The sequence below is a fragment of the Dryas octopetala genome, chromosome 2 (assembly GCF_963921425.1).
Source record: "Dryas octopetala chromosome 2, drDryOcto1.1, whole genome shotgun sequence".
In the NCBI taxonomy this organism is placed as follows: Eukaryota; Viridiplantae; Streptophyta; class Magnoliopsida; order Rosales; family Rosaceae; genus Dryas; species Dryas octopetala.
The window spans coordinates 10,862,539-10,916,561 of record NC_141367.1 but is presented as its reverse complement, the minus strand read 5'-3'; the positions used below and the strand labels follow the sequence as shown (position 1 = coordinate 10,916,561).

At 39.2% G+C, this 54,023-nt stretch overlaps 3 protein-coding genes and 1 pseudogene across 3 annotated transcripts in view; 2 read left to right on the top strand and 2 right to left on the bottom strand.

Moving 5' to 3' along the window:
• Nucleotides 1–3,664: 3,664 nt before the first annotated feature.
• On the top strand, nucleotides 3,665–13,284 carry LOC147293041 (uncharacterized). Its single transcript, XM_086231499.1, has 4 exons — nucleotides 3,665–5,339; nucleotides 7,207–7,465; nucleotides 11,484–11,661; nucleotides 12,575–13,284. The coding sequence occupies exons 1-4, from the start codon at nucleotides 3,884–3,886 to the stop codon at nucleotides 13,106–13,108; spliced, it is 2,427 nt and encodes an 808-aa protein (XP_086087625.1). The 5' UTR covers nucleotides 3,665–3,883; the 3' UTR covers nucleotides 13,109–13,284.
• Nucleotides 13,285–16,333: 3,049 nt separating this feature from the next.
• Nucleotides 16,334–18,634, top strand: LOC147293040 (receptor-like protein 2 pseudogene; annotated as a pseudogene).
• An 8,951-nt stretch (nucleotides 18,635–27,585) lies between these two features.
• Nucleotides 27,586–29,022, bottom strand: LOC147293039 (uncharacterized). The gene is made up of 2 exons (XM_086230994.1): nucleotides 28,351–29,022; nucleotides 27,586–28,266 (listed from the first exon to the last, which is right to left on the bottom strand). The coding sequence occupies exons 1-2, from the start codon at nucleotides 28,753–28,755 to the stop codon at nucleotides 27,586–27,588; spliced, it is 1,086 nt and encodes a 361-aa protein (XP_086087120.1). The 5' UTR covers nucleotides 28,756–29,022.
• Nucleotides 29,023–51,002: 21,980 nt separating this feature from the next.
• Nucleotides 51,003–54,023, bottom strand: part of LOC147293038 (receptor-like protein EIX2) — a 3,540-nt gene continuing 519 nt past the window's right edge. Inside the window, exons 1-2 of the mRNA XM_086230993.1 lie at nucleotides 51,661–54,023; nucleotides 51,003–51,354 (exon numbers count right to left, since the gene is read on the bottom strand). The exon at nucleotides 51,661–54,023 is cut by the window's right edge and continues 519 nt beyond it. Of these exons, the coding sequence (XP_086087119.1) occupies nucleotides 51,672–54,023 (2,352 nt within the window). The 3' untranslated portion in view covers nucleotides 51,003–51,354; nucleotides 51,661–51,671. The remainder of the gene's footprint in view (nucleotides 51,355–51,660) is intronic.

Sequence of the window (54,023 nt, the reverse complement as noted above, 5' to 3'; positions counted from 1 at the left end):
GATCACTACGGCAATCAACTTTTACTAATAAAAAAAATTAAAAAAAAGGATACCGCAGTCAAGTTTTACTAATAAAAAAAATAAAAGATACCAAGTTTTAGTTACAGTACCACAAAGAGAAAGGAAAAGATTATGGGTCGTTGGTTTTTCATTTCTGAGTTTTGAGAAATGATAGAGAAGGAGAATGACAAGTTAGTGGCCAAAAAAAATCTTAAACTTTTAATTCTATTGAATGGTTAGGCAAAAAATACAAGTCAAAGTAAGTGAGAGCACTATTATCAATCAAATTGATTAAATTAATTAAAAAAATTTTAAAGTTAAAGAGGAGTGCAAAATGACTTTTGGGGAGTGCCAATAACAGCTCCTTAAGTGAAATTAGGCTAATTGGCAGAAACTCAATAAGTGAAAACAGCAAGAAATTCAATAAGTGAACTCAGCAATTGCTTCAATAAGTGAACTCAGAAATTCAATAAGCAGAAATTCAGTAAGAGAACTCGGCAAGAACTCAACTAGAAATTCAATAAGTGAAAACACCACACTTTTAACTTTTAAGAACTCAGCAATTAGGCTAATTAGCAGCGTACAGATGTGCTTAAAAGTGTATAATACTGAAAAGGAATTCAAAATCATACTTGATGAGAGAAATTCAATAACCCCCAAAAAACGAAATTAGGGTTTGCTGAGTTCCTTTGAACCCCCAAAATGGAAATTGGGGGAATTAAAGAAGATGAAAATTGAAACTGAAAAAAGAGGAGGAAGACTCGCAGGGGACCAGGGGTGGGTTTCGATTTGGGGGAGGGAGAATGAGTGACAGAGTGAGGGAGAAATGGAGAATAAGATAGGGATACGGAGAGAGAGAGAGAGAGTGAGGGTGACGACAGAGGCGGAGAGACGGTCGGTTGGTGCTCGGGACAGGCGCAGGTGGGTTTCAATTTGAGAGGCATGAGAGAATAAGTGAAATGCGAGAATGAGAGGGTAAGTCAGCCAGTCAGGGACTCAGGGGTGGGTTGAGGGGAGATAATATCAAAACTAGGGTTGAGTTAGTTTGACCGGAAAATCAGCAACCGACCCGAAATCGAAAAAAACCAAAATCGAGACATCGATTTGTCAACCGAACCAAGAAGGTAGGTTTGGTTCCGGTTCTCAAACTCCAGAACCGTCAATAAACCGAACCGGGTATATAACACAAATCACCACCCTACCCTAATCTAACACTCTCATTTCTTGTTTGTGCGCCTCCACACCTCTCTCTCTCTCTCTCTCTCTCTCTCTCTCTCTCTCTCTCTCTTTGTGAAGCCATAATCTCCGAGCCTCGTCATCATCTCCGAGCCCCTCCATCATCTCCGAGCTTCGCAATCATCACGACCATGACTTTGCCATCAATCATCATCTCTTACAAACGCTCAAGATAGAGATAGGCTGAGAGCCAGCTTCAATTTCTGGAGAAGAACTTGTAGTGGCCGTTTTCGATCTCTCTCTCTCTTCTCCCTTTCTCTGCTGCAATCTCTCGCATGTGTTGCATCGCCTGTGTTTCTAGTCATGGCCCATTTCGAACTGATCCGACCGTGGGTGTCGGTTAGAATTTGGCCCATTCTGACCATGATCGGTTGGTTGGTGGTTTGGGCCTGGCGGTTCGGCAACCGAATCGAATCCAGACCTAATCAAAACAGCGTTGTTTCACATGAGCCACCGGTTCGATTTTCATGGTTTTTTGAAGATCAAAACTAAACTGAGCCTACCTTAGGGTCGGTTTGATTTTTCATAAAAAAAACTGACTTTTTCAGGTTGGTTCGTTCGGTTTTTCGATTTCCGAACCCACCCATATTTAAAACTAAGTTTGGATCCTCCATTATTTTTTTTGTATGTTAATCTTGTGCTTATATTTAAGATTATGTCCTTATAGACTTTTACCTATTTATTATTTTTAACACAATTCTAGATTTTCAACTCTAATTATCTCGTTTGATTACAAAAGAATAAACTAGAGGGTGAGGGAGGATTACTTGAAAGTTCTTAAATGGTTTAGTTTATCTTGACTTAAGGATTATGAGATCCTCTTTCAATAAAAAAAAAAAAAGAAAAGAGAAAGGTCTATAAGATCTTATGGTGTGACCGTGTGAGACGTGGATTGGGTTGAAAGTGTGTGAAAAAGGTTATTGCAATCTTCGATCTCCCTATCATTTAGGGTTAGAAAGTTATATTATGATTTATGGGATAAAAAGCTTTAATTCTACAATATTTTATTCAATTTGTTTTTTTTTGTGAGAGTATTAGGCCAAAAGGCTCAAAAAAGACAACAAATTAACTAAGTAATGGTCCTTGGCCTCAAACAATATTTTGACTTCCAGAATTTTTATAAATATTTTCACTTCACAAAATTAAATTTCTGAAAAATCAAATAATAACTGAAAAATATTTATCCAATTTCGAAAATTCATAATTCGTTCTCCCAAACTTCGATTCACACCAACTAAACATTAGGGGTGGGTCGGCAAATCGAAAAAGCTGAACCGCGACTGAAGAAACCGACCAGGAAAAAACTGTTTCGACGCGTTTCCGAACTAGGCGGTTGCAGTTGTTCCATCGATCCTACCACGCGGTTCACGGCAGCGGTCTGGAGTTTTCCAACCCGTCGGTTAACCGATTCGACCGACATATATATATATCACATTTCTTCTTTCATCTATCTCAGTCTCTCTTCTGTCTTTTTTCTCTTCTCTTTCTTCGCAACCCTCAGCCCTCACTCAATCACTACTCAGGTCTCTTTTATCAGACCAATAGACCAGTAGACCACCACCACCACGTCGTCCCTCTTATCTCATCCTCCTCTTTCCTCCAGTTCTCCTTCTCTTTCTCTCATCTGACTTTCTCTGACCTATCCAGTTATCCAGTTCTCCTTCTCCACATTGTGTCTCGGTGACTCCCTTCGATCTCATCTCTTCTCTCTTCTCTCTCTTCGATTTCCCTCTGTCTCTACTGTCTCTGAGTCTCTGTCAATCTAAGGCCACCACCCACATTTTGATTTAAACCTACAGAAAAAGGCTGAAAAGAACCCAAATTTTGGCAAAAAAAAGGCCCAATCACATGTTTAGTATGACTGCATTTTGAACCATCCCAACTGTAGCTGACGGTGAGACCGACAGTCGGTGGCGGTGGGGATTGGGGCAATTCCGACCATGGTCTGTCGGTGGTCGGTCTGGCCCTTGCGGTTTGGTAACCGAACCACCCCCAGTCCTGCTAAACATCGTTGTTCTTAGAAAACCAAGCTCTATACTACTTTAGTCCCTCCTTGGTTATTTGACCTTTGGAAAAAATACATCAAATTTAAAGAGTAAATTTTGAGAATAAGTCAGAAAAATACTAATAATTACTCGAAGAAAAAGGGTAGAAATAAATAAGAAAAAATTCAGGATTACGACAACGACCGCCCTACTTAGCAATCTCTAACGAGTGATTTCCTTGACTTTCAATCTAACAATTTAGGGTTAGGATGAATTTTGTAAAATTTTTAAAGTGAGAGTGCAAAATGTATTTAACCCAAAAAAAAAAAAAAAATTCTAACCTGCCAAACCTGCCATATATATATATAATATACATATTTTTTGAGATAACCTACCATTTATATGAATTTGCAGTAGCCGGTGATTGAAAAGATTTGTAGAGCACTAACTTTTCAAGACGGTTGCTTTTCTTTGGTAAACGCTAAACCCTCGACAAAAACTCTTGGCAATATACTCTACACTATAGTATATAATACACCTACATAATAGTCAGCCAATCTATCAATCTCTCAATCTCATTCTTTCAAATTTTCAATCTCTCTGAGTCTCTCTCTCTCTCTCTCTCTCTCTCTCTCTCTCTCTCTCTCTCTCCACCCAAAGCGATGGCAGAGGATATGGATTCCGATACATGCGTCGGCGTCAAACGAAGAGTCAAAGAGATTCAAGAAACTCAAACTCTCCCACAACGCTCTTATTCTCCCTGTGCAATTCCACAACAGGAGAGACACTCGTCTGAGATGGTTTCGCCGCCGAGACAAGCCCAAGATTTCATCGACAAGAGTCCTCCTTGTGTGGTCACCGAGTCCTCCACCATTGCCCTTCACTTCAAGAAGGTCAAGTGTTCACCCCAGGGCCAAGTCTGTGAGACCCATTTGGAAGAAATGCAAGACATGCTCGATTCTGTGAAGGGAAATTCCAAAGCTTGCGGTTTTGTTTCTGGGTTTTGTGGATCAGAAGGAATCGCCCAAGAAAATTGCAAGGTGGGTTTTCTTTCTGATGTGGATTTCGTGAAAGCTGAGGCTATAAAGACTGTGGATGATGAGAAAGAAAGCGCTGTTTCTGATTTGGTTGACAAGCAAGGGAAAGACTCTGTGATAAGTGAAGTGGGTCTTGCTGGCACTCAAAAAATCATGCAAGAGATGAACTTTGTTACCGAGGGTGACTGCAAGGAAGGTTTGGCTGCTTATATGTCTGCTTCTGTTGAAAACAAGGAGCTTCTTGGAAAAGAAATGGAATCTCAGAGTTTCTTGGAAGCGAAAAAGAAGCGATTACTGGAGGAAGTTGAAGCTATTCTTGTGCCTGCAGAGAAGACCCATGAGGAAAAAGTTGTTGACTCGACTTCTCTGTCTACTTTTGTTGAAAACAAGGAGCTTCTTGGAAAAGAAGTGGAATCTCAGAGTTCCTTGGAAGTGAAAAAGAAGCAATTACTGGAGGAAGTTGAAGCTGTTCTTGTGCTTGCAGAGAAGACCCGTGAGGAAAAAGTTGTTGATTCTACTGAGATTAATGGAAAGAGAACAGGTTATACAGGAGTGCACAGTATGGTGCAAAGTGGTACTGGTGCGTCTGTCAGTTCTTTGAAGATTGAAATAGTTGATGAAACAGCATTGATCGAATCGGTTGCTGTCCCCAAGCCTGGATTTGGCTGTGGAAAGGACTTGGGTTTTGGTGGTCCGGCTAAATGTGTTACACAGAGGAATGGAAACAAGAATGCAAGACAAGAAATGAACGGGAAAAAGGCAAGAGCCCCAAGAAGAAAGGAGAAAGTGGAGAGGAATGGGAAGCCTGAGAATGCCACTCAAATGGTTGAAGCTCATAGCCAGTGTTTGAAGAATGGGAAAGGAACCAAGATCATTTACTCGAGGATGGAGATGGAGGCCATGAGGTTTGTGAACATTGTAGAACAACGGAATTTATGGAAAAATATATACAGAGGGCTTGGGCCAGTCGTGGCAAGGGAGTATGATGATCTGGCGAGCTCTAAGCATCAGAAGAACACCCACATTAACTTTGATCCTCGCAAGCGCCCTGGGAAGATGGAAGAGGCACCTGGCCTTCTCGGTAAGTACTATTTTTCTTTTCATTTTTTTTTTTTCTGTTATGGGTTAATTGTTGTTAGAATTCAGTTGGTTTATGGAATTATGATGTATGAAACTGTTTCTAGAGATCCATGTTTAAATTAATTGGTGCTAGTAATTTTAAACTCAATGAACCCTCTGCTTGTTCTTCCAAGAATTCCTCATAACAATTCTATCAGCCATGGATTGACTGGTATTGGATTATGATGTACCATTGTCAGGAGTAATCAGGACCCGAACCTTTTAGAAAAAATGTTGGAAGACTGATTATATGGCCTTCATTTGTTTAGGAGAAAGCTCTTAGACTTTATCTTTCAGGTAGTGTCTGGGACTCTCCTTGGTTCTGTCACTATGATGGATTGAGCTCCAGCAAACTCACCTATGTTAAGGGCAGATAGCTGTTTTTGTCTTGTTCAAGTTTAGTAGGTGCACAGGAAATTCACTGCCGATGGATCTTTTTGACAAAGACATTTTCTTCTTTCTGTAGTGTTTAGTATCTTTGCAGAATCAATTTTTGGGTTTTCCCCATGATATTTCATGGAATTATAGTCTTTAGTAGCTAGTCTTTATTCTTGCATGCCCTAAACAGAAATGAGTGGAGGCATGATTTCTCCTTCTTTGATTGAATGAGTAATATCCTAACCAAATCTCTCTCTCTCTCTCTCTCTCTCTCTCTCTCTCTCTCTATCTCATGCTGCTAATTTCTAATTAAAACACTCGCGTATATTGCTCACTACCTCGTCTTGCTTGTTAATAAAAAAAAAAGGATTTCTTGATTGGAGGGAGGGTATTGTAGTGCTCTACCACTTCTCCTCGCTTGAGCACTAGGAGCCAATAGAGTGCAAGATTAACAGCAAGATCATCTTTTTTGCATTGTGCTTATTCATAATGTGCCACGTCCAGCATTTTGTCCATTCCATTTATGACGCTCAAAATTCGATATTATTTGATTCTTCCTCTAGCAGTTAATTGGTTTCTTTTTCCTTTAATGTTTGTTTCAGTGACATGGCTTTGTGGTAGTTTGGATCTGGTGAAACTTTTTTCTTTTTCAATTAATTTAGGCTGTCATTTTTTTGAAATTTACAATTTCTCTCCTTATTTTCTTAAAGTACACTTCCTATTATTCTAATTTACATTAACTCCATTTCTTAAAAATCAATAGCATAAGATTTTAATTCTTTGTCCTGGTAGCACTCTGAGTCTCTGTCCTTTTTCCCGGATGTGTAGCTATTACCCGTTTCACAGAGATTTTTCCTTCTATTCTTGTAGTCCATTCATGGACATTTCTGAAATATGAATTCTCTTCATATACCTTTTCTCTCGTTCTTAGCTCTGATTGTGTCAATTTGATGGGTTCAATTTCTGTTGTGCACAGGTGTGTTTGCTTCAAGGGGAAGATGGAATCAAATGAATATCTTTGTGCATTGAAGAATGGCCTAAAGCAATCTGCAAAAGACCTAATATCAAACATACTCAACATATGTTTCTTCTTCTGTGTACTTAGGCTCTTGATAGTTGTCTTGTGTACTACTTGTATACACTCCTTGTACATGGAAAATCTTGCTTTTGGCTTTCTAGATTGTGAATCATACTTGGTCATATAGATGTTGATATGTTACATTCTTTCTGTAGATGAAAAGTAATAAAATGATTCCCAGAATAAAGTTCAATTGTTTCAATTGTGTACTTGGAATAAATGGAGTTTCTTTAAGCTCTTTATTGTTACTTCTATGGATGCCAGACTCAAAAATAAATAAATAAATAAATAATTCCCCTTTAGTTTTAACTGGAGGAGCTCCACTGTTTCTACATCTGTGTGGTATTGCTAAAAGTTTTGTGATTACTTTCAGGGGAAGCATTTTCAGAAAATGTGGACATTGAATTAGGAAACTTGGCTAATAATGAAGCCCAAGATGCAAGTCTCCTGGACCCTGTTTGCAGTTATAGTGCTATTGATGAAGATGGCTACCCATTTCCAGAAGAGTCCAGCGATGATGACAGTGATGAAGATTATGCTAGCATTCAGAGACCTGCCTTTTTGGTTGAAGGAGAACCCAATTTTGATTCTGGTTCCCCCGAAGATGGGCTTGAATATCTTAGGCGTGTCAGGTATAATTATATAGTCTTGTCTACTCCATCCCCTTCCCTTCAATTTCTGATTGATAATGCTAACTGCCTGCAATATGTAGGCTATAGAACATGGCCTTATTAATGGGAAAAAGAGCATAGAAGCAACTCTTTGACCATAAAAGTACTCTTTGATTCCCAAACATGAGGGGAGTCTTAGAACATAAAATGACTGTTGGCCCATATCTTAACAATTAAAATATTATGGAATAATGGTAAATCAATAAACTTTATCAGATAGAGAAGGATATGGTGGTGAACTTGGTGGGTTTTCCCAATTTCCAATTCTAGACTGGTTATTCTGCCACTGACTGGTTAATCTATTATGTTGCTCTTGGTTGAGGTCTTTGACCTTGATGTGCAAGAAAAGTCAAGTGAGGCCATTTGATGGCAACGGGGCCAAGTAGTAGCTAGATACTGTTGTAATGAGCAGTTAAGTTTTGGGCAGAAGGCTCAGGCTTGGTTTTCCGGAGTGAGTACTGATAGTACTTTTATTTATTTACTTTTTTTATTGGACATTCAGTTTTATTTGTGTGCATTGAAATTTGGAAATAGACTAGAGGTCTTTAGGAGTGTGTAGAAACTAATGTGTATATGTTGCATGAGAAAGAATGACAGTTTTATGTCTGAAAGTTAAAGGCCTAAAGTGCATCTTGGGGTTTTGGCTAGAAGAAGAAGCACCTTGGAGAAGGTATTGTTGGGTTTTTGGGTCATTTGGCATTTACATCATTTTGGGGAATCCGGATAGAAACCATCAAACAATGTATATATGGGGGGGTCTCTTGAGTTTCCTTGAGGGTTGGGAGCCTCAAGGGATGTATGTGCATATTGATTAATTCTTCTAGGAGTGGCCATGCAAATTCCATCTTGTGATGCTTGTGTGAACGATGCTTGCTGATTTTTAAAGCACAGTATGGAAATGGATCAATAATTCATACATGCTTACATGTTAGTATGTTACTGTGGTTATTGGTTGGCATGATGCTCTGGGCTTGTTGATATGCTAGGATTGTAGAAAAAGTGAGGACAAATGCTATCCGTGGTTGGTAGGCTTGAGTCCCTGTCAGAAATTGGGCTGTAGGCATGTATTGGCTGCTTTTTAATGGAGTTAACGACTTGCAATGTGGGAATTATTCTTGTTAGTCAATCTTCCTGGGCATTAAAAAAATATGGGATATTACATACGTTCTAATTTTATGAAATCAATCTCAACTCAGAAGGAGCTACATGGTTCTGCTGAGTCATATAGTGTGCTATAAAGATATGTACTTCAGAGAAAGATAAGAGCAAGAGAGGTTTTCCAGCATATATCTCATGTTTGGTTGATAGTATCCTTTGAAATGAGGCTGCACATGGAAATTCAACCTTGCAATCCTTATATGTGGTGGATATATATATATATATATATATATATATATATATAAAAGAATAGTCTAATATTTATGTCAAAGAAATAAAGGTAGTCTCAAGAGGTGCATAATTTCACAATTGGTTTCCATCTTAGGTATGTGTGTGCACTTGCAGCATGTGATAATATACAAGTCATCAATAATTACTATAAAGTAGACTAGTGTATCAAAACGATGAAAACAATAGCAAAATGTTTTGTAGATTGGTGTCTTTTCCTTTCTTTCTTTAATTTTTTTTTTGTGTAATCATGTATGATTGTTTTAGTTTCTTCTGCAATCATATGAATCTGGTGATAAAATTTAAATGTGGTTGTTAAAAAAAAAAAAGGAATACTTTTACAAAGGTGAGAACCATTGGAGAAAGTCGCCATGTATAAGATCTCATTGTCAATACTTTAGATTTTCTTAATATGTTCATTTATTAAATAGATAGGCAGGCATAAGTGTACTAGCTTGGAAGTAGATTTGGACAAATGCCAGAGGTGCAATCAAATGGATGATAATTAGGAAAACTTCCAGCATTGTTACTAGCTGGGGGTTAATTGACCTTAGAGATAATAATAATAGCTATATGGTTTCTCCATATGTATTTTAGTTATGGGATATCACATTTTGGCCTTGATGTGTTTCTGATTTTACAACTATGAACAGATAAGAAAATGGTCAGTTGCCTCTGCCATTTGTGTGTGGGAGAGATGTCAAGTTGGGATCAAATTGTGAACTGTTAAGCTTGGTATAAAAGCTTGTTCTATCGTTTATTATTCCTTTAATGGCATTGTTAATGAATTGTGTATAGGTTGCACCCATAAAAGGTTTCACCAAAATATCAAGAATAAAAATGGAAGTGATTTTTTATCACTGGAATCATTGTGGCATGCTGTTAATAGGCGGTATGCAAAACCATCGTGGAACGATATATCTCAAGGTTTTAAATTATTTTTATCTTGCTGTAAGTTTGTAGTGTGGAATGGAAATAGAGCAGTATTCTGGGATTTCGGGTTTAGAAGGAATTTGAATGAGTTAGAGGTGGAGGAGTTATCTGCTCTAATACTGCTTTTGGAGGATGTGCACTTGTTCCCAGCTAGATCAGATGCAAGAAGATGGAGGCTTGAAGCTTCAAGGGTTTTCTCATGTAAGTCATGTGGTAGTATCCTGTGTGATATTCCAGAAAGTCCTCTGTTCCAGCCCTGATCAGATTTGGAAAGCAAGGGTTCCTTCCAAAGTTAAAAGTTTTGGATTGGCTAGTGGCTCATGGAAGGGTAAATACATGTGATCAAGTTCAATAGAGGACTTTCGTATATTTTTCACCACAGTGGTGCATGTGCATCTTATGTAAAAATGGGGAAAGTGTTGGCCATGTTTTCCTTTCAGTGTCCATTTGTTTTACAATTGAGGTGGAGGGTATTTAGGGAGGCAAATGTAAGTTGGGTTATTCTATGAGATTGTTATGCTTTGCTTTGTGAACAGCTTAAGGTTTTGGGTAATGGCAAGAAAGAAAAACTTCGTCAGGATGTATGGTATTAGCAATGATTTGGGTGATTTGGATGGAGTGGTACATAAGAATTTTTGAAGATTACAATGGGGTGGGAGTGGAGGAACTCTGGGAGAAGATTTGATTCTGGTTGGCGCTGTGTGCTGATGTCTTTATGTCTCTGTTAGATGTTGGTTGGTTTTGGTGTAATTGTTGGGCAACTCTTTAGATTAGGATTATGCTGTATTGTTTGGAGTGGACTTCTTGTCCACTGATTGTGGTTTTACTTTAATTTTTTCTTTATTTAATGATATTTTTTTAAATTTTATTATTTTTTAATGGAAATAATTGATGACCTTAAACAAGGGCAGATTACTTGGACTGCTTAGAAGTAAGGATTGATGTTTTAGCACCTCTTGGCTAAAGCATTGCATTTTAATTATTGATTGCCACATGAGAATGTGCCTAATATGTCAACAATTTTGCCCATGAACATGTGCCTAAGACTATCAACTTAGGCATTAAAGATTCTATGAACATGTGCCTAATATGTAAACCATTTCGCCCATGAATTAGATAAAACTGTATTGATGTTATGATTTCAATATCAGTCCTGGTTTATGTAGGAAATTGACCAGCATTATATGGAGAGGTGAACAAATGAGATTTCAAAGAGAGTTGAAGCTCTTATTATTCAGTTAAAAAAGATTAAGGATCCTGTGAGTGTACCACACTGTAAAATAAGGAGAAAAGATTGGGGAATTAATCCATGAAATCCAGTCCTCTAATTTTATCGTGAATCTGACTAAATCATTATAATATTCTCTCTCTCCCCCTCTCTCTCTCCAACCCCTAATGATTCTCTATTCTTGAACAATTGTATGGACATTGAAGCTGTTTGCTAGTTGTTGTTAACTTATTTTAAATAGATGACCTTGTTTTTTTTTTTTTCCCCCTTATGACAGTCACCTGAATATTATGGCAAAGTGTATTGGTCTAATTCCCATTTTCCTATCTTTGTATCTTGGGGTGTGCATAAGTAGTCATGCAGTAATCCTGAGTAATTTTGAAAGTTATTGAGAATTTTTGTAATATTGGTATGTATCCTTCTTTTTATTAGGTGGGAAGCCGCTCAAATTCCCAAAGTGAGGGTAGCCAAGCTTGATGGAAGTAAAATTAAGAGTGAGCAGAGTGCTTATATGCCCAAGATTCCTGAGATTGCCAAGTGTCCAGAACAATTGCTGCCACTAAAACACTGGGAGGATGCATTTCTTGCTGAATTTTCAGAGCTAAGGCTGGTATGTTCTCCTGATTTTACTTTGTGCTCTTCCCATTGTAGAAATTGGTTTAAACAGTTGGTCAGCTTTGCTTGTCTTTGTGCTTCTCATGACAGCAGATGCCCGTATCTCTTATATGATCTAAATGATGCAATATCTGACAGCATGGAAATTTTTTTTCCTCCTTTTGTTTCGTATGCAATTGTCCAAATACTTTCTGAAAATTTCTCTTTTTTCCATCACATGATGTTCTTGTTTTCTCATAGACTCAGTTGAGGGAATAAAGTTCATTAGAAAATGTGGTGGGGGGTTTGGGGAATTCATTATAAGCACGTCTGTAGATTTTGTTATAGAGTCGAGACAATTTTTATTGAGTAGTACTAGTACTATAGGCACCAATTATTATCCCAATTTTATAAATTCCAACTGATGATGTGGCAATTTTTCATTTATTCAGTTTTGTGTCCACTCTGGACCTCATTTATTTACCGCAAGTAAGAAACTGACATATCATCTACCACATCAATTGGTGATTAGAAGTTTGGTTAATAGTAGATGCCTATAGTATTATTGGTTTTTAATTATCTTTCTTGTGTTTTTTCTTTGAAAAGAATGTGGGTAAGGTAAATGCATCATAAAGCTAAAGAAAGGAATTGGTGATTAAAAGTTTGGTTAATAGTAGATGCCTATAGTATTATTGGTTTGTATTTATCTTATTGTGTTTTTTCTTTGAAAAGAATGTGGGTAAGGTAAATGCATCATAAAGCTAAAGAAAGGTAGCCATTTTTCGCAATTCCTTTTTCTTTTCCAAAATTAAAATCCTTTTTTCCTAGAAGTAATTATAATTTAAAGATTTTGAGGCTTCTTTTGCAAAGGTACCACCTTTGCTTAAACAGAGTTCATTTCTGACTTATAGTTTTATCTTAATTCTCAGGCTCTGTCTCATTTTGAGGGTGATAATGCAAACAAGTCTCAAGATATTATTTTTGAAAATTTTTCTGATGTTAAATCCAAGGAAGTTGACTTCTACGAGCCTCACGACTGTTCCATCCTTGTGAACTCCATTAATCAGCCATCCTCGTCGACTATCGAAGGCAGTAATCCCTCATTGTCTGCTGAGAACTTGAGCCCCAAACCCAAACCTTACATGAATCAAAGTTCCAGTGATCCCCCTTCATTGTCGGTGATGTTAAGAATGGACTCTGTTGCTCGAGTGTCGATGTTGAGAAAACGCATAAATGCAATAGAGGGTATGAGCACTCTATCAAGGAATGAATGTCTGTGGCTATTTGCGCTGTGTGCAGTAGTTGATACTCCTCTTGATGCCGACACTAGTGCCTCTCTTCGGAGTCTGCTAAGGAAGTGTGCTGCCTTGCGAGCTGCCAAAACTGTACCTGATGACGAGATAGTAATGTTGAATATTCTTGCAACAATATCAGGTAGATATTTCGGGCAGTCAGAAAACTGAACCTTCCTGATTTATTACAACTCCTTTAAGAAAGGGTCAATTGTTTATTATTTTGTCTCTCTTAATCAATTATTTATGTTATAGAGATTAAGAGGGAAGTAGGTTCGAATGTTATCCTACTACATCAACTTGTATCTTTTATGTAATTTGCACCAACTTATTCCAAAATTTTTGAATGCTACGTATATGATGCTGCCATATAACTTCATTATTGGGTAGTTTAAAGTAAGAACATTCTTTATTGAGGCTTTTTTTTATATGAGGTAATATGAGGAGCGCTATAAAGCTAATTAGTTAATAAGTTAATAAGTTAATACGAAGTTAATCATTATTTTGAGTCCATTATATGATTAATTTCATAATCTGAACTATTTATTTTTTAAGTTTCACTTCAAAGATTATTATTACAAAAAATTAACCTAATTGAAAATTATTTTTTTCTGGTTGGGTAATTGAAAATAATTTAGTCATCTAATTTGGATCAAATAAATAAAAAAATATTGTTTTCGATAAATGCATATAAATAGTTATTATTATAATCAAATGTTTAAATGAATTTTGATTTTGAAAATTTTTACAAAGATATTTGAAGTAGGACTTAAAAAATGAGTGGTTCGAATTATAATATTACTCTTGTTGTGAGCCTAAAATGGTGGTTAGTTTCGTATTAATTTGCTAACTAGTTAGCTTTAATGTATTAATATATATATATATATAATATGGAATATGTGGTAGCCTGGTGTACGTTCCCACATAATGTTCGAGTTCATTGACTTGAAGTTGTTTAAGGGCCTGTTTGACATTATTTTTAGAATTGCCAAAAGTGCTTTTAAATTAGTAGAAGTGCTTTTGATAGTGTTTGACAAAAATAAATAAAAGCTCTTATGGGTTATAAAAGCGCTCTTAGGAAGCACTTTCAAGTGCTTTTGCCTGAATAACTTAGAATTTTTATAAAAATATGTTTGTGCTTCTTAGCAGAAGCGATTCTAATAAAAACGCTTTCAAGAAGCAGTGCCAAATGGGTTCAAACTTGCCTTTTTTTTAGGATTTATTATAGACTTCTAAATTCTAATCCACTTTTTAAATTTCTTAAAAAACTAACCAAAATTTGATGTGAATAGTCTTAAATGCCCTCAATTAAAATTCTAAAGGTTTTTACTCATCCTCTCCATCCTGGACTCTCCCCCTACACAAGACCACCAAGTCGCTGTAGGCATAGAGCCTCTGCAGGCACAAACCACGATTCCCCTTCAAGTCAAGCAGCCAACATCTTATCACTCATATATATCTCACCTAGTCCCATCCGCCACCACTCACCAACGCAACACTCCGGCCAACCAACATGCCACCAAGTCATCGCAACCCACTACGCTGCGAGCACACCCCACCCCTTCCAACACCAACCACCAAGCGAGCATATCCCAACTACAACCTAAGGTGAGCATAGATCAATAGATGTTATGTTGTCATCAATTAACGTCTGATTAGACAGTCACATCATCAATTAACCTTTAAATAGACAGTCAGACAGACGACAATAGTTAATTGTAAGTAAATTGAAATGTTAAGTACTAAATTAAAAAAATTGAAACTATATGATGCAAGTTGTGAAACACCCCAAACTTTAGAAGTGTAAATTGTAAATTATTAATTGCGTAAAAATATAAATTTTTTTTCTTTTCTTTTCAAGGACAATTGACAAGCACTAAACACAAAGTAGCCCACCCCACTAATTGAAATTGTTTTCTCATTTGAATCCGTTAACTTTTTTTTGTTCCTCAAAATTAGGTGTAGCTGTGTAGGTGAGAATGTGTAATTGGGCAAAAATATAAAAGGTTTTTTCATTTTATGTTTATTTTAAGGACAATTGACAAGCACTAAAGACAGAGCAGCCCACCCCACTAATTTAAATTCAAAGATAGCTTTTACCAATACAAGAAATTAAGGATATTGGTGCTGTAGAAGTGTAGAAAGGTTAAGCTTTGTGCAATTGCCTTTCATGTGGGCCAAGTACTTGGAAAAAATGACACTATTTTCCAATTTTCTAAGAAAAATTATTCGAAAGAAAACAACTTAAAACTGTTGGTATGACTCAACATTAAACAATAAAATGTCAACAAAACACATTTAATTGTAAATATTTGTCAAGATTCAAAATGTAGTTGTAATTAATAAGATAATTAGTTGATGACTTTGTGTATCAAACACATGTTATTTAATCCTCCTTTTGGAGAAGAATAAAACATCTGAAATAACTCAAACATTCTTTTAGCAAAAACTTGGATTGAATGACTGTTTCTGTTATGACGTGTCTGCTGCTGACTGATGCCATTGAAAAGCCGAAAATGAAATTTAGGAAAATTCTACAATATATTTATTGCATATTATACAACTACACCTTTGAGTTTTGACCCTTAGATACTAAGGGTTCAAATCTTCATCATTTCAAATTTGAAACTGCATGTAATTCAAGTCTACAAGCATGCAAGACCTATTTCTATGTATTATATATATATATATATGGATTAGTATGAATGCTATTTCTATGTGTTTGACAAAATACCTCAAAGAGAAGCTGATAGTGTACACGCCTGAGTTGAAATTTTTTTTTATATTTATTAATGGACCTGCCCAAGTTGGCCATCTCTCCAAATTTTCAAATCTCTCAAAGTCTACAGAAATTATTGGAATTTTGAATCAAGCCATTAAGGTCAGAGAAGTCATATATACTTCCAAACTTATTTCGGTGACGTTTGACTTATCTATGAATTTCCATATCTGATTATTTGATAATTGGTATTGTTGTTTTGGGTATTTGTAAAAGGGATACTTGTTTAAGTAAATAGTTGGGTGTTTGAATATTTGGAGGTTAACTATTGAATATTGAGTGCTTTACTTCTTTTTTTTAATCTTTTATCTGAGAGTGCTTTGCTTTTCTGACCAAATCAACTTTTTTTTTTTCTCTTTTATATTGAAATATTGAATGTTTTATCTTTGATTTTTTATTAGGTTTGAATGAGTAAGTAATAAGTTAGTATATTTTTATTGTTTGTTGAATATTAGGTATTGTTTTATGTCGATTGTCAAAGTTTTTTGTCGTTTAATCAAGCAATCATTTTCAAGTCAAAAAAAAAAAAAAAAATCCTTTTTCTTGCTCTGCATCCAGCTCTTTATAAACTTGTGATCAGCAATCTAAATTCTAAATCTAATATAAACATGGCACATCCACGAAGAAACATGCTGGTGCAGCCTGCAGATCACCTAATGGCACATGGCTTCTTTCTCATGATCATGATCTTATTTTCTTTCATCTTCTCCACAAATATTCATGCATATGAATGCAACCAAACCGAACGCAACTCTCTTCTGTCCTTTGCCCTCACTCTGTCTTCGCCTTCCTTAAATTGGACTACCATGAATTGTTGCAATTGGGATGGCATCACTTGTAATCAGGATGGTTGGGTCACACATTTACACTTACCTTCCAAAGGCCTCAAACTCAAAGCAGGTACTTTCCACTCATTCTCACTTTCAAATCTCACACATCTCACCCACTTGAATCTCTCCCACAATTCACTTTATGGTTCACTTGATCAAACTGGATTCTTCTCGTCCTTGAATCATCTTGAGATCCTTGATTTGAGCCATAACCTTCTTTCTGGAGAGCTACTGTTTTCTTTAACATCTAGTATTCGGACAGTGGATTTCTCCGCCAATCACTTCTATGGTGCAATTCCATCCTCATTTTTCCGACAAGCTAGGAATTTGACTAGTTTTAGTGTTAGCAACAATACCTTCTCAGGTTCTATCCCAACCTCTATTTGTCTCCACTCTTCTCCTTTGATTAGGCTATTGGATTTTTCCATCAATAACTTCAATGGCAGTATCTCTAGTGGACTAGGTGAGTGTTCCAAACTCCAAGTTTTTCGTGCTGGTCACAATAACCTCTCAGGAATACTTCCAGAAGATATGTATAATGCTACCAAACTTGAAGAAATTGCATTACCTGATAATTCGATCTACGGAGCCATTAATGATAGAGTTGTCAACTTCACCAACCTCGCAATCCTTGACCTCTACTATAATCAATTGAGTGGTGTGCTCCCTCTCCATTTTGGGAAGCTCTCTAAGTTGAAATTCTTGCTCCTTCATTTCAATAATCTAGAAGGTTCTTTGCCCCCATCTTTGATGAATTGCACAAACCTTGAAGAAATACATCTGGGAAACAACTACTTGGAAGGCAATATCTCCACCCTTAATTTCTCCAAACTTGGTCAACTTACTAAACTTGACCTAATTAAAAATAACTTCACTGGTATGTTTCCAATAAGCCTTTACTCATGCAAGTTCCTCAAAGCAATTCGACTGAGTCATAACGATCTCGAGGGACAAATACAACCTAATATTCTTTCATTGAAATCTTTGTCCTTTCTCTCACTTGTTTCAAACAGACTAACTAATGTCACAGGAGCACTGAAGATATTAATGGGTTGCAAAAGTCTTGTATTCCTAGCATGTGGTTCAAATTTTGTTGGGGAGAAAATGCCAACAACTAATGATATTGGCATGGTTGATTATGATGGGTTCAAAAATCTTCAAGCTTTGGATTTGAGTTATTGTGAGCTCACTGGTGAAATACCTATATGGTTACATAAGCTCAAGAAGCTTGAGATCTTGAATCTGGGTCATAATAGAATCACAGGGTCACTTCCTAGTTGGTTGGGGAATCTTCCAAGGCTCTTTTCTATAAGCTTGACATCCAACTTAATTTCTGGTGAATTTCCAAAGGAACTTTGCAGACTGCCCATGTTGGCATCTAAACAAAATGCAGCTCAAGTAGATCATAATTATCTTGAATTGCCGATCTTCGGCAAGTTTGGTGAAAGACTTAGACAGTTCAATTTTTTGTCTCAGTTGGCACCATCCATATACCTAGACAACAATAGCATCAGTGGCAACATACCTACCGAGATCGGCCAATTGCAGTTTCTCCATGGGTTGAATCTTGCCTCCAACCACTTCTCCGGTAGCATTCCAGACCAAATATCTAACCTCAAAAACTTGGAGGATTTGGATCTCTCCATGAATCAATTGTCGGGGACAATTCCAGCATCAGTGGCAAGTCTTAATTTCTTGTCTTATTTCAATGTCTCATATAATAATCTTGAAGGACCAATACCAACAAGCAGTCAGCTCCAAGGCTTGAATGCCTCTCTATTTGAAGGGAATCCAAAACTTTGTGGTGACCCACTTCCAAATGAGTGTCGATCAACTTCTACTGGCGTTGATGCAGATACTAAGAATATTAGCCAAGATGTAAACAGTGCGCATCGGATTCCATGGTCTTATATTTCTGTTGCACTTGGATTCATTACAGGATTTTGGGGAGTCGTCGTTGGTCCTTTGATGCTCAAGAAGACATGGAGATATGCATATTTCCAATTCCTAGATAAAGTACAAGATAGGCTCTATATCATGATAGCGGTGCCTATGACCAGGATGAAGAGAAGGCTATATAGATCGTAATCTATATTTTATATTTTCAGTGTTTTTTTTTTTTGGCTGAAATAAAGCATATCTTGTTCTCATATATAATACTGTCTTTCTTCTTTTTCTTTTCTGACTATTCTTCATCTTAAATCAAACTAGCAAAAGCATATTTAAATGAATCTAACAAAGTAACAAAGTCTAATAATTCATCTCTATCTTGTTAACAATTTTATGAAAATCGGTTGCTTCGACTATAGGTAAGCCAAGTTGTGTATAAATTGTAAATCCAATCACCCATATATCCTTAATTATCAAAAGAACCCATTTCCATTCAGGAATTGAAATCTACCTCTCATAAGCTCACAGTATTATCAAAAGGAAAGCATAAGCATAAAAATTCGATTATAATTAAAAAAAAATAGCAAAGGTAAATTAACAAGTAATTAGTTAACAACCTCCAGGCTATATTGGGCCACTGCTCTGCTGTCTATATTGGGCTATAAGTGGATGAGTTATATGTCAGTTGGGGCAAGAAGTTCCTAGAGGATAACAAGATGTTAGGCGGTTTCAGTTTGGCTTCTCTTTGAAATAGCCATTTTGGCATGAGTGCTGTGTGCTGATGTCTTTATGTCTCTATTAGACGTTGGTTGGTTTTGGTGTAATGGTCAGGCAACTCTTTAGATTAGGATTATGCTGTATTGTTTGGAGTGGGCTTCTTGTCCACTGATTGTGGTTTTACTTTAATTTTTTTTCTTTATTTAATGATATTTTTTAAATGGAAGTAATTGATGACCTTAAACAAGGGCAGATTAATTACTTGGACTGTCAACAATTTTGATTACCTAATATATATGTCAACAATTTTGCCCATGAACATGTGCCTAAGACTATCAACTTAGGTATTAAAGATTCTATATGAACATGTGCCTAATATGTTAACCATTTCACCCATGAATTAGATAAAACTGAATATTATGGCAAAGTGTATGGTCTAATTCCCATTTTTTCCTATCTTTGTAACTTGGGGTGTGCATAGTAGTCATGCAGTAATCCCAAGTAATTTTGAAAGTTGTTGAGAATTTTTGTAATATTGGTATGTATCCTTCTTTTTCTTAGGTGGGAAGCTGCTCAAATTCCAAAAGTGAGGGTAACCAAGCTTGATAGAAGTAAAATTAAGAGTGAGCAGAGTGCTTATATGCCCAAGATTCCTGAGATTGCCAAGTGTCCAGAACAATATATTGCTGCCACTAAAACACCGGGAGGATGCATTTCTTGCTGAATTTTCACAGCTAAGGCTGGTATGTTCTCCTCCTGATTTTACTTTGTGCTCTTCCCATTGTAGAAAATTGGTTTAAAAAGTTGGTCAGCTTTTGCTTGTCTTTGTGCTTCTCATGACAGCAGATGCCCGCATCTCTTATATGATCTAAATGATGCAATATCTGACAGCATGGAAATTTTTTTCCTCCTTTTTTTTTGGCATGCAATTGTCCAAATACTTTCTGAAAATTTCTCTTTTTTCCATCACATGATGTTCTTGTTTTCTCATAGACTCAGTTGAGGGAATAAAGTTCATTAGAAAATGTGGTGGGAGTTTTTGGGGAATTCATTATAAGGACGTCTGTAGATTTTGTTATAGAGTCGAGACAATTTTTATTGAGTAGTACTAGTATTATAGGCACCAATTATTATCCCAATTTTATAAATTTCAACTGATGATGTGGCAACTTTTCATTTATTTAATTTTGAGTTCACTCTGGACCTCATTTATTTACCGCAAGTAAGAAACTGTCATGTCATCTACCATATAAATTGGTAATTAAAAGTTTGGTTAATTCTAGATGCCTATAGTATTATTGGTTTTTATTTCTCTTTCATGTGTTTTTTCTTTGGAAAGAATGTGGGTAAGGTAAATGCATCATAAAGCTAAAGAAAGGTAGCCATTTTTCGCAATACCTTTTTCTTTTCCAAAATTAAAATCCTTTTTTCCTAGAAGTAATTATAGGAATTAACTTGAGCCCCAAACCCAAACCTTACATGAATCAAAGTTCCAGTGATCCCCCTTCATTGTTGGTGATATTAAGAATGGACTCTGTGGCTCAAGTGTCGATGTTGAGAAAACGCATAAACGCAATAGAGGGTATGAGCACTCTGTCAAGGAATGAATGTCTGGCTATTTGCGCTGTGTGCAGTAGTTGATACTCCTTGTTTGTGGGAAAACCCACACCAACCCAAACAAGCAATCACGGTTCGGCACGTGGCTGGTCAACGCCTACCTCGGAGTTGACTCTCAGTGGTCAAACTTTGACCTCCACATCAGCACTCCCTTTGCCAGCTCGGACCGGTCTCCGTGCCGGGCCCTCCATGTTCGGTCCGAGCCGAACCGATGATCTTCCAAGGAATCGAGTGTCCATCTTCCCACGATCATCCCGGTTCGGCTCGGCTCGGCACAGGAGATGGTCTCCTTTCGAGTTCTGGCGTCGACCAGTTAGGGCTCTGAAAGACCCCCAATCTATGGGACCGGCTCGGCCTGGAATCCCATGTCCGATCCGACCACACATGGACTTCGTATCTCCGCATAAGAACATGTGTTCGTATCGGCTCGGCTCGGCTCTCCGCCGCCATTCCCGAGAAGGTCACACCGGGATGAACCGCCACACTTAAATGCACCTGACACATTCTTCTGACAGATAGAATATCAGGCCTGCATTCATGAATGCTGGAGCAGTTTGCCTGAACCTTCCAACCTTACATTTAATGAAGCATTCAATGCAACATTAAATGCTGGGGAAGTAAGCAGCTGAGCATGCAACTAGGTCTGGCCAGGTGCGTGGATCTCTGGCAACCATTCATCCACATGCAGGTAACTTATTCATTAAGTCGTCCTTTTCCTATATAAGACACCACATATGCACAAAATGAGGCATCTAGCAATCCACCAATATACACGCAAAAACACTTGCATTCCCATCCAGAAAAGAGCCTACCCAACTTGCTGAGAATAACCCAGAACATTTGCCTTGTTCTTCCCATTCTCCCAAGTTCTTCCTTTGTTCTTCCTCACCCACCATCAAACACCACCACTGATTTCATCATCGGAGTGTGTTTGGCTGGTACCACACCGGTCCATCTCCTTTGATCTTGTTTTTGTCTGCAGGAAGACCTCAACCAGCATCCATTTCATCATCCAGCGAAGCACCTGATCAGCCAGATCAGCTTATCTAAGTTGTTGCATCTACCTTACGAGAATTTGCATCAACAGATTGGCGCCGTCTGTGGGAAGATCGACTTCAGCCGTTGTGCTCATCACTGCAAGCGCTAAGCTCTTCCTTCAAACAAGTCATCATGGCTACCGTCTATCGGGACAGCAGCTCTTCCTCAGGAGCATCTCAGAATGATGAACAACATCAGCCTGAGACGCCTGAGAAGACGAGGGGAGCACAACTCCCCAGGACATCAAAGTCCAAAGGTCCCTCAAAAATCCGAGCTGCTCACAAACTCCTTAAGGAGAGTCAGCGACACCTGGCCGCTGAAAATGCACTCCTGAAGCAGAATAATGAGCTGCTCGCAAAACAAGCCGAGCTGGCCGGGGAACTTGCACGCCATCGTGCTCAGCTCGAGAACAGTGGGGGATCGGGTTTCCGATCGCGCCGGACCCGAACCGAGCAGGAGGTCCTTTCACCGTCTCCTTCTCGGCAAAGCATTCCTGCCGAGCCGAACGACCAGACCGATCGGCAGGACTCTGATTACGTCTTCCCGGGCTTCGAGGACATGCCCCCGGCCGAACAGGCCGAATGCCTAAACGCCCACCGTCTCCTTCGGCAAAAGCAGGCGGCCTTCGGAAAACGTCTCCCCGGGAATTCGGGGGGAGACCGGGTCGATCCGAATGCAAACCAGCGACCGCCGATCCGAACCAGATTGGGGGCCAACAGTCCAACCGGCTCAGCCGAAACCAGGGGCCCGATTCGGAATAGACTCGGCCCTATCACCAGCCAGGATCCTTCCCCATCAGGAGCGCACTCGGGGAGACGATCAGTGAGCGACCGACTGGGATCTACCATGATCATGTCGGATCGACAACCGGCGAGCGAGAGGCTCACTCGTCAGCCGGTGAGTGAGAGACTCGGCAACCAGGCCGAGTGCTCAGGGGAAAATGTGGCCGAGCCGACCCCGCCCAATGTGGAAAATCTTGTTCGGACTTTGGTCCAGGACCAAATCCGAAGCGTCCACGACCGGCTCGGCCATGTCGAAATCTCCAGGGGATACACTGGTAGGGCCGACCACGGAGAGGAACTCCCCCTCCCGTACACCAGCAGAATCATGGATGCTGAGGTCTCCCGCGACACCAAGCCCCCCAAGATGGATCAGTATGACGGGACCAAGAACCCCTACGACCATCTTGACAGCTTCAGATACGCCATGGAGGCCCGCCAGGCATCTGAAGCCACGAAGTGCAGAATCTTCCCTTCGACCTTGAAGGGCTCGGCTCGGGGTTGGTTCCGAACCCTCCAACCGAACTCCATCGACTCCTTCTCCGACCTCCGGAGGGCCTTCCTGGCGAGATATCGGGTTGTATCCGAACGACTCTACAACTTGAACGATATGTCGCTCATTAAGCAGCAGGAATGGGAGAGCCTCAAGGCCTATCTGATCCGCTTCAACATCGAATATACGAAGTGCGACGATTGCGACGATAGGTCGGCTAAGAATGCCCTCATGCAAGGTCTGCACGCCGGGGGACTCCGCTCCCACCTAATGAGGAATCCTCCCTCCACTTACGATGAGCTTTCTGCCGAAGCCACTAAGTGGGCACGAGCTGAGGAGTGGGATGCTCAGGTGGAGGCCCTGAATCCCAGGCCGACCTCGACCAAGAGAAAGGAGGGAGAGGTTGCACCTCCCAAACCCCAGGTCCAATCCAAGAAGACCAGGACCGAGGAGCCACGCCAACTTCTGGGCAAGGGACCCAAATTTGTCCAGTATACGGAGTACACTCCCCTCAACGCCGGTCTGGAGGCGATCTACTCCAAGGTCAAAGACCAACTCCCGGCTGCCAGGGAGATCAAGGGACCTCCCCCAGACAAAATCAGGGAGGGCGTCTTCTGCAAATACCACTCCAATCATGGTCACGTCACGGGTGATTGCTACGCCCTCCGCGACGGGATTGAGACTCTTGCCCGGGCGGGTAAGATCAATCAATTCCTGGCCGGTGGGCCTAGGGTACCCAAAGCCGCGCCGAAGAAGCCCACCAATACCATCGACGTCCGGGATGCTGCCATCGGATCGATCGGGGGGGGACCAACCTTCGTGGGGAGTTCGAACCGATCCCAGAAGGAGTATGTCAGACAGGCGGCTCAAGCTCACGAGTCCCTGTCAATCCAGGCAGGTCAGCCCAGCACTTCCAAAAGACAGCGGAAGGACTGGGCACCTGTCACCTTTGAGCCAAACGAGGCAAACGAGATCATCTTCCCCCACTATGATCCGGTCGTCATAGTGGCTGAGGTGGCCGGGACAACCATCGCGCGCTCCTTCGTCGATGGAGGAAGCTCAGTCAACATCCTCTACCACTCTGCGTTCGCGCAGATGGGCATCGGCGAGGATAAGCTGGAGACCGATACACCTGCCTTGGTCGGGTTCGGGGGAGAAGTGGTTCAGCCCCTCGGACACATCTACCTTCCCCTTTCGCTCGGGAAGGGGCCGATCAAGAAGACCTGCATGACGTACTTCATTGTCGTCAAGCGGCCGTCAGCCTACAACATCATTCTGGGCAGACCGGCTCTGGTCGACCTTGACTGCATCGTCCATTACGCCAACCTCCTCATCAAATGTCCGGTGGGCGACGACTGCATCGTCATTCAGGGAGATCAGTGCTCGGCTCGGTCTTGCTACGCCGCTTCGATCAAGCAGAAGGGTCAGCTGCCGAACTCGCAGGAGCTTGACTCCATCGCCGATTCGGGCAGGTGGCCGAGGGCGGAGACATTCGACTTCACTTCCGAGCCGAGCTCAGATTCTCGACCCCTTCCCGCCGAGGCTTGGGAGGAAGTGCCGATCTCTGACGAGACACCGGATCGGCTCGTCCGAGTGGGGACTCAGATCAGCCCCGAGCAGCGCTCCGCCATAATTGACTTCCTCCGTGCCAACGCGGAAGTGTTCGCCTGGTCTTACGATGACATGCCAGGCATATCATCTGACGTGATCACCCACAGGCTGACCATTGACCCGGGATGCAAACCGGTCCGTCAGAAGAGGAGGTCATACGATCCGGTCCGATACGCCGCCATGGCTGAAGAGGTGACCAAGTTGCAAAACAACGGGTTCATCCGGGAGGTCAACTACCTCGACTGGCTTGCCAACGTGGTCATGGTGAAAAAGAACAACGGGAAGTGGAGGATGTGCGTGGACTTCACCGATCTGAACAGGGCTTGTCCCAAGGATAGTTTTCCCTTGCCCAGAATAGATCAGCTCGTCGATGCAACAGCTGGACATCAGCTCCTCAGCTTCATGGACGCATACTCTGGATACAACCAGATCCTGATGCACAAGTCCGACCAGGAGGGCACATCTTTCATAACGGATCGCGGCATGTACTGTTACAAGGTCATGCCCTTCGGCCTCAAGAACGCCGGAGCCACCTACCAAAGGCTGGTCAACCACATGTTCAGATCTTCCATCGGCAAATCCGTAGAGGTTTACGTGGATGACATGCTGGTCAAAAGCATCAAGGCGGACGATCACGTCAAGGACCTCTCAGACATGTTCGGAGTCCTGAAGGAGTATCAGATGCGGCTGAACCCAGCCAAATGTGTCTTTGGGGTTCGGTCAGGAAAGTTCCTGGGCTACCTGGTCAGCCAACGGGGGATTGAAGCCAATCCGGAGAAGATCCAGGCTTTGATCAACATGAAGTCCCCAAGGACACGCAAGGAAATCCAGAGTCTGACTGGAAGAGTCGCCGCCCTGAACCGGTTCATCTCGAAGTCCACTGACCGGTGCCTCCCTTTCTTCAAAGCCTTAAGGGGAGCAGGGAAGAGCATAGAATGGACCCCCCAATGCGAGCAGGCCTTTCAAGATCTGAAAAGGCACATGGGGGAGCCTCCCATATTATCCAAACCGGAGGAAGGTGAAGAACTTTTCCTCTACCTTTCTGTTTCAGACTCGGCTCTCAGCTCGGTCCTGGTGAGAGAGGTCGGCGGTGTACAACACCCCGTCTTCTACACGAGCCGAGCCCTCGCCGATGCCGAGACCAGGTATCCAAAATTCGAGAAGATGGCTCTCGCCCTGGTCAGCTCTGCTCGGAAACTGAGACCCTACTTCCAGGCTCATTCCATCGTTGTCTTGACGGATCAGCCGCTCAGACAAATCCTAGCAAAACCCGAGACTTCAGGTCGGCTCATCAAGTGGTCAATCGAGCTCGGCGAGTTTGACATCATCTACCGTCCCAGGACGGCCATTAAAGGTCAGGCCATGTCGGACTTCATCTGTGAGTCGACCACCTCGATGGAAGATCCACCGCGCGCCGACGCTGTCGTCCCGGTCGAAATGGGGACTCCTTCATTCCGGACCGGCACGTACAATCCCGAGACCAATGACACCGGACTTCGGCTCGGCCTAGACATGATCGAGGAGAGGCGAACCGATGCCAACCTCTGCCGAGCCGCTTACCAACAGAGGGTAGCCAAATACTACAATCAAAGGGTCAGACCCAGAAGCTTCGGATTGGGCAATCTCGTCATGAAAAAGAATCCCCTTGCCATCAAGGAGAGCTCATTCGATCCGAACTGGACCGGACCATATAGAATCACGGGAATAGTCAAGCCCGGTACTTACAACTTGGCCACTCTGGCTGGTAAGCCTCTCAAGCATAGCTGGAACGCTGAACACTTGAAGACTTATTACCAGTAAAAATGTAGTTAGGATCGGGGACTGTCCGACCTAACACCCATTCCAATCAATGAAAAGATGAACACATTTCTACTCATTTTTCTTCTTATTTTTCGAAGCAAACACTGGGGACTCTACTCCTATACACTTCCAACAAAGAGGAAAGATCTAAGTGTTTTCTTCGAAAAAATAGTAAACCCATGTGCCGAGCCGAAGTGCCATTTTCGGCCCGACGCTCGGTGCATTACAGACTCATCAGGTCTATAAACTCATGTGTCGAGCGGGCGCGCCATTTCCGGCCCGATGCTCGGCATATTACAGACTCATCAGGTCTATAAACTCATGTGTCGAGCTGGCGCGCCATTTCCGGCCCGATGCTCGGCATATTACAGACTCATCAGGTCTATAAACTCATGTGTCGAGCTGGCGCGCCATTTCCGGCCCGATGCTCGGCATATTACAGACTCATCAGGTCTATAAACTCCCGTGCCGAGCTAGCGCGCCACTTTCGGCCCAATGCTCGGCATGGTACAGACTTATCAGGTCTATAAAAATCCCTGTCTGAGCCGAAGTGACTTCCTACAGTCCTAACGTTCAACAGGATATTTCTAAAAGAAAAATATACACTCCAACCAAAACTTTCATCGTGCATGCCGAGCCGATCTGAAAGTAGGTTTGAATATTTTTCTCAAACAACTGCATTCCTAAATATCTCAATGGGTATGCCGAGCCCATCCGAGATGACTAGGGTCTTTAAATTTTTACTTATCTTGGTTATGCTTATCAAGCTGATCCGAAGACAAGTTCTAATTTATCATTACCATTCATTTTCATCGCGATCGGCATGCCGAGCCGATCTAATTTATCATTACCATTGATTTTTATTATGTTTTTCACTTTTATCTTTTTCTTGTCCATGTGTTATTAGTTTTGTCTTTTAGCTTAATTTCCGAGCCGAACTGACAGCAACTTGTATCATATAAAGAAAATACTGATAAATAAATAACATAAAACCAAATACAAATTGTTCCAAAAACAATTAAACCCGAGCCACACTTCGGCTCGGGAACAAAAAACAAAAACAAGACAACATAAAAGTTAAACAAAATCAGCTATCATGCAGATCGCTCGGCAGGGCCCTCTTGGATCGGCTCGGTAGACTCCTCAGGCGTCTCCTCGCCGAGCTGCACCACTTCAACCCCGCCGATCTGCATCTCATCATTAGGATCGGATTCGGGGACTGGGGGAATCGGGTTCGGCTCGTGTGCAGGCAGTGGAGGATCTTCCAGAGTCGGCTCGACTTCGGCGCGGACTTGGCGATCGGAAGGAGGAAGCTCATCCTGTTGACTTCCCTGGGTGTCTTCATCGTCATCGGACTCGCCAAGGAATGAGACATCCCAGTCCGGCCTCTTCGATTTGATCGCCTCCAAGAGCTCCTGATACCCATCAAAATGGGCATCAGCCAGTGCCTGGACGCTTGGAATCCCAGCTCGACGCCGAGACTCAGCCGCCCTTCCTTCGGCCTCCTCAACATCTCGCTGGAGCTGATCAGCAAGTTGCCCCAGGTCGGCTACCTTCTGCTCCGAGGACGCAAGCTCCTTCCCGAGCCGAGCGACCTCTTCCTCCCTCCTGGCCAGCCTGGACTGCAGACCCTCCGACCGTTCACGCTCGGCATTGACCGTCCGTTCGGCCTCGGCCAGCTTCTCTTTTAGCTCCAGGATTCGTGCCCGAAACCTCTCCAGTTTCGCCTCGGCATCGACGGCGGCCTTGGCAGCTTCGAACTGCCTCATGGCGAGCTGCAAAAAAAAAAAAAAAAAAAAAAAATTCATTACTAATCCGAGCCGAGCGAATTGACGAAATCCGAAGTAAAAGAGACTTACCAACATGGCCTGGCGGGATGCGATCAGAGCCTGGTGGCTGAAGCCCGGCTCGCCATGATCGGCCCACAGCCCCTCCTGCACCCTCGCGGTCATCACGCGCTTAAGGCCCGTGACGAACGGCTCGAGGTCGGGGTCTACCTCCACCGCCTTCAGGGGCGCCGAACCAGACGCTCCGGCACCGGAACCGCCGGGCTCGGCTCGAGCCCTCTTCTCCACCGGGGCCTCGGCCTGGGGAGCCTTCCTCTTCTCTGCCTGCCGAACCGGTCTCGGCGCAGGAGATCTAGGCTGAGCGGCCGCTGGGGCAGGAGCCTGGACCGGCTCGGCAGGGGGCCGCCCCGCTGCTTTCTTCTGGACACTCCGAGCCGCCCTCCTCCTAAGGCGAGTCTCCAGTTCGGTGGGCGCCATTCCCCTTTCGGCTCTAGGATTCCACCTGGGCACAAACCAGGAGATCCCGCTCAGTCTGATCTGGGTTTCCCCGAGCAGAAACTTGGTTGACAAGTACTCTGCTGGTGAGTCCCTGATCGCGGCGATCTGGTCCTTGAGCTCGCCTCGGAGCTTGTACTTGCCCCAGCTGACTGCAAAAGCGAAACCAAAAAGAGTTAGGAAAAATACAATTATCACAAGACATATGCAAATTGTCCTCGGACCGGCCCCAAATTCCCAATGCCCACCTGGAATTCTAAAAGCTCTGGGGACCCGAGCCGAGGTGATTCTGTTCGGATCGGCGAACTCCCAATCCCCAGAGACAAAGAAGTATCTTTTCTTCCATGTCTTCTGGGAGGGGGGATTCCCACCGAAGAGTGGCCCGGAGTACGCCTGGAGGTTGTAGAATCCGAGCTCGCTCTGCTTCGACCTCAGCGCGTAATTGCAGAACAGGATATCCTTGTGTGGCACACACTTGTGCACTTTGTGCCACAAGATGTGCATGGACAGGATGATCCTGTATACGTTCGGGTTCAGCTGGTGCGGCGCCGCGCCGATCGTCGCGAGCCAGTCCTGCAGGAAGGTGTGCAGGGGAAGCCGAACCCCATTCTCAAACATCTCCGGGTACATGGTCACCCATCCTATCGGGGGTCGGCTCGGCTTCTCCCCCTCGGTCGGCAACCTCATCAGCACGGAGTCAGGGACTGAGTACCTATTCCTCAAGTCCCTGAGATGGTATTCGGTCATCTCGTTGGGGATCTGATCGGCCTTCCATGCCAGTTCCTCATAGAAGTCCGGGTCGACCGGACTCCCCGTCACTCCCTGAGCCGAGGTCGACGCCTCGTGACCCCTATCCCTTTCATCCGAGCCTGAAGTGAGTCTGCTCGGGATAATGGCGATCGGCTCGACGTCGAGAGGCTCTTCGTCGCCTCCTTCGGCCGTCCCTTGTTCCCAATCGGAACTCAATATCTCGGGGTTTTCTTGGTCCCCTCGGGCTCGGCGCTCTCCACCTGGATTGCGATTCAGTGCCGAGCCGGCCTCGTCCAATTCTTCGGACAAGCCGTCCCAACTCGCCTCACCCGCAGGTGGGCTTCGGCTCGGCTCGGCCTCTTCCGCAGGTGGGCTTCGGCTCATCTCGGCCTCACTGTCTCCTTCAAACGCCTCCCCAGAGCCGAGCCGATCACTCGAGTCGGATCCAGACATCACTAACAGTTTCTCTTTTTCTCTCTCTTGCTTTTTGGATCAAAAGATGCCCTTTTTCAAGAACACCAAGAACACACACCCAGAACACCCGAAATGCAAAAAACTCAGAAAGGAGGAGAATCACTTACTGGTTTTCCTCCGCCCAAAGTTTCCGCCCCAAACACCCTCGGAACCACCTCGCCTACCGCCGTACGTGGTCGGATTCGAGATCGGACAACTTCGAAGACGATGGTGAGAGAAAGAGATTTGCGGTGAGAGAGAGAGAGTTTTCGCAGAAGAGAGAGAAGGTCTGAAGGTGAAAGTGAGGGGAGAGAGAGAAACCACCACTTTTATACCCCCATGCAAACCAATCTCAACCCTTCATTTCTGGCGCTTCACATGCCAGATCTTGACACCTGTCAAGCATTCAAAAATACCCATAACGAGGTGACCCTTACGTTCCCCCATGCAGAAAATCAAACGTCCCTTCACATGTCCCTGAGATATTTTGGCCAATCACAAGTCGTCATGTGTTCGGGTCTTCGGGAACATGGGCCTGTGGGGATCGGCTCGGATCAAGTAACGTGCTATCTTTGGAATTGTCCTTACACTTCAACTTCCAATCCACCACTGTCTGCTCGGATCGGAAGCTGGGGGACTCCTGTTTGTGGGAAAACCCACACCAACCCAAACAAGCAATCACGGTTCGGCACGTGGCTGGTCAACGCCTACCTCGGAGTTGACTCTCAGTGGTCAAACTTTGACCTCCACATCAGCACTCCCTTTGCCAGCTCGGACCGGTCTCCGTGCCGGGCCCTCCATGTTCGGTCCGAGCCGAACCGATGATCTTCCAAGGAATCGAGTGTCCATCTTCCCACGATCATCCCGGTTCGGCTCGGCTCGGCACAGGAGATGGTCTCCTTTCGAGTTCTGGCGTCGACCAGTTAGGGCTCTGAAAGACCCCCAATCTATGGGACCGGCTCGGCCTGGAATCCCATGTCCGATCCGACCACACATGGACTTCGTATCTCCGCATAAGAACATGTGTTCGTATCGGCTCGGCTCGGCTCTCCGCCGCCATTCCCGAGAAGGTCACACCGGGATGAACCGCCACACTTAAATGCACCTGACACATTCTTCTGACAGATAGAATATCAGGCCTGCATTCATGAATGCTGGAGCAGTTTGCCTGAACCTTCCAACCTTGCATTTAATGAAGCATTCAATGCAACATTAAATGCTGGGGAAGTAAGCAGCTGAGCATGCAACTAGGTCTGGCCAGGTGCGTGGATCTCTGGCAACCATTCATCCACATGCAGGTAACTTATTCATTAAGTCTTCCTTTTCCTATATAAGACACCACATATGCACAAAATGAGGCATCTAGCAATCCACCAATATACACGCAAAAACACTTGCATTCCCATCCAGAAAAGAGCCTACCCAACTTGCTGAGAATAACCCAGAACATTTGCCTTGTTCTTCCCATTCTCCCAAGTTCTTCCTCACCCACCATCAAACACCACCACTGATTTCATCATCGGAGTGTGTTTGGCTGGTACCACACCGGTCCATCTCCTTTGATCTTGTTTTTGTCTGCAGGAAGACCTCAACCAGCATCCATTTCATCATCCAGCGAAGCACCTGATCAGCCAGATCAGCTTATCTAAGTTGTTGCATCTACCTTACGAGAATTTGCATCAACACTCCTCCTGATGCTAACACTAGTGCTTCTCTTCGGAGTCTCTGCTAAGGAAGTATGCTTCCTTGCGAGCTGCCAAGATTGTACCTGATGGCGAAATAGTAATGTTGAATATTCTTGCCACAATTTCAGATGGATATTCGGGCAGTCAGAAAACTGAACCTTCCTAATTTATTACAACAAAGAAGAAATTTTGACCCATTAACTTTTTTGGGGGGAGAAATTTGGAAAATTAACCTTTTTTTTATAATTTATTATAGACTTCTAATCCACTTCTTAAATTTCTTAAAAAACTAACCAAAATTTGATATGAATAGTCTTAATTGCCCTCAATTAAAATTCTAAAGGTATTTAGTCATCCTCTCCATCTTGTACTCTCCCCCTACTCAAGAGGAACACGAGAAATTTGAAAAACTAATACATTTTGATTGTCATTATAGACTTTTAACCTTTTTTTTTTTTTCTTTTTTTTTTAAATTTTTAGAAATTTGACCATCGAGTAGTGCTCGAACTCCCATCGAGAAATGCTCGAACCTCCTTCAAGTAGTACTTGAACCCTATCGAGTAGTGCTCAAGCGGTGCTAGAGCACTTCTCAAGGCGGTTCGAGCACTACTCGAGAGTCAAATTTCTAAATATTAAAAAAAGAAGTTAAAAGTTTTTAGGGAGACTTATTAGGGTTTCTAATCAAGTCCTTTTATTTTTCTTCTTTGACTACTTTATGTTAGGTTTTAACTCCGGGATTTTGGGCACGTGCAGCTTCTACAAAGCCAACTCTACACCTTAGGAGGAAAAATACCCTTCAAATCGGATGATGACTTTATTATGAATTAAAATGATTTTTTTTAATAAATTAAAAGGATTTTATTATAAATTAAAAGACATTATTATGAATTAAAATAATTTTCTTATAAATTTAAAAACACCCCCGATTTCTATCTAAAAATTATTTTTTTAAAGGACCCTAGCCTAATTATCTCAAGTTTTTATTTGACTTCAATTTATATTATTTTTCCAAATTTCTCAAGAGAACACACGAACCTAGGAAAGAAAAACAAAAAGAGGTCAAGTTCTCTCCATAAACCCACCCACACATTTGCCACCACACCAACATTGCCGGCAAAGCCTCATGAGGAGACCCACAAGACATTGTAGGCATAGAGCCTCTGCAGGCACAAACCACGATTTTCCTTCAAGTCAAGCAGCCAACATCTTATCACTCATATCTCACCACCACTCACCGACTCAAGAAAGAAAGATGCTCAGGCAATGCCAATAATTAATAGGGGGTGGGTCTTGTATTGCGTTGAAGGACTTGCCAAACACCAATTATCCATATTTTTGCATTACACTTAGGGCCGGTCCTGTCTTTTGGAAGGCCTAGGGGCGAAAATCTAAATTGGTCTCTTAATTTTAGGTTGTACAAAAAAAAAAAAAAAAATTTTGCAAAACAATTGACACGGTAATAGTTCTAGCAACAAAACATCATTGAAAATGTCTTCTTCTAACATTTCTAGAAACAAAATCATTAATAATAATTTCAAATTCAAGTTTTCCCAACATATCTCTTTCAATACATAAGATTGTCCATCCATTCAACTTTTCTTGTGACATAGACGATCGCAAGTATGCTTTAGCATTTTTAATTTTGAACAGCTTCTTTCTGCATATGCCATAGTCGCAGGAACAATCAATAATACATTATAAGCAATAGATACATTTGGTTAACATTTTGAATTATTTGCATACTCTAAAATTTTAATGGCTGACATTGTTTCATTTGATAAGGCAATTTGTAACACTTTCAATTCAGAAAACAATTTGAATCAACATCGGACAAGTTATTATGTTTTAGAGCAGCTTCTAAGTTAACACAACATTTTTTCAATTCATTAATTGTCATCTAATTCATTTAACTTCTTTGAATTAAACAAGAACTTAAAAATACCTTTATATATTTTAAACTGTTCAAATCTACTATTTAATGAAGCAAGAGCAATATCAACAACAACAAGAAAATAATTAATTCTAAAAGCTTCTTCAACTGATTGTGTTGCCTCATTATTATCAATTTCATCAAACAATTTTTTCCTATAAACTTGACGTTTTGACAAGGAAAATTAGGATCAACTCCCATATTCTTGATGCAATACTTTTGGCAGCAATCATGAAATATTTAAATCCATGCTCCCTATAATTTTTTAAAAAAGAAATAAGCTCCTTCAATTGTTCTATGGCAGCATGAACACATATATAATTTTTGCTAACTATGTTAATACTAAACAAAATGTCATGCCAAATTCTCATACATACCAAGTAAGAACTCAAAACTTTCAAGATCTTTTACTAAAGTTTCAGCTTCTCTCTCTGTAGCTTTTTATTTTATTTTATTTTTTTTATAGTAGAATTTTTTTAAAAATACATATATTAATATATATATAATATAAAAATTTGTAGGCGGTCGCACTTCCTGCCCCCTTTAGGGCCGGCACTGATTACACTTGTTACGCAAGTCTTCTAACTCCAGACTAATAATGCAATTTTTTCTCAAAATTTGGTTTTCTCACCAAATTCTTGTGAGAATTTTGGAAACATTACCGGTTTAGGTTGTGGAGGTTGTGCTGCTCTTGTGTGGTGGGAGTGCGTCAGCACCTATGTGAAGTGGTTAGTGCCATAATAGTGGTTATGGCACTATGGTTTGAGGAGAAGGAGAAGCATATGGCAGAAGAGAAAGACATGAGTGAGGGAGAGCGAGAGAAGACGTTATGATGTTTTAGGAGAAATTTGGAAAAGTAACCCATTTTGGTTTCCATTAAAAGACTTTTAACCATTTTAAAAATTTTTTTAGAACTTTGACCCTCGAGTAGTACTCAAGCTTCCCTCGAAAAGTACTCGACCCCCTCGATTAGTGCTTGAGGGGTGTTCGAGTGATTCTCGAGGGGAGCTCGGAGCACTACTAAGGGGTTTAAGGGTACAAGTCATTTTGGGTTTGGAAAGTTTTTTATATTTTAAGGGTACAAGTCATTTTTACTTTAATTTTCATTAGATTTCTAATAATTAAAAAAAGTGGGCTAAATGTCTTTGTTTGGCCCAAAATTAGGTGTAGCTGTGCAAGTGAAAATATGTATTAATAGGGAAAAATATGAAAGGTTTTTTTTGGCTTATTCGCGAATTTGCCCCTTGATTAACTTTTTTTCTCACTGTCCCCTTAAAGTTAAATCTTCCCACTTTGCCCCCCAAACTTTACAAATGACTCTCATTAGACGATTTCTGTCCAACTCAATCCATTTTGCCGTTAAAAGAGCTGACGTAGCACACGTGAGATCCTTTTTTAGTTATGTAAGATCCCATGCGGACAAAAAAGTAATAAAAAATTATTTGTAAACTAAACAAAAAAAAATCACAAAAAATTCAATTAAACAGAAAACTAAAAAACTAAACAAATATGTAAAAAACAAAAGACCCAAAATCCCCCCCCCACCCGCAACCAATGTAGCCACCATCCTCCCCTCCTACCTCATACCCTCCCCACCGGCCAACCATAACCCCAATACCTCTGGCAACCCTCCTCCCATCTCTCTCTCTCTCTCTCTCTCTCTCTCTCTCTCTCTCTCTCTCTCTCTCTCTCTCTCTCTCTCTCTCTCTCTCTCTCTCTCTCCTCTGCAAATTCCCTAAAACCATAACCTCAATCACCCACCAAGCTCTCCCCATCCAAACCCTCATCCGCGCCTCCACCATATGCGCTCCACCTTCTCCGCCACCCAAACTCATTCCCTCCCCGCGCCCGCCACCGCTTTTTTTTTTTTTTTTTTTTTTTCTCTCTCTCTCTACCTAGCTAGCTTCAGATTTCTTGCATAAATGCTCATGGTGGCTTCAATGGATTCCAGATCGAACGGAGGCTTCAATGGCTTCCCGCACAGAATGAGGGAGAGAGAGACAGAGAGAGAGAGATAGAGAAAAAAATAGAGAGATTGAGAAAGAGAAAATGAGATGGGGGCAGTGAGGTGGGGTTGGGGTAGGGGGTTTGCTCCTCCTTTTTATTTATTTTTTCTTCTTTTAGTTTGTTTTTAATTCTTATTAGTTAGTTTTTTTTTCTTCTTTTTGACGTGGCACCCATTTGGCGAGTTGTTAGTCCCACTCACCTATTTAGTCTAGTATATTACCAAAATGGCCATCCACGTAGGCGTCATGTCAGCTTTTTAATGGACTAATGGATGGAGTTGACGGAAGGAGCCATTTGTAAAATTTGGGAGGCAAAGTTGGAAGATTTAACTTTAAGGGGGCAAAGTGAGAAAAAAAAGTTAGTTTCAAGGGGAAAATTCGCGAATAAGCTTTTTTTTTTTTCTTTTCAAGGACAATTGACAAGCACTAAACACAAAGTAGCCCACCCCACTAATTGAAGTTGTTATCATTTGAACCTGTTAATTTTTTTTCGTTCCCCAAAATTAGGTGTAACTGTGTAAGTGAGAATGTGTATTAATTGGGAAAAAATATAAAAGTTTTTTTATGTTTTATTTTTATGTTTATTGTAAGACAATTGACAAGCACTAAAGACAAAGGAGTCCACCCCACTAATTTAAATTCAAAGATAGCTTTTACCAATGAATGAAATTAAGGATATTGGTGTTGTAGAAGTGCACAAGATTAAGCTTGGACACCAGGTAGGGATCTCACAGCCTGATTATTGAGACTTTTTTTGTGTGTATATATGATATTAAAGATTGTTGCCTTCGAAAATTGTATCGTTTTTGTAAGCTATGTTGTGTGGTTTTGTTATCATTTGTTGATGAATGATCTGAAAGTAAAAGGCCGGTCACATATGTGGATAAACTTGATTTTCGATCTCCCAAACCTCCGAAGGAGTTTGTACAGACGAACTACTCGATTTTTCCGGTTGGGAGGCTAGCTTATGAGGTACTTACCATTGAATGGATATATACTCTCACTACAGTTCCGAGCCTTTTTTTCGGCAAGAGTAGTTGGATGTTTGTGTTCGATCAACAAATTCTGGTGTTTTTTGTGTGATTGATTGTTGTTTGCTTGCTCAAGTTGATTTGATTTTAATTCGTTGTTTAATTAATCAACTTGGTAATTTTAAAAAATTGGATTTGTGTGATTAAGCCTATTCAACCCCCTTTTTAATTAAGCTTATTTAGTGATCGACTAGGGAATTTCAATTGGTATCAGAGCAGGTTACTAAATTCACTTAGTGAGGTCATAGGTAGGTCACTGAGAATGGATCGTGCGGAGTGGTTCCATTGCTCATCCGCCATTGTTTGATGGCGACAATTATGCTGCCCCAATATATGGCTAATATGAGAGCGCGCCTTTCTTTCGGCAATTGATGATCGACGTGTTTGGCACACAACTGAGTATGACTAGACTCCTCCAAGCACCATGGATAAGGAAGGAAAGGATATTCTGAAGCATGTTGAAGAATGGAGTAATCCTGAGAAACTTCATAGTACCAATAATAATAAAGGCTTGAATGTGTTATTCATAGCTATGACTTTTGATTAGTTCAAACATATTTCACACTATGAAACTTCTAAGGAGGCATGAGATATTTTGCAAGTTACCCATGAGAGGGAACTTCATCTGTCAAAGAGTAAAAAATAACTAAATCATATACATTTATACCTTTGCAATTATAATTCAATGATAGGCTCTAAATATATAGCTCATCATGCTCCCACTAGTTTATTGCAAATAAAACCCTTTTATTTTATAAACATTTCTTTAAAGGTTTGTGGGAATATATGAAACTATTCAATGTGAACCTAAAATCAATCTAGTAATCAAAGATCTTCCATGATTTTAAAAACATTTTGTTTAAGATTCAATCTTTATTACTCGGTGAAGAAAATGAAGCTTCACTCAATTGACAAATAATCGCAAGTTTCATGATGATTATGGACTTCTAGTTTTGATTCAATGTGAGCCAATACCAAGAATCTCACATATATGGGCCACTCACATATGAATGTTCATATCAATTTCTTGGGTGTATGGGTACTTCAAGATTCTCATAGTTTTAAATATAATTAAAACAAAATAATGCACATTTCCATAAACGAATTAGCAATTGGGCTCATTCTACAAGATGTGAGGCCCACATGGAATACTTGGTGTGTTTGGGCCTTGGGCACTAATAGCCCAATACTAGAACAAAGTCTCTTGGGTTATGGATTTTGTCATCATTTTAATCAAAATTCATATTAGACCCAAATTTTATAAAACAATTTATTTAAAAAAAAGTCACATGGCGAGATGATACAAAGCCACATGTCATGTATATGTGCATGACTCTGTAAAAAAGATATGACACGCCATTGCATGATAATAATTCTATAAATACATAGTCTTTTCTTTGCTTTTTATTATATGTAAGAGACAAAAACTCTTAGGCAACATATGTAATTTCATATAGGCAACATTTTGTATTAATTTCAGTTGATTATCATGTAAAATATATTTTTAATAGAATTGAGACTCATTCGTATACGACCCAGTTATGCAAGTCTGGCCTCTATTTGAGAGATGAAACAGAGTCTAGAGATGTTGAGCTGAAATGCAAAATTTCTTAATACAATAGTCATATGCAATTATTATTTCTGGATTGTTTGCATTATTCAACATGTGTGGTATAGTTGAGATGTTGAGCTCATATGCAATATCTTAATACAGTAGTTATATGCAATAATATTTAATTTGCATTTTTTTTACATTATTCAACATGCGTGGTAGCATATGCATTTAGGTCTAAAAAAACCCTCGCATTGTCCACAAAGTGCGAACTCCAAGTATTTGCACTTCTCTTGACATCTAAACGAATTCTGACATGTACTGTGCCAGAGTTTGCTTTTGCATGGACTAATGCACCTTTGAACATCGTCAGTCTCACACCTCATTGCGATTGCTAATTACACAAAAAAATAAATCATATTAAATAATGAATATAAAAAAATTATGCAAGTTTTGAAAATTTTTAAAATAGTGCTGTACTAAATCACTATGTGTAACTAGTAACCCCTTCAAGAACATATTATGAGTGGATCACGATGAACAAACAAATTAATAACCTTGCAATGAAAGATAAATAAATATATGCAAGAAACAAAGATCGCGCACAACACCAAATATTTAATGTGGTTCAGTAATGTGCTTACGTCATTGGAGGTCACCATGAAAGAATTCACTATATATTTAGAGAAAGAATTACAACTAACAAGATCTCTCTCACACCTCTAGGTCTTAATCTAGCTCTCTCTCTCTTGGATCCTACCTTAGTGTCTAAACTTAGGATTTTTCAAATTTCTAATGATCTATTTATAGGGATGGGATCATGGGACAACTATTGTGACACTTTAAAAATGTTTTTGAACCTTTAGATCTTAGAAGATCTAAGGGTCTGAAATAAAACTAGCATGTATAAGCTAAGGACCCCTCAAATAAAATATATAAAAGATTTGGGGAGTGCTAGAATACCTTAATGGAGCACAAAATCTATTTGTACTAATCTGACGTGACAAAATTATTTTGCCACATCGCTATTTATATGCCACATCATATTAATATAATTATTATTAAAAGACTACATTACCCGACCAAAATCTAATTGTTAGAATTATTACTTAATTAATAACATATCTGTATTGCATCTTCTCCATAATTCAAAGTTATTTCTTTCTGCAAGCATAACGTACTCTCCAGTTCTGTTCAACAATGGATTCTTGATCAATGAATATTTTTTTCTTCTTTAATATCTTTGCACTCAACAAGCAAAAGCAAACAATATTTAATCAGCAAAATCCAACAAAAGAGAAAGAATATTGTTTAAATATTCTTGATCAATAAGTGTTTTTGTAGTTGTCTTATTTGGTTGATGTATTATGTCCTTTTAACTATCTTGATGCAGATCCAACAAAAGAGAAAGAAGCCATCGATAGATCATTGGCCTACTTGTTTTTCGGCTAAATAAATTGCACTAAATAAATTTTAAATTATCAAGTAATACTATGAGTACATATAAAATTTGATTGAACAGAGAAAACAAGAAGAAAATTGTTGGTGCTCATGGTCTAATGGCTCTTCGGAAATTCACTGTTCAAATCACAAGAGAGGAGTTGAATTGACTTGAAGAATAAATAAGATAAGCAATACATATCTCTTTATTAATGAAGTTGAATTATATTTGAATTGGGTAATATAGTCTTTTATCAACATTGGTATTATTCTAATATGTCAAATAAATAACGTATTTAAAATAATTTTGTCACATTAGATTAAGGCACATAGATCTTAATAGGGCACAAAATTAATCTTTTCCCAAAGGATTATCGTGGGGCTCACTCTATATATTATTTCAATAAACCAAGTCCTTTATTAAAATATTTTTGCTAAAATTACACAAAACGGAAACCAATGAGATATTTGCTTTTAATCAAATAATTAGATGAACATAATATTTTTGACAAATCTTTAAACAAGACCATTTAATCAAACAATTAAATGGTTTTCATTTCTCTATTTTGTTGTAGGGAGGATTCTTGGATAAAGATCTAAAAAGTAAATGGTCCATATTGTCGACATACAATTTGAAGTGGGCACCATAAGGATCCCTTAATGGAAGCTCCCTGTACATATATCTATATAAATGACTCAAAGATGTAGAAGCCATAATATTTTACCCAAAACCAATTGATGATGATCGTAGAGGTCCAAGATCTTATATTTTCATACAAGGTGTATAATTTGTGATGTAGAATAACAAAAGGATTACATATGGATATCGAAGATGATGATGATTAATGAAATTAAAAATAAGTATGAGCAATCTTTTTATTATTTTTTTCTTGTTGAAACCAACAAATTAAGCAACATATGAATACTAGAATGAAACTGTAATTAAATTGCATGACTTACCTAAATGAGTGAGGAGAATGAAGACATTGAAGATGACAACCAAATGGATCAATTGAGAAGGCATGGGCATATTTTCATTTACCTATATATGCAAAGTAACAATGATAATTAAACGTTATATTAGTTACAAAACAAAAGTTTCTCTAGTAATTTCATGCATATATCATATATGTTTACATTATGGATTCAAGTAGGGGTATCATTTTATATAGCAACCTCAGTACAACAAGCTGGATGAAATAAAATAATGGAGTTGAAACTCAGTTGATTGTATCATATTATTTCTCATAAAATAAGATATATCTCTCTCTCCATTAAAATTGTCAAGTCCGTGTACTCGATATTGGAACCAATACTTTTGGCTAACCTTATTATCAAGTACCCCATTAGCACGTACTTTTGCGCGCGCCTAGAGATTTTTCGATTAATACAATTAAAATTGTTTTCACCCACATTATTTTTACACTCCCCATTAAATTTTTAAAAATTATTAAAAAACTATTTACACCTCTCATTATTCCTATAATACTCTTTGATATATAACTAAAACACTCACTCGATCAATAAACACTCTTCTCACCCTTCTTAACTATTATCTTACCCACCTATTTTTTTTTCTTAATTTCTTTATTCAAAAATTGCTCCAGTTATATATGACATAATACACGATTACAATGCATTACCCACCACTACTATTTTAACCTTTTTTTTCCCAGTCTACCACTATATAGCTTTGCTTACAATGGCATCCAAATATAAATCCAACCAAACACGCCCAATTAGAATGCACACACGCCCAGAAACATCTTTTTCCACGTATGATTAATTCTGGATGCAACTCCAATGAGATTAATTCATGGTGATTTCACCCAAGAATTAACTCACGTGGTTGTCCTACTAAAAAAAAAAAAATGAAAGCATCTCATAAAAAAATTGTTTTGCTTACATTTTCATTAGGTGAATTCTTTCTTTCGTCAATTTGATTGTCTATCACCCAAAAATAATATAATCAAAAGAATAATGATATGAAAAAAGAAGAGAAAAATACTTTGGGATTTAAGGAGTTTAGATCGCTGTAAGGAGGTGGGTGAGTAGGGAGGGGTGGATAGAGTAGATTTTTTTTTCTTTTTTAGTCAAGTCCTTAGAGGTAATTTACAAAAAAAATAAATTTATCATAATCTTTTTCATTAAAATATGAGTGAAAAAATAAAACGGGGGTGATAAGATAATTAACCACTCAAATGTTAAACTTACTAATTGAACAAAGAGATTTTAATTGATTAGTGGATAATAACTTTAGTTAATGGATTTTTTTTAATTTAAATTTCTTTTTACTGTTTTAGCCTCTTTAAATAAACTTCTTTAATGGTTTTAAGTTAAAAGAGTGTTTGTATTTGCACATCTTTTTTTTCTCTCACTGTACACTCCTTTGATCCTTTCTCACTTCACACCTATTTTTATTTTTAATTTATTAAATTTCTCATTACACATGCTTAAATTTATTAAAATACCCTTATTATAAAAATCAAAAATCAAATTCAAAATCCTGCCACCGAGTCCCCACCCCACCCCCGACTCCGACCACCAGTTCGTCCGCTCTGACCACTCGTCCGGCGCCGGCGGGCCTCCCTTTCTCTCTCTCTCTCTCTCTCTCTCTCTCTCTCTCTCCCTCTCTCTCTCTCTCTCTCTCTCTCCTCTCTCCATTTCTCTCTCTTGTCTCCTCTGTCCCCCTCTTTCCAATCAGTCGCAGAGGCTGGCAAGGCCTCCAGATCGGTGTTCAGAACTAGATAGATCCCAGATAAATTTTTGTTGGAATCACTACTGGTGAGCAATCATCTCAGATCCGAGATGAGGTTATTCTATAAAGCAGTTTTTCTATATTTTTTAAAATTATAATTTTTTTAAGGCTTTTTAGCAAAATACCAACCTGAACTTTGACTCGATTTGCATGTTACCACCTAAATTAAAAATTCAAGCAAGTTGTCCCCTGAATTAAATTTTGTTTGCAAGTTACCACCTCCATCCAAATCCCCATCGGTTTTTTGGTCTTTTCATAGAGAAGAACTTGGGTGGGAAAGCTTTTGCCACCTCACCATGCTGAGTGGCAAAGCCCAACCAATTACAAGTGGCCACATGTACAACCATTTTTTTATTTCCCTTTTCCTATTCTTACAAACTTTGAAAATTAATTAAAAATAGTTCCGGACTCAGAAAAATACACGAAAAAATTCTTACGGACTCGTCTTGACTAATAGTAATTTACTATGGAGTCAAATTATCAATTTGCCCTCTGAGAGTTTTTAGAAAATTTAGGAAGTCCAAATTTATTTTTAAAAAATTAAAATACTCTGAATTCTTTAAAAATTCATAGGATAATCTCCCGAACTCCAAAAAATACAAGGTCTGCACCATTGGTCTTCTAAAAACTAACACTACCTTTCTCGTGAACACTTGCAAGGACACTCGCCCGATCGATAGGTTCTTAGGACGCCGGCATTCCATTCTCTCATGTCGGGTCATGCTTCGTTCCCACATTTCATATGTCATGGCACTAAGGGCTAGCTCGCGCCCACAGTCCTTTCCTCAAGTTGAACATGCAAGCCAACTTGCAAGCATGCCACCCGAGTGAGAAACTCTTCTTCGATGTCCCATATTAGCTTTCTCTCGTTGGCCCATGGTCGCCCCTTCCCGTGCATGTTAGCATCATATATTGCGCATGGCCGAACCCAAGCCGATGCCCTCATTGACTACTACATATATGGCCAATATGCACCATGGAGTGTCCGGGAGTTCACATATATTTTGCGTGATGTGCATACGGCGCGACAAAAAGGAATTCCCCTTGTAGCCTCGTCTGCGTGCGCCCAACGCAATACAAGAATTAGGCTCGCTTGTACTGTCCGTGGGACCTTCTGTTCCACGAAGACACATGACCGCCCTCCGGAAGTCATATGCCCGCCCTTTACGTCCCCAAAGGTTTCTGAGTAGCTCGCTTAACGCTCCAAGGGTGTGGGTGGAGAGCCTGGCACCATGCCTCCCCCTAAAGAGCATTTTATGTCTTTCTTTACAAAACAGGAGGAAACATCAACTTGCGCGAGGAGTCATAATTGGCCATAAATAATTCATCCAAACTCCAAATGACGAACCGTCAGTTGCATTGGACTTGTTTCGACCTCTTAGATTTATTGGTATTTTTAGATTTCCCAAATTCCAAACGAAAGACCCCGAAACAGCCAAATTACGAAATTACCCTTTTATGCGCGCAACCTGGCCACTCTTCACCAAACGAATGTCATTCTCTTGCCATTTGACCCTCCATACTTCATATTAATGTCGTAGAAGCACAATTCTAAGTGCGGACCATGACACTTAGCCTAGTGGTCTAAGTTCACACGTAGACAACCGTATCTATGTGAGATCTCTAAAAGAAATTTGATTAATTTAGAACCAATAACTTAAAAGTTGTTATTAGCTTAGTTTAATTTTATTTACTAATTAATAGAAATCATCTAAACAAATTGATTCTATTACTAGTGTGAATTACTAATAGTTAAGTTTATTATGAAAGTCCTAGCCTAAATGGTATATAAAGGGACATATAGAAAAACAAGTGGAGTTTCTAGTTCTTAATCCAAATTAATTTTCATCGTCAACGTTAAAATAATTTTAATATCTATTATTCTCAAATGGTGAAGTTCAATTAATAAAAATGGTCATTTCAATTTCATGACTTGTTTAATAAGTCAATTTTCGACCAAAATGGTCAACCATGCATCTACTACTCAGCTCAGTAAACAGGTCATGTCAGTCAGTTAAACATGCGGTTATATCCATTTTCGATACTAAATCGTACACATAAACCAATCCACAAACATGATTCATTTTAGAAATTTAGAAGACTCAATTAACATAATTAAATGATATGCTAAACAATAATTTCGATTAAGCAAACAACATTTAACCAAGCCACACAATTCAGGTTATCCGGTCATATTCAAAAGTTTGCGTTTCCTTTGTAAATATGCATCCTCACGAAATTAAGCAAATTAAAAGGGACAGTGGTTGACCCACCTGGATTCCAAACGAAATCCTAATTGGTTTTGTCAACACCACCACCACATGAGATCGACCAGCTCAAACGTATGCGTCAAAATCTTCAAAAAAATTGCCCTTACAAACAAAAAAGGGACAAAAGAGTATTTAATTTATTGGAGGTCGAATTTCAAAGGAGAATGGTGAAATGACCGAAATGCCCTAGCCTTAGAGTGAATTGAGGGTCTACGGCTTACTTTTCAACATCATGGCAATCTAAAACCAATCTGATTACAAATAGATTAGGTTAATTCAAAAGAGTGAGTTTAACTTGTTCGAGAATTGATGACATGAGACTCGGTGGAAATATTTGAAATGACCAAAATACCCTTCTACACCAAACTAGGGTTTAGGACTTCTTTTCAAGGTCGATTGCGTTCTAAGATGAAATCGAATTCCCAAATTAATTTTATTGATAATTGAGTAGAGTGGTTCTCATTGAAAGTTACTCAATAAGGATATGAATTGGATTCCGTGTTTAATGCACAAATAGTTTCCGGTGAGTTATTTTGGTGTATACACAATCTGCCCAAAAGTTGGTAACTACAGAACAGCGATTTAGCAATTGAGGTTGGCCGGATTTTGTGGTTTATACGGTGACCCAAGGTTATAATTTTGGTTTTTCATTTCTAATCCAAGCTGACACCAACAGGTTACAGGGAAAGATTAAACAACCTGAAAATACAACAATACAATGATTTATGTGATTTCAAAAAAACAAAACAGAGGAGCTTGCGGTGGCAGAACACCTGTACAAGGGTTTTCTGTTGTTGTTTTCTTAGAACGAATTAATTAATTCAATTCTAAGTATATTCGCAAGTGCACAAATCGCATTAATATATAGCAAATGATGCAAGTACGAGATCAATCCCACGATGAATGGATTAAACTTCACCAAATCAACTCAACTTAGCAATTAGAATCACACTAACACACGCACATGAATAGGGGGTTGATTTAGGGTTTAAACACACGCAACACCACAAACACACACACGCACAAACACCAATTGTTTTGCAATCCTAAGAATTCAGAATCCATTCCAATCATGTATAATTCAACTATCATGACTGCTAGTGATCAATTTAAACATGCACATGCAATAAAGTTCGATTACTAAACGACTTATTGGGCCCAATTTAGAAATTATTCCTCTATGATATAACTAAGAGCTTATTAGGCTTACTGTAGTTAGTTAACTATGCATGTTTCCTAGAGCGTATTGGGCCTACCTAGGACTGTTAACCATGCAAAAGTCATTAAGTTCTTGGAGATTAACGTCAAACACATATAGATCATATATTACTCGACTTCAAACTATATCCCTCACTATGAATTCTATTATCATGGATAGGTTATTAGGTTATCCACTCGTTACCATTGAAATTATCATCCTTGTGAGCTTATTTAATTCCATAACATTAACTAGATGCAAACATCCCTTTGGTGGCCAATCAAAGAGAGTAAACAATCTAGCATGGCAATTCTAATAGATAACAGAATTTTATTACATGCAAACATCAAACCAAATACTCGGAGATATGACAATAATTTGTTGTCACTGTGATTAGAACTTTATCTTTCATCTTAACATGCAAGAACAATTAACTAAACCATAAATAAACTCATAAACCAAAGATGCATAATGTATATAAATTCTCAATTCATTGTTGAATAACAAACTAAATTAACTAAGCAATTGGAGATAAGAAAACAAGAGAGAAAAGCATAAAGAACAACAAAAGAGGGTTGTGGCAAGGATGGAAGAAGCAAGAGAGGCTCGGCTAGGCAAGGTTGCTCACGACTAGGGCTAGTTAAGGGCTTGCGGAAAAGGTCTCCTTCCTTCCTTCAATTATGAGGGAGTGAGGGTCTTTAAATAGAAGTGAGGAGGTGGAGAGTCCCAAACCAACAAGGAGAAAGATATTAGGTCGGCCCTTTCCATTGAGGTATACCTCATCTTAAATATGATGAAGTATGACTTGTGGGACCCACTTCGCATTGTAATTTGATGATCGAAGCTGTCTATTTTCTAAGTCTCTATATCATCCTTGCAAAAAATTAGGTAAATTGGAAACCATTAAAACATCTACTTGTGATAGAATAAATAGACGAATATATGGATTTCATTAACACTTGAAATGATGGCCCTTTAATCAAATGATTAAACAATTTCTGATTTATCTAATTTTTTGCAAGGATAATCCTTGTATATAGACTTAAAAAATAGACATCTTCGATCATCAAATTATAATGCGGAGTGCATGGGTACCGCAAGCCATACCTTATCATGTTCAAGGGTTTAAATTCTGAAATTTTCGGTGAAATTTCCCCGAAAATTTCAATTTTAGGGGGGTTCGAAATCGAAACGCATAATCGTCAATTTTTCGTGAAATTAATCCTCGACATTTCGGCGAAATTTTCGGCGGGTGAGATCGAGGGAGAAAAAGAGGGCGGTGGCATGGGGGAGATGAGGGAGAAAGAGATAGAGGGAGGAAGAGATGAGGAGCTAGAAGCAATTGGTTTTCGGTGGGTTTTGGCGGCAGGGGGAGATGAGGGAGAAAGAGATGAGGGTGAGGGTGAGGGTGAAGGTGGGCTGGTGATGGAGATGCAGAGAAAGAGAGATAGAGGAATAAGAGTGAGAGAGAAAGAGAGAGAGAGATGCACAGGCGGAAGAAATGAGAAGAAAGGAGTGGAAGGAAAGAAAAGGAGAAAAGGAGAGTCACAAGGAAAGAAAAGGAAGGAAAGAAAAAAAAAAAGGAAAAAAAAAATAAAAGAGAGAAAAAAAATAAAAGGTTTTCTTTTGATTGGGGTTTGGGGCTTTTGGGCAATTGGAAAGAAAAAAAAATGGTTTGGGGCTTCGTTTGACTGTTTTGGGGTTTCGTTTAGTTGTTTTTAAACTATAACCAGTAAACTTTAATACATTTTTATATTAAAAATAATTAAAAATGCCCTAAAGAGCCTAAACCCTAATATCCTACACGATATCTTAAACAATATAAAGTATAGATTATAAAGTATATATATAGAGTTTAGTGTATAGATTATAGAGTATAAAAAGTATTAGGGTATATAGGGTTTAGTATTAGAAATTAGTGTATAGATTATAGAATATAAAGAATATACTAATTTTATTTATTCATTATACTAATTTTATTTAACAGTATTTGTCTTCAGCGCGCATTTTATTCATCTTATATCACATGAAACTTATTATATAATTTGGTTTCTTCAATGTGTTTTATCAATGTAGTAGATAATATGTTAAATAAACATATGGTAAAGTTTCATTCAAAATTTCCGTATTTGGATAGCAATTTCCGTTGTTTCTGTCTAATTTCTGTCGAAATTTAAAAATCTTCGAAATTTTCGTCGAAATTTTCATTGAAATTTCTATCAAAATTTCGTCGAAACCCGAAATTGAGATATACCTCAATAGAATGGGCCTGTATATTAGGCGCCTTCCGTTCAGGTATACCTCATCTTAAACATGATGAGATATGGCTTATGTATATATATATATACCTCAACTTATTTATGTTGAGGTATACTCTATTAGGGCACACACGAGTCATTTTGTGTCGATCTGAACCGTTCATTTTTTACATCTTCATTGATAGATCATCCTTACAAAAAATTAGCCAAATCGAAAATCATTTACCTATCTAACTTTGATCAAATAAATGCACGAATCAAATATTTTCGAGAAACCGTCCATTTGTTTTATCAAAGTTAGATAGGCAAATGATTTCTGATTTGACTAATTTTTTGCAAGGATGATCTATCAATAGAGATGTAAAAAATGAACGATTCAGATCGACACAAAATGACTTGTGTGGGCCCCAACAAGGTCATACTTCAACATAAATAAATTAAGGTATACCTCAATAAAAGGAGCCTGTATATACATACTAAGGGGGGTGTACTCAATCAAGACTTTTAAAAACTTTTGTTAAATTAAAAAGTCAGGAGGTATTCAATCAAGACTTTTATATACTTTTAAAGAGTCTATGAAAGTCAGGGGGTACTCAATCAAGACTTTTTAAAAGTCTATGAAAGTCATACGGTACTCAAAATGTCAATGACTTTCACAAATTTCTCAAATCCATAGACTTTGAAAGACTTTTGGCATTAAAGTATACATACCAAATCTTCTTATTGCTCTTCCATTCCCCCTCAAGACTTTGAAAGACTTTTGAGAAAAGGCTTCCCCTTTTCTCTATCCGCCTCCTTTAGCATTGCATGCGCGCGTGTATGTCCCTTCCAACATTGATACACCTATTTCTTATATTGTCTCATCACTATGTCATTACATATAAATAGACCTGAATTTAACATTATTCATGTAACAGTGAATAGTAAGTTTTGACAAATATTGAAAACCAGTTTTAGATCATTCAATATATTAGTAGGTTTCTTAACAATCTTGATTTATTGGAGATTATTCTTTCATCAGCTTGTCATTTTTTGTTTGATTTCACTACTTTTTCATTGCCCTTCTGTTTGATTTCATTGCGTTTTCATTGCCCTTTGTGATATACAGATGCTATTATCTTACAATATTTCACAATAATATTTGTATCAAAAAGTCATTGAAAATCTATCAATGTCTATGAAAGTATTTTAATAAAACTTCATGAAAGTCTATAAAAGTCTATAAAATTCTTTGAAAGTCTATCATAATTTTGAAAGTATATGAAAGTCTGTCACTTAAAAAAAGTCTTTAAAAATCTGGATTGAGTACACCCATGTAAATAGAAATTTGTTGTAAATACTTTATTAAGTGTGGCTATTTCTGTATTTAGTTGTAGGGGCATACTAGTAATTGCACAAAATCCTAGTAAACCCTACCTCTATATAAGAATATTTATCTGATAAATAAAATAGACAGATCATATTTTCTCTCTGCCTCAAACCCTACTTTCATATACTTTTACAACAAAATTCATATTTTGGTTTTTTTTTTTCTTATGTAATTTAACGAAATCAATTATCAGATTACATTTGGATTTTTTGAGAAGGAATGCCGATTATTGCTAGGATTTCTTACTGTAGGTTTCTTTAGTTTCATTTTATCGGCTTGCTTGATTGCCATTGGTAATTTAGACTATTGACGCTCATGTTAATTTAGACCATTGATGCTCTTTTTCTTTAAGAAAAAACATTGTGATTGTTTAATTTTGCATACTGTATTGGATAATTCATTGTCATTGGCTCATTGTATATTGCTGAGTTTCACTGTCATTTTATAATAACTCTAGGCTTGTGTTTTTTTTTTCCCCCTTGCTAATTGGCTTGCCTGGCTATTTTAATTAAGAGGCCTATGCTAACACACTCCAGTTTTTAAATGATGTAGAACTTTGGTACGTCAATTATCTCAACGAAGGAGGCAACAACCTGGACATAGCATTTAATGTAATTTAATTCTACAATCGTGCAATGTTGTTTATCCATTTTCATTTGTATTTGCAATCAATTGTTTCTCTTTTGATGTAAAAGCTTCTGCAATATTCCTTGATATACTTAGTAGAATGATCATTGTGATGTATGTAGCAGATTGAACCATTAGAAGAGATACCAGAAAACTGTTTCCTTGCTGTAAAAACGACTTGATTTTAGCATATTGATTAGCATCATCATCAAGTACTAGAATATCATAACCATTCAATCCTTGGGAAGGTTTTAACAGAAGCAGAACAATAGATCCCAAAAGATTGATGTCACTTGGCAATTTTTGCATTCACTACATACACTTAATAGTAACACCACACATCCATCCAGTATCTACAAAATCTTTTGATGGGGCAAAAACATTTGAGGAGGCCTAGATGAAAAATTGCATTTTCAATCAGGGGAAAGTGTCCTGCCAACTATCATACCTTTTCTCAGTGCTGTAAGAAAACAATCATAAGAGAATGAAATAAATAGAGTAACAATGAGGGGAAATGATTGAAGTCATTAATACAGCCTATCCTCCATTATATGTGCAACATTCACATTCAATTCAACTCCAAACTAGGACTTTCAAGACTGTATGATTCATTCACAAAACAGAAATAAATTAATCACTGATAGAATGATCATTTACAAAAATTCAAGAACCAATAACTAGCAAAACTTCATTGAAGCTTTCTCCAAAATACCACCAGAAAATCTTCAAGCGAAGTTTTCTCCAAATCCATAGTCACTCAAAATATGCAGCTGATCAGCAAATATTCAACTTTCATTACATTGGTTTTAAAGTATTGCCTCTAAACTAAGTTAACACCAACTTTCATTATACACCCGAAATATGAATTTCAATTTAATTAAATCAGAACTGAAAGAAAATCCTTGTATGAAGAGACGAATTCTGCAATTTCATTTGAGTATAGTAGAACATCAAAAAAGAAAAGAAAGAAAATAAAGTGTAGAAATTACTCAAAGAAAAAAGGCAAAAACAAGATAAAAAGAAAAGTTAAGCACTCCAAAAATACTCAAAAACTTCTACAGATACTTGTCCAGAGTGCTAAAACTCCCAATCAATGGTTCTTACAATTGTAACAGTACAAATCAAATTCCTAACTAGTAGTACTTCAATAATCTCTTTATTATGCAGTCCAGTGCTCCAATACTCTAAGACCCTCAAGATAATTGTCCATGGCAACTCTGCTGCTCACTGCTCTCTCTTCAGCTGAAGATGGAGCTAAACATAAAAACATACAAGTAAACAAGCACCCATAAGTTTCGGAAAAAACAATTAACTGTAAAAAGTAAAAACCATATTAGTCACGATGCTGATGCTAACAATAACACTACTTCATGAGTTTCTTTTACTAATAAAAAAAGCATGCCCGCTTCTTTTAATTCCAAGATGCATTTTCTGTCTTTGAGCATGCTTCTTTTAATACTACTTTGTGCATGTTTATACGAGAGAAGAGAGAGAGAGAGAGAGAGAGAGAGAGAGAGAGAGAGAGAGAGAGAGAGAGAGAGAGAGAGAGAGAGAGATTACCACTAGCTTATCTATTTAGCATCCCTTAATTTCCGCCAGATCAAAGCTACTCTCACATAAAGCCAGTCATTTAAAACACTGAAGAAGCTGAAGTAGGTGTATCTCCATGAACTGATGAATATCAAACTTCCACAAGCTCCCCAAAATCCAAAAACAAACCCAACTCCAATACTGATGTAAAATCCGCGAGATATAAGCTCATCCTTATCTTCTTGATTGCCAAACACAGTACTTTGATCAGTGCACATGTTTTGAAGTGGAAGTCCACACAGTTGATTTCCAGCATAAACAGAGGGATCAAAGCCTTGGAGCTGAGTTCCTTTTGGAATTTCACCAAACAAGTTGTTATATGACAAGTCCAAGAAACCAAGACGATCTATCCGAGAAAGGCTTGTTGGAATTCTGCCTTGTATCTTGTTTCTTGACAAATCAAGAGAATCTAATTCCTGCAACCGTCCAATCTCTGAAGGTATTTGACCTCTTAACTGGTTTCTCGACAGGTTTAAAGAAACCAACCCAACAAGTTCAGTGATTTCACTTGGAATCTCCCCAGTCAATCTATTTCTAGAGAGATCAATTCTCTTCACAAGGCCCAAAGTTTTTTTGTATGTTTGCATTCCACCTTTCCACATGAAGGTTGCATCATCCTCATAAGAAAACCAATGTGCAGCATTTACTGAAGAAGGTATGAAATACACATGTCCGATGGTTGGAGTTGAATTCCCTTTTTGAGCCAAAGAAATTAAATTATTGAGGCATTTGGGTATACTTCCAGAGATGTTGTTCGCAGAGAAATCTAAAATTTGAACGTGTGATAGATGGCATAATTGTGAAGGCAAGCTTCCAGTGAAGTGATTAGATTGAAGCATAAGGATAACCAAATTTGAAAGGCTAACTCCTAACCATTCAGGTATTGATCCTGACAATTCATTGTCTCCAATATCAATAACTTTTAAGCGTGTGCAATTCTTCAGGGATGAAGGCAATTCTCTCACAAGTCCATTGCTTCTTAACTTCAATGTTTCCATTCGATATAGGGAGCCTATTGTGGTAGGAATTTTCCCAGAAAGCATATTGTTACTCAAATCAAGAAAGACTAGAGATTCCAAATGCGACCAGCAATTTGGCAGTTCTCCAGATATATGATTCCTTGAGAGACTCAGAAAGCTTAAATTCACAGCTGCACTTTCACACAAGAAAGAAATTGGCCCTGAGATCTTATTACTTGAGAGATCCAGATATGTCGCTTGTGATAGAAATGAGGGAATTGGACCTTCCAATTGGTTTGAATTCAAATCTACTCTAAGATCCTCTCCTACCTCCAATGTCAAATTTTCAAATGTTCCTCTAATTTGGTTGTGAGACAGATTCATGTTCACACCCGTTGGATTGCGAGAAAGATTCCAAAACCAGCTTGGAAAAGTATCAGAAATTTCAGCGTCAGAAATATCAAGTTCAACAATACTATTTTGATTTTGAAGCCATTTAGGGAAATAGGGACCTACTTTGCAAGACCGCAATAATACGTACCGCAATTGAAAGGGAGGAACCCAATCAGAATTGATGTTAAAAACTAGTGAGTTAAAGGATAAAGCCAAATACCATAATTTGGAGAGTTTTGAGAAATGTGTTTCCAAAATCACCCCTTCCAAAGAATTTGAGCTAAGATCGATAAACTCCAGCTTGGATAGTTGTCCAATACTTTCAGGTATGGTTCCACTTAATCGATTTCCCCTGAGATTCAATCCCCTAAGATTAGGAAATGACCCGGAAATATTATTCTCACCGAGATACAATGCTTCTAATGAGTTTGGAGTACATGTAGACAATATTTGAACATAGTCAGAAAATTGTCCACTGAGACTGTTGTTTGAAAGCAGCAATGATTGCAAACTACACAACTTGGAAAAGGAATGCGGGATTCCTCCTTCAAGTTTGTTGTTCATGAGATCAAGATGTTCAAGAAAGCTCATGTTTTCAAAAACTTCTGGAATTTGACCACTTAAAGAGGTGGACGAGAGGTCAAGAGAAACAAGGCTGGTGTTGTAGTTGCACAACCATTTGAATAATATTGAAGAACTGGCATTAAAGTAATTTGCACTGAGATCAACATCAGTAAGAGATTTAGAAGACGAATTTATGTCAGAAAGAGTGGAAAGGATTGGCGGAGGAAGATCACAGTGGTGTAATGACAACGCTCTTAGATTAGGGAGCTTGTTTACTGTTCTCAGCCAGTCAGAAACATTACTGAGCGTGACACGACTTAGGTCCAAGTATTTTAAAGAAGAAAGATGGGGAAGCCAATTGAGGCTTTCTGTATAGGCATGGTAATTATATCCGAGATCGAGATATTTTAAGTGGGT

Coding starts and splice junctions, on each gene's coding strand:
- LOC147293041 (XM_086231499.1), top strand. CDS start 3,884: ATGGCAGAGGATATGGATTCCGATACATGCGTCGGCGTCAAACGAAGA. Junction 5,340..7,206: donor AGAGGCACCTGGCCTTCTCG/GTAAGTACTATT, acceptor GATTACTTTCAG/GGGAAGCATTTTCAGAAAAT. Junction 7,466..11,483: donor GAATATCTTAGGCGTGTCAG/GTATAATTATAT, acceptor TCTTTTTATTAG/GTGGGAAGCCGCTCAAATTC.
- LOC147293039 (XM_086230994.1), bottom strand. CDS start 28,755: ATGGCGCCCACCGAACTGGAGACTCGCCTTAGGAGGAGGGCGGCTCGG. Junction 28,267..28,350: donor CATCCCGCCAGGCCATGTTG/GTAAGTCTCTTT, acceptor TTTTTTTTGCAG/CTCGCCATGAGGCAGTTCGA.